We start from the raw sequence: 72,089 nt of genomic DNA, 5'->3' as shown, positions 1-72,089 counted from the left end.
GCAGAATCCAAACTCGAGTAAGGCTCTTAGATGAACATGCAAGGGTTAAAGAATTGACGTATAGTGACACCAAGAATTGGAATGTACATTTGCTTAAAGATATGTTTAATGACTCTGAGGTTGATGTTATTAGCAAACTCTCAATTAGTCCTTGTAACAATTTATATAAGCTAACCTAGAGGTGCACGGCATATAGGAAATTCTCAATGGAAATTGCTTATCACCTACAAGGTAAAAAATGGATAGAAAAAGGGGTAGCCTTCAAGTAATAGATCTAATCTAGAAATATGTTTAAAGATTTGGAAGTTCATAGTGACAATTGTTGTTAAAGTTTTTCTGTGGAGAGCTAGTCATGAGACCCTTCCAACTAAGCTCAATCTGTTCAAAAGAAAGGTGATAGATTTTCTAGACTGTCCTATCGGTTTGAATAGGTAGGAAATGTGACATACGATTTTGAGTTAAAATCAACACAGGATATATGGCAACAATGTTGAAGAAGAATAAAGAAATGTAGTATAAAGGAGCAGCCTTTCAGGGAGTTGTTAAATTTACATATGAATGAAGAAGATGTAACGCCTCGGTCCCGGATGGGTTGGAAAGTTACTACTTATCACTCAAAATCTTGTCTCAACCATATAGTCATAGACTCCAAAGTTTTCAATAACACATACAATTCGTTGTTTCAAATCAACTACTCCAAAATGAATAATATAAAACACTACAAAATCTCAAAATAAACCTCAACCTTCCCAAAATACCCAATTGACAAAGCAAAACAGAACTATAGACTAAAATGCTCAGATAACCAAAGTACCCTCTTTGTACTTATTCCACTATGCTCACGTAGCCTTATATATGATTTCTAGTCTTAATCCCAGTTGTACCACAAAATTATCTAAAAAATGTTATGAAGATAAGGAATGAGTTATTAATAACTTAGTAAGCAGAGAACATATACTAGTATGTAAACATGAGTATTTTCAAAAAGTTCAGTATGCAGAAATAAAACATTTCATTTTCATATGCATATCTCATAAACGTGTTTTCAGAAAAATCAGAGTGACTTTTCAATCTTTTGATACTAAAAAACCAACTGTTTATATTTAAAGACACTTTTCATATTCAAAGACAGTTTTCATATTTAAAAACTAATTGTTCATATTCAAAGATCCGTTTCATAATCAAAGACCCTTTTTATATTCAAAAATTATTTTCATATTCAAAAATGCTCTGGCATAACCTAACTGAACATTTTCATCTTATCATATCATATCGTTATACCATGTCTAACTAAATTTCTTAACTTTTAAGAATTTATCCACAGTAGTACAGAACGAAAATCAATCATCACCTATAAAATAGTCGCGTACTCCCATAAATATCCAAAATTAACACAAGTTTTCAATACTTATAACTGAAATGCCAAGTAACTTATTTTCCTAAAACTCTAAATTCCATGAAACCCTAAAATATCATAAATTTAATCTCCGACTAAAGTAAATTCTAACGAACTTACTATTGAAAAATCAAACTATTAAATTTAATATTAAATAACAAAATTATACCAAAAATTTCTTTTCAAGTTATACAATAATAATTATTTAATAAACTAGATCATAATAAAATTACAACATTATCGCTTACTTTTAAAAGAAAACCTTACTTAAAATCGATTTTAACTTATCAAAATAATCTATGTAAATATAGGTAACTTAGAGTGTACTAACACATATTAAAAGTTTAAAAAAAAATAATGCAACTTGTAGCTCAAAGGTAATAATGTAATTTTATTTATTTAGTAAACTAATTATACAATAGCTTCTGTATTACTTTATCATTTGAAAAGATGATAAAGGGCATAACAGTAATAATTCTTATTCTATTAGGTTACAAAATTGCCCATATATATATAAATATATATATATATATATATATACACACACACACACACATACATAAAACTCTTTAAGTTAGCAAACATGAAAAATAAATGAATTGAAGTGTGGCGGCATGGACTTACAACTGAAACTGAGATATGCGTGGAGGGGCAAAGTGCGACGGGCTAAGCTTGAGGAATTGTGGTGACGCGGCTGGAGCGCAGAGGAGGGCGTGCATCTGCGAGGCTGCCATGCTAGGCGGCGAGAGCAAGAGAGGCAGAGAGAGATGCGCAAGAAGGAACGAAGAGGAAGCTCACCGTGAGGCAGCGAGGCATGTGGCGGTCTAGGGGCTGGGCGTAGACTAAGGTAGCGTCTTAAGGTGGAGGCGTGTCCTCCAGAGTCTCCTGATGGCAGTGGCGTCAAAGTGGAAGGGGCTGACGACGTGTCTCACAGTGGGGATGCTTCCCCTGTTTCGGTGTGCAAAAACAGAGCCCTTCACATCCAAAGCTTATCGGCAGCTGGGCACGAAGTGCAAGGTAGAGCAGCGGTGGCCGACTCGAGTTGGGCTTCTGCGATGAAGTGGCGTGCGACAGCTAGGCTTGTTGCTTCCGGTGGAGATTTGCAGTGGCCGGGTCATGCACGATGGTGGTTGGCCACGGGTGCTATGGTGGTGGCGTCAGTTTTCACATGAAGATGGAGGCCGAAATGGGTCTCGATGATGGTGGTTGAAGAAGCTAGCAGTGGTTGCATGGTGGTTCTATGAAGGTGCTTGGTGTTGCAGTTACGCGTTGGCTGGGCAGTGGGATGGCGGATTTCACCGTGCAGGAGAGAACTCGGCAGCGTGGAGATGGAGGTAGGCGTCGAATGAGGAGAGGCTGGGTGATTCTTGTGGCTGGTTGCAACAACGACGGTAAATAGGCAGTTTCCAAAGGCATGAGATATATGTGTATATTTATATAGGTGATATGAAAACCCTAGAGAATGAAAAAGGGGTAGATGTGCATGGGTAGTGTCCTGCGAAGAGGGGAGTTGGAGATTAAAAAATGAGGGATTTTCAGGATGGAGAGGAAACTACTGGAAAAATCTGCTGATCATTTTAAACAGTGCGCTTTGCACCAAATTGGGCTGGGTTTGGCATTGGGCCATACAGTGATCGGGTAGAGTCCATTTCAAAAATTTAAATACAATTACAAGTCCATTAGAAAAAAATTGATAAAAGTTAAAAACCAATTTGGGCCCATAAAATAGTATTCGAAAAATTTCAACTAGGCTTTTCATATACTTAACTCAAAAAATATCAAAATAGGCTTGGCGCTAGGCCTGAGTGTTACAGAAAAACTGGGAGAATTTGCTATAACAACACAACAAATATGGAATAGATGAAATACCTTTGTTTTTTATGGAACTTTCATACCTCCTTGTACTCTAGTGAACTCCTCAATCCAAGCTTAGGAGAGTATTTCAGGATGTAGGTAAGAGGGTAGTAAGGGTTTCAACAAAAGATCATCAATGGACAACACTAGTACTCCATGTAATTCTTATCAGATTAACTGGGATGCAGTGATCGAAAAGGTTCATTGCAAGGTGGGAATACAAGAAATTGTGAGAAATTGGGAAAGTAAAGTCATTGCTACATTGAGATCCAACAGAGAGATTTTCCTAGATGCATGTCTAGGAGAATCCATTGCAGCTCCAAAGTCATCAATTCTTTGAATTGAACTTGATTTTAGCAAATTATTATGGAAGGAGATGCCTTGACAGTTGTTAATGTTATTAATAGTACTAAAGATGGAGCTCGATAGGGATGATTATCAGAGATGTCAAGTAACTGCTAGCAAAGGTAGACTCTTGGTCTATTAGAATGTCATTGGGAGAATTAACTATGTGGCAAATGTACTTTCTAAGAGTGCTCTAGAACTCTCTGAGGAGAGTATTCATTTGGAGGAGTACTCTTCTTATATTCATTATTTGCTATGATGTGGTTCAATAAAGTTAGTGATCTTTTCCTCAAAAAAAGAATTTTTGGGGTTAATAACATTTTGCCTACTCGAACATTCACTCAATTCACAATGTGTCTCCGAAACTAATAATTGCATTAAAGTAGACCTTCAAACTTTCAAAACTTTCCAATTCCCCCCCATTTTGTCTATCAGCATCGTCAAATCTAACGAAAATTCATTGTAAAAATTTAATTTTCATTTAATTTTTTATCATTAACTCTATAAAATATAAAATAATATATGCTATCAATTAATAATAAATCATTAATCATTAACCATATATAAAATTATTTTATACCTAAGTTACAAGTAAGTATGAATAATCTATGTACACAATGAAATTATTTGATATTTATTAACCATATATAAATTAATAAAAAATTTATTTAATGATTTATGATTTATTATTAATTGATAGCATATATTATTTTATATTTTATATAGTTAATGATAATAAATTATATGAAAATTACATCTTTGCAGTGAATGTTATGCACATGAGTAACACGTGCAGTGAATTTTCGTTAGATTTAATGCTGCTGGTAGACGGAAGGGGGGGATTAGGAAGTTTTGAAAGCTCGAGGGTCCAGGTCCATTTTGATGCAATTATTAGTTTCGAAGGCACATTGTGTATCAAGTGCAAGTTTAAGGGAGTAAAGTGTAATTAACCCATTGTTGCTAATTAACACATTCTGAATTTGATACTCAAATCTTCAAAATTCTTCCTTGGTAGAGCTTTAGTGAGGATATCTACTATTTGCTGACTTGTTTGCATGTATAGCAGACTAACTGTCTCATTTTCTATCTCCTCCTTTATGAAGTGGCGATCTATCTTCACATGTTTCGTCCTATCGGGATGCACCAAATTCTTTGCAACGCTAATAGCTGATTGATTGTCCCAAAATACCTTCTTTGGTTCATAAGTGACGATTCCTAGTTCCCTCATTAGTCTTTCCAGGCATGTTCCCTCACTGCTTCGAGAAACTACTAATTGTTTCTTACTTCGCCATGCTACTAGGTTTCCCCACACATACGTACAATAACTAGATGTTGACCTTCGATCACTTATTGATTCGGCCCATTCAGCATCAGTGAACACTTCAATATCCTTCCTTGTGTATTTTCTGAAGTACAAGCCTTTACCTGGTGTCATTTTAAGGTATCTCAGTATCCGATTGACAGCCTCCATATGTTCTTTGGTTGGATCATTCATGAATTGATTGACTACACTAACTGTGAACCCAATATTAGGTCTAGTGTATGAGAGATAAATCAGCTTCCCAACAAGTCTTTGATATCTGCCTTTGTCCATTGGAATGATGTCCTTATTTGCTCCAAGCTTAGTACTTGAGTCCATGGGTGTTTCAGCCGGTTTGCACCCAAGCATTCACGTCTATTTAAGAAAATCTAATACATACTTCTGTTGTGACACTGAAATTCCCTTTCTTGTCATGGCGCATGCACTTTATATCCTCTCGGGCCTCAGTCCTCTCACTCGAGGCCTGCATGTATCTTTCCAACTCAGTATATAATTAAGGCCATTGAGCATATAATATCCAACTATTCATCAACTGGTATATAGTCAAATGCATAGCCCAAGCCCTAGCTCTTATTAAAAAACAAAAAACAAAAAAAAAAAAACACACATGATTTGGGTCAGACGGAAGAGCCCACTCTCCCACTAGCGCCCATATACATTATTTATTTATTTATTTTTTATAATACAAGATTGCATTAATAATTAGCACGGGAACACGAGAGATGCAGTGCAAAAAGAAAGAACTAGTAAAAGGGTTTCAAACCCATTAATTTCCTATTCCTGAGCCATAGAGGAAACGACTAACGCGAAAGGGATATATATTAATTAGGTAGGTCATACACGACAATGCATATATTTATATATATATATATATATATATATATATATTATAGCTAGAACAGAGATTCTTTTTTCTTTTTTATTGGGTAGGAAGAGGAGATAGGAAATTGGAATTAATGATCACCACGTTTTCATTAATTAGGGGTAGTTATTTGTGAAACTCAAAGGTATTAAAGGGTTTTTTTTATAGACAAATCATCAAGTAATTAGGAAAGCATGGCTTAGAAGCTGAATGTACAAATAAAATTATCTTACTACTATTTACAGATTTATCATCTCATCTATTATTTATAAATTTTTCATCTCATGTGTAACCAAACGAAGCCTAATAATATTTTTCTAGCAACTTTTTTTCAAATAATTCTGGAGGTGCCGTGAGACCTCAATCATCTTGAGAAATTGAAGCCACAAGAAATGTTTAAGAGCGAAAAAAAAAAAGATCTTTTGCTCTTCTGCATCTCGTGGCATAATTTATTTTGCAAATCTTTGATTTTTCTTAAATGCTATATATTCAAGTATCCTAATGCTAGTTTTTGGTTGAAGTACTAATTGTAACTTGTGGATAGTGAAAGTATTTCATATTATCTTATCTCATTATTATAATTTTTTTTAAATTTTCACACAAAATATAATAAACAATTCAACTTTTTCAAATCTCAAAACAATAATAATATTAAAAAATAATATTCTAATAATATTTTATTCTACTTTCATCTAAATCCATCTCATCTCATCTCACTATCCAAACCGCACCTACAGAATATCAGTGAAATGATTTGAGTTAAGATTTTTATTGGATTTTAGAAAATGAAAGAGGAAAAGTTAAATAAAAATATTGTAAAGCTAAAATATTATTAGAATATAATTTTTATTTTAGGATTTGAAAAAGTTGAATTATTTTTTTACTTTTATTTGAAAGTTTAGAAAAGTTTTAATAATTAGATTAAAAAATTAAAAATCTGAAATTGAAAAGTGTTTTTGTTTAAATGGTTTTTGAATGTTGAGAGCGTCTATGAAACCAAACGGGACCTTAATCATCTCACGACTAGTGTTTCACGAGGATCTCGCGAACTTGCTTCCTCCGATAAGATCGCATCAAAAGCAATCCAACCTCATTAGTCGACAATCTCCCAAGAGTTCATGTGCAATATGGATCTACTACATTAACATGAAACTATAGTTTTGGTTTGTCCATTTTCACATTTATGGTGATCACAAGAACAATGTACGAATAATATCACTAACATAGGGAATATGGTAGGGCTAGGGGTCGGGGGGACCTGTTAATTACTTTGCTGTTAGGGCATATCACAACTGGACTGTGTGGGGGGCGGTTAAAACTTATAAGAACTCATGTGGCCGGACATGTGAAGGCATGTGCGTTCCGTTCCCACCACAATTAGTCCAGCTAAGAATTCTAAACGGCAACACGTGCATTCACTTGCCCTATCCCACACCACTACTCACTGCCTTCTCATAACACCTCTCTGGCCTCTCATCATCTACCTGCAATTAAATTCCAAACCTTCCTAGCTAGACAAGAAAACTCCACAACTTTCTGCCCATTCACATTATATATATATATAATATATATATATAAAATGATCTTTGTAGTCATAGAGTGTGCAAACACCACACATACGTTCCTTTAAAAAATAAAAAGTAAATATGAGACTTATATGAAAAAATTAATTTTTTAATAGTAGACTCAATTCTTTTTCAAAAGGAGTGTGCAACGTTTGTATAATCTAGGACTATATTTAACATTACTATATATATATATATATATATATGCGCGCGCGCGTGCGCGCTTTCACTATCAATTTCCTGATCTTTATTTCCTAATAATACATGCATGGTTTGTTCATAACTGGATCAAATCTTCAAAGTGATGAACCCTAATTATATGTATAAATTACAAACACTGATAATACAACACAATTAGGCACTGATCAGTTATATATAAAAATTAAAATGTAACACGTGGCATATATATATATCATTCCAAAGAGTAAGGAGTTTGGATAGTAATTTGTTCTAAAGCAATAATACTTTTTAATTAGCTTGTATATATATTCTATTAATTAATTAATTTATTCTCTAGTTGGCAAACATGGGGGGTTCCATTTCCCTCTAATTGGTGGCAATGGGACAGCAGAATGTGCATAGTTATCATGCATAAAAAGTCTTGCTTAGGCAACTTGCTACTAGCGGGGACACTATAAATAATGACAGAAATATCAGCTCGATCCCATCAAGAAATCATCAACTGTTCCGAATTAGGAGGACATATATATATATATATATATATATATATATGCTTTTCGATCTAACTTTGGATTTAACTTTTTTAACTTCTAATACCATCCTAATCAATGCAATCAACCATCATGTCAGCATGGGAAAGAAGGATGTACGGTCAATATTAATTTTATTCACATATATATATATATATATATATATATATATATTATACACACTTCATTCCTGCATGCAGCTAGCTTATACGTACGTGCAGAAAATTCTTCATGCAATTTATTAATATTGATCTTATCTATCTATCATCGAAACTCAAACAAATTAATATGTGGTTGAATATCCTCCACAAAATGGCCTCGCTCCACTCATGCATGCTTGTAGATGTAGAGATTAAGTCTGGGTTTAGATATAGAAATAGTTTCATCTTATTATAATAATTTTTTAAAATTTTTACATAAAATATAATAAATAATTTTATTTTTACAAATCTTAAAAATATAATAATATTAAAATTTATTTAAATTTTTATTTTTATTTAAAATTATCTCATCTTATTTGATTATCCGAACCGGCCTAAATTTTATATCTGCACCTAGAGGGTTCTCATGCATGCCCGCGTTTCCTCCTCGCAAAGGCTGATTTTTGGCATGCCTACTTTGACTACGACCCAAAAGACTTTCAACAATATCTGTAGTACATGTGAATTCCTAATTGGAAATGATTTACAGTACCTACGTACTTCAAGATCATCAGCAGCTTATACAGACAAAGAGGGGCTGCATAAACAATTAGAAAATCAAAGCTGCTTCCGTCTATGTGGGGACCGACCATAAAGCTACAAGGGAATTATATAAAGAGAATAACCTCTAGTTTTTAGATTAATATATAATATATATATATATATATATATATATATATTAGCAGCAAATTATGTACTGCATGCATGGGTGATCAGGGCCTCATCATCTTTTCTATATGGAATGGAATTAATAACTAGGCTGAGTTCTATTGGGCGCGCGCGCAGTTGATTTAAGTTCTAATTCAAATCCGAAAAAAAAAAAAAAAGACCTAATACGTACGTAGTACTGATCTATAGGCCAATATCATGTTAATTAAACGTAGAAACTGATCAGATCGAGACTTATAAAGTAAAGAAACTAAAACTTAAAATATCGAATTATATATCCACGGCCAAGTAATTAATTATATGATGACAACAACCATATCTTATCATGTATAGGAGTGTGTCAACCCGATGAATGGTAAAGATCAATGAGTTGGCAAACCACATGCACAGTATGGGTTGTAGGGTGCAATGGAAGGTTGTAGGTTAGTGGACCTCAAGGGCCCCACCCCCACCCCCACCCCCACCCCCACCCCCACCCATACCCATATCATCATCATCATCATCATCATCATGTAACCCCTACAAACAAGTTGATCATCATCATCATATATATTGTGCATATATATAAGTGCAAACTATGAAAATCATTCATGACCTCTTTAATTTTGATTCATGTTGGCTACCTTCTGTATATATAGGATGATTAAGTTTATATATATGGGACATCCACGAAGGAGACAATGCATACGACCCAGCCGGCTCTTGGAACTACCCGAGAAATCGACCCTTCAAGACGACCCTATATAATATACCTCATGACTCATGTCCACAAACGGCCATGAGCTATATATAATAGGCCAGCCCTCCGGCAGACATGCCTGCCTGCCCTAGCCATCCCGGCCCTTAATTTAAGAGGATACCACTAAGTGTCCCTCCTCGGTCGAGTTGTCCTATAAACTTATCTTTTTAACTCACGAAGGGAAATGACAAAAAATCAAACAAAACCCTACTTAACATGCTTGGTACGTATTAATTAATGTAATTCTTAACTTCGTTTTTGTGGGGTGATTTTTTATTATCAATTATCAACGAATCCTAATTAGTAAGATCGAAAGGAATTCATGATATATATATATATATATATATATATATATATATATATATATCATGAATTCCATGTCAAGAATGTCAACGGTGGCACTCAATATTTCTCAGCTCACAGTATATGCGCATCATGTACATGCTCACAGTATAAATATATATATATATATATATATATATATCATGTATATGATTAGCTAACAGCATGCTCGACCTGTGAAAGATAAAATGCATTATTATTCATCATGTTCACGTACGTGTACATGTCGTTTTGTGATTATGTGATTTTCACGATTCATTTATATATATTCATGAGAGTCGTTATCAAGCCTCACATGGGCATGGGTTTTCAATGCCCTCGTGAACCCCTGGAACTTTCTGAGGGCACGAAGTAGGGGACCGCCTACTTCTTCCAATCTACATTAACACGTACAGCTTCGATCAATCGATCTGCCGACTGCTACTTCTATGTAATTCTTAGGTGTTCCATCGCTTCCACTTTTGGAGTCTACCTAGTTTGTGTGATTCTTATAATTATAAGCTTGGCTTTGACGATCGACTTCTTACTTTTCTCTGTTCACTTGCTAGCTATAAATTAACTGATGGATCGAGCTTTGAATAATCAATCATGAGTCTAATGTTTGAAACCAAGCTTACATCATAAATATACATACTGTTTAATTTCATTGTGCATGGTTTCTCTACTTCCCAAGAGATATATATATATATATGTATATATATGTGTGTGTGAATAAAAAAGTAGAGATCCATATCAATCCTTTTTAAGTACTATCGAATCTAGAAAACAAATCCTAACAATAATGCGTGTGGTGCATAAAATAATTATCTTTTCCTCATCATTTATAAGACCAAATTAAAGCAACACGCTGCCCATACGGTACTTCTTCGATCTTCTATTTATTAGTTTATTTATGTTTCCATTCATGGTTGATTTCCATTACTACTAATCAAAATAAGAAGAATATTTTATTTATTTTTTTAGAACAAAAGGGATGTTTCCTGATCAATCAGTATTGGCCAAAAATAATAATATAAATAAAATTAATAAATTATCCATGCAGCTTGGAGGTGCGATCTGAAGTCATGCCAAGTTATAGCACATATATATATATATATATATATATATATATATATATTCAGACCAAGTTTGAACTATATCGATGGAGACTCAAATTCGAATTCAAACTAGAGTTCACACCCAACCCAAGTCATGATGTGATCTTCTAACATCCCCTCAATTAATCTGATGCTTAAATTAATATGCGGGTGATTAATATTAGTACTCATGTTCATCGTCATAAATCTTATTATCCTTAATCATGCTTATTGATACGACATATTCACTACAAAAAAATTACTTATTTATAGTCAGCTATTTCATACGAAAATGATGATTTCCTTCTAAAATGAGTTTATTTTTATCGTAAATAGTTATTATCGTCACAAATAATCTCTTGACCACAGATGTTCGTTTTTCTTATAGTGATTTTAAATATCTTTATATATCAACTACTTAAATAAACTGTCATATAAAATGTGTTAGTATATTAGCACATATGATTAAGAATAAAAAAAAAATTAAATGAAGAATAAAATTGACACATAAAGCTAGCAAACGAAGTAATAGCACAGCAAAATATTACCTAACTTATGATTTTAGAGCCTTAAAAAAAAATGAATTCAAAGTTTTAATCATTTCCCACGTTCCCAAAACAGGCAAACACCATCTAACTGGTATGGTACACAATCCATAATTCTGTTTTGGACGATCTAAACAGAGAAAACTGTTGAAGAACAATGAATTTCATGTTCAAAACCTCTTTAATTACAGGCCAATTAAGCTCTGAGATTTGGAAACCCGAGGGTTGGACTTGGACATGATGAACGACAAACTGATCATTAATTACTACCCCATGTACGTGACATGTAATGAAACCTCGACTGTGGCACGTGTGGACAGTAATTTACTAGTGGGTCCCAACAAAATCCAATCAGATGAATTATCCACCGTGTGATCTAGTGTTTTTTTGGATCTAAATACGTGTGGGCCGGAGGGGGGCCGGCCGGGGGGTGGGGGGGCCAAAACTGTCGTCGGGATTCGGGGATTACGAGGACAGATACTGTAAAGTGTAAAATGTAACAGTAGTAGTAATGGCTCGCGTGAGCATCCGAGCGAGCTGTCATACATGTGCATGGTTTTATCGATCCATCCCCTCCAAACCCTCACAAAACGACAACGAAATTGAGTGAAATTCTTCAAAAAATTCTTCATCGTCCAAAAGCCATGGGCACCCAAAAAGAAAGATATAGAGAAAGTGAAAAAAGAAAAAGAAAAAGAAATATGTAATTAGCTCGGCTCACATGGCCCCGTCCTATAACTCCCAACTCCCACACCCTTTGTCTTTCCCATTCATTTATAGCTCTATCACTTCTTGCTTGCCGTTCACAGCTTCGATCGAACGCATTTCTGATCGTCTCTAGAAAGGAAAGAAGTTTTGGGGCCAATATTTTAGGTTCTTGAGCTTCTGATTGTTTCTTTGCAGGCCAGTACGTAGTTGTAAATTCAGGCAATGGGTTCTAAAGCATTAATTTCCAAGATGAAATGTAGGAGATCTTCGAGGCAGAGGCGGGCTGGTACTCGACGTTGGGCGGTGGAAATGAAGATGAAGAAGCTGCAGAGTCTGATTCCGGGAGGGCAACGTTTGAAGCCGGATCGACTCTTTCTTCGTACTGCAGATTATATCCTGCATTTGAGGCTGCAAGTAAACCTGTTGCAAGCTCTTTCCAAGATTTATAAACCATGATCGAGTTTATATATATATAATCATTGCTACTCTATTAATTAAGACATATATATTTAAGGTGTACTGAAAATGCCATGCCATTAATTATCTTGAATCGTAGTTTCTTTATTTCTGTTTCGTTGGGTTATATCACCTCAAGTCTATGCTTTTCAGCATTCAGAAACTCCCAATTTCAGGGGAATGTTAATTGTAAGCTTCATTTCTCTCTCTCTCTCTCTAGCCTCTCTCTCTCTCATTATATTAATATAGTCTTTGTTTTCTCATTTGTCTTAAACCACATGAAGAGAAATCGGTTAGGTACATTTATCTTTCTGGGTTTCAAAAGTTTGACCCTTTGGTACTATAACTTTGTTATCAGTCTCCTGTCTCATCTATTGACTGCAAGCCTTCAGCTTGTTTAATCTGGAGTACGCATGATTTTTCTCTAGCTAGGTACATACACATACATATATAACACCTTCCTGAAAATCTAATTCCCATTTTATTAAAAATTGCAACTTTACTTTAAATTAAGTACGAATTAAGGGTTTTGTTTCCTGTGATTTATAAGTACTAGAGATTAATATTCAACACTACAAACTCAGCATGAATTATATGAATTAATGTAATGTCAGGTTATATGCATTAATTGTTGATCCTATGACAGATAGATCTACTTTTGAAAAGTCATCCATTTATAAGTCGCTTACTCTCTTCTCTTTTCTTTTCTTTTCATTTCAAAACCCATCTCGTGATTCTTTTTTCATTTTCTTTTTCTGATACCCAAAAAAAAAATTAATTACAAGAAGATCAGGTACGTACGTCCGTAGGGCCAGTACTAGTATTTTACTGCCTTATAACAAGTATATATTAAACTTTGCCAATTATTTGTAGTTTATGGTTTTGAATGCCTAGCTTCATCATGATTTCTTGAACTTTTTTACTTTTCATGGTATCACGAGTTAATTTCTTTCTGTTGGTGCACTTAATTTGGTATTAATGCCACATGCATGCATCCACCAAAAACAAAAATTAATTTGATAATATTGCAAGCTGAAAAAATAGTTTCATCAATATCTCTAATATTCTCTTGTACGCGCGAGGTGTCAAAATTGTAACTCGTTTATTTTTACAGATGAGGTGAGTTGAGATAAAAGTTAAAAATTGAATAAAATATTGTTAGAATTTAATTTTTACAGATAAAAGTTAATATTATTATTGTTTTGAGATTTAAAAAAGTTAAATTTTTTTATTTTATTTTATATGAAAATTTGAGAAAGTTATAATAATTAGATAATATATATTATGAAAATAAATGAGGTTAAAATTTAAAAACTATAAAAATAGAAAAATAAGAAAGAAAATAAAATAAATGGGAAACTGTAAAATTAATAGGCTCTCGAAACAGTACCACTCATTTTAAAGTTGCCATGGATGCAGTAGTATTAATGTATCCTAATTTATTAATATTTGACTACTAAGATTGGGTATACATGAACGCACGCGCAACATGATCTGTTAATTAGTTTTGGTTTGCTTGAAAGCTAGCTAGCCATATACGGTACTACTCCCATGCAGATAGCTAATGATCCATTATTAAAACATATGTGAAACTAAACATGAATAGAGAATCAAGCAAGTCGGGTAGGATTTTCAGCTGGGGTAATAATTTAATACTATCCAATTTGGGCATTTGACTAATGTACATGATTTATAATTGGGTACAACTTTTATTTTTATTTGAGTAGTAGTACTGGAACACCAACTAGCTAGTTGATGTTGGAGCTAGCTACCTAGCTAGCTAGGCCGGCCTGGTAAAAGCATGACGAGATTATTGTGTCTTGTTTTATAAACAAGATAGTATTATATATATATATATATATATATATATATATACACTTCGGACCAAATTAGACGACGTCATGAACTCGATCCATGGCCGTCGGCCATGTATGACGATAACGATTTCCAAATGCCGATCGGACCATAGTCTAACGTGTAAACGTTAGACCACCAGGTTTTTCTTATGATTTTTCCCTTTCTTTTAGTTTTTTCGTGTTAATTAATCTATCCCAAACGGCCAGCTGATCATGAGAAAAAGCCTGTTGATAAGATGCATGCTTTTCTGAAATTGTAGACTTGATTAATTATTTAATTAATACACATGCATGATGCACGGGACGAGGGTCCAATTATATATATATACAAATTAGGAGAAGAAGCATGGCCAATCTGATGCATGCATGACCTGATCATCATGCTATATATGTATCATGCTACAAGTATGTACGCTAGGCTAGGTGTGCAATATCCATGCATGCACCTGATCATGCTGATCTATATGTATCAGATTTATGCACGTTAGCTAGCTTTACGTAAATTAGTCAGAGAGCTAGATGATCGATCAGTACTACATGATGATCTATCACGTGGAAAAGCTTGTACCGGAGATATGGGCCCGATATTTAAACCCTTGCAGCATAGCATGATATGATCTATTCCATGTATTTTCCCTTTTTTGGTTACACGAGCTGTGCATTACATTCATTCCCTTTTTAACTTTCTAGCTTTTTGACTTTATTTATTTATTTATTTTTATAGGAAATAGGATTCATTCATTCATGAAAGTAAAGTTACATATGTGACTTGATATATAAAAGTAAAATCTCATATTACAAGCCAACTACTCACGGTTGGGACTCCACCAATACATAAATTCCATTGTGACTGGTATGGTCTTAATTTCTATAACTCTTTATAGACAATCGTCTGAGAGACCACATTCCGCCTAAAGCAAAGATTTCAAACCCCACATCCAGAGGAGGTGAGGACTTTCACTCTATGAACAAAATGTTCAAGAGACAATTTCTTCTTTATTTTAACCTAAATAAAAGGAAATAACAATAAACATAAAGATAAATATGAAAATGACACATCACAACTGTAGATCCAAATTTTCAGCTTGAAGGAAAGCAAAATACAAAAACCAAAGAGACTGTGGTGGCGTGTGAGGGACACATGCCACGTTAGGAGTGTGGCAGCCAGTTGAGTCTGAAGAAACCGAGGTCCCTGGTCCCATAAATGCCGCACATGGCAAGAATAGAAGATTCTGGTGCGGTGGCGCGTGGATCTCACATGCACACTACTATTACCCATGCATGTGACTCACGCACTGCTCCATTCGACGAAAGCCTTCGGCCGTCTGAAGAATTGGCGGCTTGGGAATCATTTGGAGGGGCACATGGTGGTCGCTGGGCTTCAGAAAGCAACAAATCGATGTTTCGCCATATTTTGGATGGAAAAAGAAACAAAAACTGGAAAATAAAGGGAAAATAGAGTGCTACACTAGAAGTTTGAATAAAGGGAAAATAAAGGGAAGTTTCACCATACGTTTTCAAACGCACCATAACGTACTGGAAGTTTGAATTTTATCTTGGGTTAGTTGTAGTAATTTCATCCTTTTTCGGCCCCTTAATATGTATTATATATATCTATATACAACATGATGTTTTGCATGCAATGGTCCTCCTCAATCGAGATCCATTGACGTTAGACCATACATACAGTTGGTGTTGTGAGGGAGGATGTTCCCAGGGCCGAGCCGAACCTCACATGCCCAACCATAAGGCACCGATGGGTCTAAGGGTAGCTCGGCAGTAGGACATCGGTATGAAAGGATAGGATGGATCAGGCCAAGAAGGATGAGGTTGACTTAGGAAGCCCAGAAAGAAATAGAAAACTCGCACGCGCAGGACATGGATCCCTAAGTCAGAGGGCCTAACACCACTACTAATTGACAATCCACATACACAGGGTCAGAGACAACCTTGGTCCGTGGACACCGACGACTGGATAGACTTAAAAGGTGGATGCACTAGGCCGAGACCACGCCGCATTTAATGAAGGTCAGGGCGGACATGCCACGACATTAGCCTTGGACTGTCAGCAGTTGCGGCGATCAGGCATGGATGACTTGTCGCGGGGCAGAACATCAGGAAAGGACACGACCCAAGTACAGAGCAACATCACCACGATCGGCTTGCCAGAGGACCACCCCAACCAGGTATATACCCCCTTCGTGAGGGCAAAAAACTCTCTAAGCACTTCATTTGAGCTCCCTTAAATCACAGATTGAAAACCCAAACTAACTTAGGCATTGGACGTGTCTCTCACCACCCCGAGCCCCCATTCCTCCATATTCGCAAGAATGGATCGACCCATAGCAGAGTTGCTCGGACTGCAAAACACAACATCAATAGTGGCGCCGTCTGTGGGATCCGTCCTATATAAGTGTTTCCTTCACATGCCAAAAACAACACGTTCCCAAATCTCACGAACAAAAAAAGATAAGTCCAGAATGATGGAAGCAAGACTCACAGAAATGGGAGACACGATAAAAAAGCTGATGGAGGAGGTGGGAGCCATTTGGCAAGAAAACGCCGCGTTATGAAGAACCAATGAAGAACTGGCAGGAGGAACAGAACCCAGCCACAACAAGCATGCCGAATCACAGCACGTCCCAGAGGTCGCTATGGCGGAAGAAGAGAGACGCAATCAACACCTCAAGCTCGGGGACAAGTATGAAGAGATGACCAAGCGAATGGGAGCCTCATCCTCTATAGACCAGCTTATCACTAGCACGGATCTACCGTACAACACGGAAGTTATGGTTGTGCCTCTCCTATCCAAGTTCATGATCCCCCAGATGGAAGCGTACGATGGGTCCAAGGACCTGCTGGAACACTTGGAGACGTTCAAAATCCACATGACCCTTCACAGCTTCCGGGAGAGGTTGCATGCTGAGCCTTCCCACTAATGCTAAAAGAGATAGCGAGAGCCTGGTTCGGATCCCTACCACTGGGGTCTGTTGAAAGCTTCGACGAGCTGGTTTCTCTCTTTGTAACGTAGTTTATGGCAAGCCGAAAGATGAGGTGCCAAGTAGCCTACTCCTAAAGGTAAAACAACACGATGATGAGAGCGTGAAGGCATAGAGCGTATGACCACGGACAACCAAGGTGAAAAAGATCACCCTGACAGCCCTACTGAGGGGAATATGGCCGCGAAATCCATTCGCAATCAAGATAGCACGAAAGACCCCCACGATGTTGAAAGAGTTCATGGGACCGATCCGACGGTTTTATCAACGCCGAGGAAACCTTTCGGGCTTTGATAGCCCCCCGAAAAATCGAGCTAGAACAAGTGGATAAGAAAGCCGCAAGGCAGAATAGCAGAGCAAACCACAAAAGGAACAAGAAGGGCATGCAGGAAATCAAGTGAATGAATGAGGCACCATCTCAGGTGTGTGGCAGACCACGTGTGCATACGAGTATGACCATGGAAGGTGAACCCCCAAGCTCGTGGGAGGAACCTCAACGGGGTCAAGAGAACCACAAATATTGCACCTACCATTGGACAGACCGACACAGGACCGAGGTCCGTTATACACTAAAATTGAGGATGGAAGAGCTAGGGAGTTTGTTGGACCAACGACGCCAGGAGGACGAATGACCAGCTTGACGAGCAAATGACTGCCCTAGGCCTCGGCAGAGTGACTTAGTGAGAGCCCGAGGAGACAAAGGGCCAAAAGGAGGGCTCAAAGGAGCCCACGACGTCGGAGCCCAGTTAGGACAGACAGCCCAGTAGGCGAGATTCTCACGATCGTAGGGGGATATGCAGGAGGAGGGCCCACCTCGTCGGCATGAATGGTCCACTCCTATAGAGCTTGGTACGATGAAGTATTCATGATGGAGAGGACAGCCGCTAGCGCCAAGAGACACACGGGGAGAATCGTCATAACATTTAGTGAGAAAGACGAAGAGGACAACCTCCACCCCCATGACGATGCATTGGTAGTCATCGTTCAGGTCACCAACTTCACAACGCGGAGAGTCTTGATTGACAACGGCAGCTCGACAGACATCCTATTCTAGGAGGCCTTCATTAGGATGGGAATCAGCCCTAGCGAACTGCGCCCAGCCCCGATGCTACTTAAAGGTTTCACAGGGGATATCGTCTAGCCAATGTGAGCTATTACCCTACCTATCATGGCCAGGAAGGCCCCCAGAACTTCAGCCACAATGGCCGACTTCCTAGTGGTAAGTAAAGGCACACTCCTCGTACAACGTGATATTGGGTCGTCCAACCCTGAATAATCTAAAGGCGATGATGTCCACATATCACCTCAAGATGAAGTTCCCTACAGACTCAGGGGTGGGCGAAATTCGAGGTGAGCAGGTGCTGGCTTGGGAACATTACGCACGGGAGTTAAGACATGACGGGAAGGAATTCATGACGGTCAAAGAAACACAGGAGGCTGCCAGACTGCCCCCACCACTGACTTTAGCCAAATGGGATAAGAGGTCTAAGAAGGGCAGGCACCAGGGCAGGGAGAGCCGAATGAACACTTGGAGCTAGTTTTTGTGGACGAATTGAGGCTTGAGCGCACTGTATGGGTTGGGACCAAAATAGCTTTTGATTTGAAACAGGTCGTGAAGCGACTCCTTACCGAGTATCATGATGTTCTGCGAGGAGTCACGAAGAAATGCCTTGGATCGATAACATGATTGTTGTGAAATTATGCAAGTGCATGAAATCATAACAAGTAATATAGTGATAAAGAAGAATGTCGAACCCATAAGGACTATTTACCTATTAACTATTAAAATTGTTCTAATTCTAAATTATTTGAAAATCAAGAAAAGTGGCGGATTTTGAATTTGAAAAATAAAAACAAATTAAAATAAATCAACAAATGAAGAATTGATCAAACAGTAGAAAATAAGAAGATTTCACCCAAGAAGAAAACACTAAGGCATCTAACTCACCTAACCAATCCAATCACAAAACCTAACCATACAATCAATCAATTATCATCATATTTGATGGTGAAATATCTAACCTATCTAAGACCCTCTCTCGAGTAGAATTAGAATTACCCAATATACGATAACCCGTAATATGTCTATGTGAATTTAAAAGTATTTGAGCATATTAAGATTGATAATATTTCACATAAAAGCTGCACAAATTACGTTGACACATTCATGTTTTTTGTTCAATCCATGGCATATATCATATGAAGCTAAATTACATGCATCATCTATCGAATTAACATGAACAACAAATCACTAAACTATTGGCCAGATAATTGAAAGTATTAAACTCAATGATGTATACTCAAAAAAAATGATAAAATTATGATCACATAGAAATAAGTTTCGAAATTGTCATTGAGAGGTTAGATCGTAGCTTTAGAAATAGAAATAGAAATTAGTTCATAATAGAATCAAAACAAACCATAATAATTCTTGAATTCATAATGAAAATTGTACAAAGAGAAGATGATAGAGTTAAGAATGAAATTGTATGTAGATCGAGAATCTCAATCGTCGACAAACTCTAATTCAGCCTTCATCTTCTTCTTTTTTCCAAGCTTCGAATTCCTCTACAATGGTGAAAAACTCGTTTTCACAAGTTCTGTTCGTCCTCCAAATTTCTCTCCTTTTCCCAAAATAGAATTCTCAATTCTGCAGTTTTTCAACCCTTGACTTGACGGGTCATTCTCTCTATTAAGATGTTAGTTTTCTGTCAAGTCTTAAACATGAAAGTTGTAGGGTTTTCTCCTAGGTTTCCATAGACACTTAGATTGCCCTTATTGAAGTTCTTTAGCAAAATTTATGCTCCAAATACTGAAGGGTATTTCAAGAATTTCGAGAAATGAACGTTTCCTATTCTCTTGATGATTCCTTCAATTTCTATGACTTCTTCAATTTATTTATTCCTAAATAAAAAAAAATACAATAAATAAAAACTCTAATAAATAAGAAAATTAAACACAAACTAGTATAAAATTAAGAGTAAAAGTATGACAAAACTTGTATAGAAATTAAGTATATCAAATACCCCCAAACTTAAGATTTGCTAATCCTCGAGCAAAAAGAAAAGAAAAAAGAAAAATTAAACAAATAGAATAAGTTGATTTCTCACAATGATTGCCTCATGGATAGCATAAAGAAATTGATTCAAGGAAAACTCTAAACATTTAACAAGTTTTTAGATTAATTCAAGAGCATGCTTAGGTTTACAAGGAAACCTTTGAGTGTGTGTGTGTGTGTGTGTGAGTAACAAATCTCAACTTGCTACTCTATTAACTTGGATCAATGTATGCAAACTCGGTTGAATTATGATTGATCTCTATGAGAACGAGCTTCTCGAACTTCATATGCCTATTTTTTAAATCAACTCTCCACTAATGTAGTACAACCCATGTGACAAGACCTTAGATTTGGCATTTCTACATATAATGCACCTTCCACAAATACAATTAACATTTCTCTTCATCTTAGGCCAAAAGAAATATTCATGCAAAATGTCTAAAGTTTTCTTGATACCAAAGTGTCTCATTAATCCCTCACCATGTGCCTCACGCACCAATAACTTATGCATAAAACAACTTGGCACACAAAGTTTGTTTTCTTTAAATAAATAACCATCATACTTGTAAAACTTACCAAATGTCGTCTTATCACATGCCATATACACATCAGAAAAGCCAGCGTCATCGGCATACATGTTTTTCACATATTCATACCCAAGCATTTTAGCACTCATAGAAGTAAGAAGTACATACCTCCAGGATAGAGCATCAGCAATAATGTTCTAATTACCTTACTTGTAACGGATGACACAAGAAAATATCTCAATGTATTATATCCATCTAGCATGCCTTTTATTCAACTTGACCCTTGAGATGCTTCAATGATTCATGATCGGTATGGATCACAAATTCCCTTCCATGCAAAGTCTCTAGTGCATGAAAAAGAGCATAAAGCTCTTTGTCATAAGTAGGATACGTCAGGGATGCCCCACTTAGCTTTTCACTGAAGAAGGCTATGGGCCACCTATCCTGCATCAAAACGGCTTCAATCTCTATTCCTGAGGCATCACATTCAATCTCAAAAGTGTTGTTAAAATCAGGTAATACTAACACAGGTGCAGAGCACAACCTTTCTTTAATAGTGGCAAAAGCATTCTCTTGATTAGCCCCCTAATGAAACCCAACATTTTTTTTAATTACCTCAGTGAGTGGTGCAGTAATGATGCTAAAGTCTTTAACAAAATGCCGATAAAAGCTAACTAAGCCATGAAAGCTTCTTACCTCAATGATTTTTTTGGCGTTGGCCACTCCTTAATGGCCTTGACTTTCACTTCTTCCACCTCAATACCTTTTGTACTAACAAAATAATCAAGAAAAATAATTTTTTCCATTCAAAAGGCACATTTCTTGAAATTAGCATACAACTTTTCATATCTCAACACATCAAACACATATCTCAAATACTCAATATATTCATTTAAGTCCTTGCTGAACACTAAGATATCATCATAGTACACAACCACACACTTGCCTATGAACGCACGTAGGACATGGTTCATTAATCTCATGAAAGTACTCGACGCATTTGTAAGTCCAAATGGCATAACCAACCATTCATAAAACCCATACTTAGTCTTAAAAGTAATTTTCCATTCATCACATTTTTCATTCTAATTTGATGGTCCCTACTTTTAAGATCAATTTTACTGAAAATATATGAGTCATGCAATTCATCAAGCATATCATCCAATTTAAGAATGGGTGGCGATACTTTAACGTGATATTGTTGACCGCCCTGCAATCAACGCACATCATCCACGCCCCATCCTTCTTTGGCACTAGTAGCATTGGTACTGAACAAGGGCTCATGCTCTCCCTCACATACCCCTTGCTCATCAAGTCCTCAACTTGTCTTTGAAGCTCTTTTATCTCCTCTGGATTACTCCTATAGGCTGGTCGGTTTGGAATGACAACCCTGGGCACAAAATCAATCTGGTGCTCAATACCTTGAATGGGTGGCAACTCATTTGGCATCTCCTTCGAGAATACATCATCAAACTCCTACAACAAAGAAATAGCCAAACTAGGAAGAGACTGGTTAGTTTTATCAAGAGTAAGATAAGACTATTTATAGACAAGAAAAATCATAGAGCAATCCGCAAAGAAAGCCCTCTTAACCTCACTCTCTCTTGCATAGAAACTCACTTTTGCCTTTCATTTTCTCTCTGCAGACTCTCTTTCTTTTTTTTCTCGTGGCTCCACCTCTTTTTTCTTTACTCTCAGCCACCTCTTTACTTTCTTTTTTACTCTTTCTTTTATGCTTATTTTCACTCTCACTCTTTCTTTTTTGTTCAATCACTTTTTCACTTTTTCTTTTTTCATCACTCTCATTTTCACTATTTCTCTTTTGATCACTCTCATTTTCACTCTTTCTTTTTTGAGCAACCTCACTTTTCAATTTTAGTTGATCCTCATAGACCTAGTTTGGAGTTAAAGGAGCAAGCTTGATTGTTTTGCCCTCCTTTTCAAAGCTGTACATGTTCTTGAACCCATCATGTGTCACCCTCCTATCATACTGCCACGGCCTCCCCAACATAATATGGTCAGCATGCATAGACACAACATCACAAAGCACCTCATCCTGATACTTCCCAATAGAAAAAGTAATTAACACTTGTCTGTCCACCCTAACCTCCCCCACAATCATTCAACCACTGCAATTTGTTTGGTCTAGAGTGTTTTAAGGTTGGTAAATTCAAGCCACATTAGTACAACTCCTCCCATCAGTGATCATACTACATACCTTATTGTTGACATGGTATCTAGTATGGAAAATGTTTTCTCTCTGTTGCTCTGCATCTTTCACCTTAATGTGTGCATTGAGAGCACGCCTAGCAACAAGAGACTCACCTGTCACGGGATATACCACTCCATCATCATCACTAGTATCAACCAACTAGGGCACCTTATCACTATCATCCTCACTCTCAGTCATCACTTCTCCATTGTCACGCATAACCATCACCCTCCTGGTTGGACATTGAGAAGCGATATGCCCTGAACCCAAACACTTAAAACATTTAATATCTCTATTCCATGAAGGTTGAGATTCTACCTTGAGTTTGTTGCTAGTTCCCTCATCTTTTCCCTTAAGTTGTTCGATCTTTCTCTTTGCTTCAGTTGGATCATTTATATCCCACTTTGATTTTCAGGTAGTGTTAGAAGCCGAAGTGTACCTTGTTGTCCCTTTTTTCTTTAACTATCTTTCCACATTCATAGCCATGTGCACCATATCTTCTATCTCCACATAATGCTGCAATTCAATTACATTGGCTATGTCCCTATTTAAACCACTCAAAAATCTAGTCATGGTGGCCTCCCAATCCTCCTCTACATTAGCCAGAATTATCACCACCTCCATACACTCCTAGTCCCCTATCTAAGATTTTGTAATTTCTGGTAAAGGTCTCTATAGTAATGACTAGGTACAAATATCCGTCTCATGAGAGCTTTCAACTCTCCCCATGTTTCTATAGGTCTCTCATAATTCCTCATCCTATTGGTCACTAATTGATCCCACCAAATAATAGCATAATCAGTTAACTCAATTACCTCCAACTTCACTTTCTTCTCCTCAGAGTAATTATGGCAATCAAACACTAACTCTATTTTTTTTCTCCCTCTCTAGATAAACCTTAGAGTCAGTTATACCTTAGAAAGATGGTATTTTCATTTTGATGCTCCCAAGGTCTCTATCTACACCATCCCAACATAAATTCCCCTCAAGTCCTCTTTAACGCCTAACTCTTCCATGTCTATCCGACCCAACTTCAGATCTAAGTATTCCTCATCATCACCATCTTCTTCATTCTCATACTCATTTTTAACTCTATGCTCACGTTGTCTCCTATCTCTCCCACCTTGCAGATTTCTAATGCTTCTTGATGATCCATCTTATCCCTCACTTCACCCAACACAAAGTTCAACCATTCAAACTGTTGTTGCATGACTTGCAACACAAAGAATGAGTTATCTGCTCTCCCCCTTGGTGATGAGCTATTCCGGTAAGACATTATAAGGTGCGGCACAAAAGAATATTAGTGGTAAAAAAGAAAACCTTACACACTCTCTTACGTGTTTACACTAAAATAATGGCACTTCACTCATGTTTCACTCTTAATTGACTTTTTATCTGATAATAGTCTCACACTCTCTTGCCTTTTACCTTAAGAGTTTTCTCACTCAAATTTTTTAAAAATTAATTGAACTCAATCAAGACAATACAATCTTGTTTTATCCAAACTAGTAATTAGGTCCAAGAAACAAAAATAAGATAAACACAGAAGGAATAAAAAAGGACACGTGAATCAAGAAAATTATACGAATGAAACAGTAACTATAAGACAAGATATCAATTAGAATAATGTATGCAGTCCTTTTGATGATAAGGCTCAAGAAAAAAAATTTGGATTTTTTTTTTTTTTGGACGATTTTTTTTTTCTTTTCTTGTTTTGTCTTTTCACCAACTAATTTGATCACAATCAAGAATAAGCAATTGAGAAAACCCTAACAATAACTCAAAAATCCTAGGACAAGTGATATACGACAACCCCTAGAACAAGAGATTTCAGCCAACACAAACCCTAGAATAATAAAATTCAACAACCCTAACAATAGTGAAGAAATTCGACAGCCACCTCTATTTTGTTTTTGTTTTTTTGTTTTTGTAATCAATCCTAGAACAATGAAGTCCTAGAATTAAATATGCAAGAAATAAAAGATAGAATCAGACCTGATTGAAAACATTGCTCTAAATACCAAATGATATGAACCCGCAGGAATGAAATCCCTTAAACCCACAATCAATTTGAAAACTCCCCAAGAAAGCCAAAGTCAAGTCAATAGATGGAGAATCTAGACCCGATGAGAACTCGTTTCAAGAACCTAGATTATAGTAAAATCTAGACCCATTGAAGAACTCGTCTTAAGATCCCAGATTATAAGCAGGAACGCCACAAAGGTTGTTATTTACCTTTGATAAATTCAAAAGTTCAATCAAGAATAAAAGGAGTAAGCTCAACTCACAAATAAAATCCAATATTGTCTAAAATTTCAAATGAAGCTACAAAGAGTATTTAAACAAAATCTAATTAAAATCCTAACAAAAATAAAGTCCCTTTTACCCAAAACGCCCTTAGATGAACAGTGTTGCGGCTACAGTAACACAACTACAGTAACCTCTTGAAACTCTATTTCCTAAAAAGTAACTTTCCAAATAATTCCTTGGTCAAAATACAAGGTCTTCCTGAAAACCCTAGTTCATAAGAAATAAGACATGTGGGCCAAGCATCTTCAAGTCCACTTATTCTAAACTAATAAAATAAATTCTTTAATCAAATTGGAAGTCTCCAATAACAATAGGACCTATCTCTAAGTCATATCTTCCACAGCTTAAATCAAGTGGATCAAAACTGGTTCTACTTCTTTCAAGCTCATCTTGAGTGTTGAGCTCTTGCTAACTTCATCCCAAGTGGATTATACCAATCCTTACATTACTTTCTTGATCTTCTTGGCCCTTGATCTTGTAATTGACCCATCTGAAATTTGTAAAGGATCTTTAAAAGTAGGCCTACCTTGGTTCCCATCAACCTGAATACGGAGCAACATCACCACGATCGACTTACCAGGGACTGCCCAACCAGGTATATATACCCCCATCGCGGAGGCTAAAAACCTCTAAACACTTCATTTGAGCTCTTTTAAATTACAGACTGCCAAACTGACTTGGGCATCAGAGGTGTCTCTCACCACCCTAGGCCCTCATTCCTCTATATTCGCAAGAACGGATCGACCCATCGCTGAGTAGCTTGGGCTACAAAACATGACATCAACAGGTGTCGTTAAACGTTCAGTTTCTGATGTGCTTAATTATTCACGCGGCCATGGACAATCAGTCAACCAATGCAAGACTACAGAAGATCAGTACTAGTTCTAGTCCATTTGAACATATTTTGATTCACTTCATGCTATAATTACTTAAATACTTAGCATATGAACTTCAAACTCATTAATGATAGTATCAATTAAGCTTTGCTTCAATCTGTTGTTTTCTTTTATAGGTGTTATAAGGGACTGTGTAGTCACGTACAAGTTGCAACTGCATGATGTGTTAACTGAAAATGGTTTTGCTAATTGCCGATTAAATGATATCTCCAAACACGCCGCTGATTATCATTTGCATGGACGGAAAAATTATTAAGTATTCTTATAATATACATGATGTGATACTTCAATCTTTATCTTAACATGTCGTGTAATTATATTTTTTTTTATGTAAGCATCAATTTTAATTGAAATGAAATCTTATGAATTATGATAGAAGGAAAATATCAAATATCCTCTACTCTAAGAATACCTAATAAATATTAAACATAAACTCTATTCTTCACTGGCCATCGGTCAATAGCAGCCACAAATCGTGGTTGAGGTGTGAGATTTCTTTTACACGCAAGGCTTTCAATGGCACCAAATAGAACTTTAGAGAAATCCTCGAGGACATCTTCTGTAGCTAGCTAGCTCTAAAAACTTGAAACTTGTGAGATATATAGATAGGAGTGCAATAGGTTCATTTTGATTTTGGATATATTTTGGAACTAAACGGATTTAAGTCGATTTTGAAATTTTGAGAAGTAAAACCGATGGTTAAGGGAATTGGGACCTTCAATTTTTCGACTTGCTTCAGTTTTATATGTGTGATTCAATTTTGAGTTTTTTTTTTTTGTTAGGCTAGTTGGTTTTTCTAACCTAAATGAATAATTTTTTTAGCCCAAATATGATTGAGCCTAAAACATTATTTTTAGCTCAAAACACCATGCATATAACCAATTAACTAAATAAATGCTACAATCAATAAGCCAAAGTACACTAATCAGTTTAATTAAAACATGCATTTAATAATGGTTAAGAAAACCTAATAAAAAATGCATATAAAATCTTCCTAAAAGCCCAAAACATGCATATAAAAACCAATTAGTCCAACATTAAAAAAAAAAAATCTTAAAAAATCTTTAAAATATACAATAAAACAATTGTAAATGCAACCACCAAGTAAAAGGTCCAACTACAAAATAACCGTCTACCAACTACTTGTCTTAAAAAATGTACTTATCAAAATATATAATATATATTATGTACGTTATACTTATACCATATTATAAGGATATATATAAACATGTTAATATGTTTAAGAGTAAGTTGATATTAAAGAAGGATAAATAATAAGATTCAAAATTCATATTATTTTAATTTATAATATGTATGATTTATATATACATAATATAAAAAAATTAAAAATATATATTTCAGTTCAATTCGGTCGAATTCGCTTTTCAAATCATGAAAATGAGGACTGAACAAGTTTTTAATCGGTTTTGATTTTCGGAAACTAAGGTGGAGTTTGGATAATGAGATGAGATGTGATGGTTTTAAATAAAAGTTAAAAGTTGAATAAAATATTATTAGAATATTATTTTTAATATTATTATTATTTTGAGATTTAAAAAAATTAAATTATTTATTATATTTTATATAAAAATTTGTAAAAATTATAATAATGAAATAAGATAGATTGAGATAGTTTTGATATCCAAACTTAGCCTTACTGACCGAACCGGTATGATTTGGTATAGTAGGATTTTTGGTAGTCCCATATATAAAAAGTGATAAACCACCAACTTCTTTACAATTATGGATTAAAATAATATATTTTTTAAATTTTAGTTTGATTTTTATTTTGATGTGATTTTTTAAATATTTAAAAAAATATTATTTTATTAAGAGTTATAAATAACTGTGATTGGGCTTGTAAGCATTTCCATGCTCCATAAACACTTTTTACCTATTCCTGATTGATTTACAACGGTAGTTACGGTGAAAATACATAGTTTTCTAGGTGAGGAGCTAAGGCCCTTGGGCCTCCACTAAAATTGGATCACCCAAGGGTTTTTGGACTATATCCAATTTGATCTCTTTAGGTCCAATTTGAATATAAGAAGTGTTTCATTTTATCTTATATCATCTCATATCATCTCATTATTATAATTTTTTTTAAATTTCTATATAAAATATAATAAACAATTCAAAATTTTCAAATCTCAAAATAATAATAATATTAAAAATAATATTCTAACATTATTTTATTCAATTTTCATCTCAATTCACTATCCAAACAACACCTTAGACTCATAATTTAAATTCAATTTGTTCATATACAAACCAAATAGCATGAGCTTTGTATTATTTTTCTCACCTTTCACAGAAGAGGATTTTGAAGATATTTTAATATCTACATCTCTAATATAGGGATCAACATTGCATTGAAGAATGAGATATAACATAGAAATGAAAATCATACAAACAACCTATTATATCTTTTACATGAAAATTTAGATCTACTTGTAACACCACTTCCTCGACAAAGTGTCACATCAACAATTTTTCTTATGGAAAATGTAATGGTTTTATCAATATCTGTCACGTTAATAATATTATACAAAGTTTATCAAAAGTGAGTAGACGAAGAGAATATGATCAAATTTTAGAGATCAAGGTGTTAATATTGATGCTTTTAATCCCAAAACATGCTCTATTTTTTTTTGTGGGGGGAAGGAGGATCCAACCCTTCAAACTCAAACCACTACTCCTTGGATATCCAAATTCTAAACCCCTTCATCTAAGTCAAGAATTTTCTCTCCCCACAAACAAATACTCATTGGAATCGATCCTTAGCTAATTAGACAAACCTTCGAACCAAACAGTGCCGACGCAATACTCAATATATGGATTCCTCGTGCTGGGCCATTCCTAAAGGGACAATGCTAGGTTGCACACTAAGGTCTGGTTTGGATAAAGACGTGTCACATTTTATCTCATCATTATAATTTTTTTAAATTTTTATATAAAATATAATAAATAATATAATTTTTTCAAATCTCAAAATAAAAATAATATTATAATAATATTTTATTCAAATTTCATTTCAACTCATTATCCAAACTGTACCTAAATCTGCACTCCAAATATGCACACTAGTGCAAATAGTCACTTTCTTAATTATTAAGAAAAAATCTAAAAAATTAAAATATATGAGTAGACACATTTGAGAGTCATACTAACATTTTCCTTTCTAGAGATTCATTCAACGTAATATTAGCATCCAATAAATGCTTGATTTATAAAAGAACTTCTTGTAAATTAAATTTATAAATTAATGTGATACGTTAAATTATAAATTATTTGATTAGAAAGTAAATTTGACATCTAATGTTGAGCTACATCAGTTTATAAATTTGCTTTTCAAAATCTGTTTCTAGATGTAACAATTCTCAAATAAAAATTCATGAGAGAGAAATATGTCCGTTATCAAATATTAGAACAATTTTTTTTAGTCCTGTGTAATTTAGAAATATTCACCATGGTCTTTTAAGGTTCCGTTTGGATATAGAAACAGTTTCATCTCATCATTATAATTTTTTTAAATTTTCACACAAAGTATAATAAACAATTTAACTTTTTTAAATTCTAAAATAATAATAATATTAAAAAATAATATTTTAACAATATTTTATTCAACTTTCATTTAAAATTATGTCATCTTATCTCACTATCCAAACGAGACCAAATCTAACTGACACTCTAATTTTATTGATAAATCTCATTTGTTATAGAGGAATACCTACATCAAGCTTTTAAACTTAACTTGCTTTGAAAACAAAACAATTCATGAAAGGTAAAACGTTGGTTGTCTTTGTAGATCCTCTACTGTTAACAAAGCAAATTACAAAAATTGTCAAAGAACAATCCCTAGCTTGAAATTAAAAAAAAAAAAAAACTCTAATTACTTGTAAATACAAATATAGAAACACATGAATTAATCAGATGCATTTCCTCTTAAAGAACTCTAATTCGGATTCATCCTTTGTTTTCCAAAACGGAAAAGCAAATTCTACAATTAATGTTCCTTCATCAATAAAATTAAGATTGACAATTGCTTAATAAAAATGTTCTATACTTTGAGAACACGTTTTCTGTAATAATAATTATTATTATTATTATGTTCTTCTGCTTCCTAAGCTACTATTATTTTGGTCCAACTCGTCATATTTGTAAGCCAAGAAATGTGTGCACGCGTCACTTCAAATCAGCCAGTGAAAAGTGGTGTCGTCGTGACACGTGTACAGGTCAATGGCCTTGCCATTCTATATCACAAACTTGCCCCTGGTATTCCTTTTGGATGCTCTCTATAGCTTGTTGCTTTTTGGAAGCTACTACCATTCTTCTCATTTCCTCTAACCTCACTTCCTTTCTTCCGTTATAAAAGAGATCAAAGCCCTAGGACTCGAAGCGTGCCAATTTCCTGTTCAGGGGCTTTTCTTTTTTCTTTTCCTTTTTCTTTTCCCCCTGCCAAAAGAAAAAAACACTGTCCAAGACAAAGACTCGTCGAGTACCATGAAAATTTGCTTCATTAATGGTAGATTTTCTCGGAGCTGAGTGAGGTAGGTAAACTGCAACCTTTACATCTCTAAAGTGTGTTCCCTTTCAATATTCCTACACGCCAATATCTCTGGCTTAATGTCAATGCGGAAGATAGGAGGTGGTGTGTTTGGTACAAGTAAATATTTCCTTCTAAGTATCAGTTTGCTGGCAAATCCGAGTCAAAACGTAGGTATTTTGTTCCCACTAGTGACTAAACTATACTGGGTTTCTTGCTAGTGCAAGAAATAATGTGACTTTTGCTTGTTTACTGCATTACATGAGCTGGCTTTAATCTCAGAGGAAGGAAGCAAGGAAAACTGTGTCTTGAGGATTCATATAGGTAACTGCCCATTTGAGGAAAGCGGTGGTGTTTAGTATGCCTGTTTACTAAGATGTCTTGGGTTGAATCTAAAGTGAGGCTGAGATATGGTTTTCTCACCAGCCCCCCTCTCTATCATCTATCTTCTTCTCTCTCTTCGTCCCCTTCTTCTTCTCCTCCTCCTCCATTGCCAAATGTTAGTGGTTACCAGAAACAATCCGGAGGTAAAATAAGCCCAGCAATACTATTTATCATAATTATTCTAGCTGTCATCTTTTTCATATCTGGTCTCCTTCACTTGCTTATTAGATTTCTCGTAAAGCATAGATCTTCATCATCAATTACCGAATCCAATGGATACCCAGATATGTCGGAGTCCGATACTTTCCAGAGACAGTTACAACAACTCTTTCAACTTCACGATTCTGGCCTAGATCAAGCTTTCATTGATGCCCTTCCTGTCTTCCTTTACAAAGAGATAATGGGTCTGAAAGAGCCATTTGATTGTGCTGTTTGCCTTTGTGAATTTTCAGAACAAGATAAGTTGAGGTTGCTTCCCATGTGTAGTCATGCTTTTCACCTTGATTGTATAGACACATGGCTACTATCGAATTCAACTTGCCCTCTTTGTAGAGGGAACCTTTACACACCTGGGCTTGCAATTGAAAACCCAGTTTTTTATTTTGAAGATCGGAGGGAAGAAGATGGAATTTCGATTAATGGGGGAAGTGGGGCTCTTTCTGGGCAAAAGCCTGCAGAGAATGAGATTATGAGTGAAAAGAGGGTATTTTCTGTTCGACTTGGCAAATTTAGAAGCTCGAATGATGGAGGAGGGTTAGGAGGAGGAGGAGTTGAGAGAAGAGTGGGAGAGACAAGTAGCAGCAATTTGGACGCAAGAAGATGTTATTCTATGGGATCATATCAATATGTGGTTGCCGATTCAGAGCTGCAAGTTGCCCTTTGCCCCAACAGAGTGGGTGCTAGTATGAGGATTGTGAAAGGGAGAGGCGGACAACACGGGAATTCCACAATTGATGGGGACAGTGAGGGGAAGAAGATTAACATTGGAAGTAAAGGTGAAAGCTTTTCTGTTTCCAAGATCTGGCAATGGTCTAGGAAGAGTAAATTCACAAATTCCTCAGAAAACCATATGGGTGGTACATCTTCTGTTACCGTGGGTTTGCCATGGTCTTCTGATAGATCTCAGGGTGCATGAAGGTATTCAATGTGCATTGTAATTTTTGCATTTTTTTTCAATTAATCCATTTCTCATAACTTTTTTTCTCAGCTTTTGCTTTTTTTTTTTTTTTCTGGGGGATTCCTTTTCTATATGCTAACTCTGTAAGTTATGCTCATTGTTATTGAACTTTCTGGCAAACGGCTTTTACTTTATCTCGTCGATATAATAAATTTGTGATTTTGAGAAATGCTATACTTTTTTCGAACTATTGAACTTTGAGCAAGGTATCAATCTTTAACTTTTAAAGTTATGCTATTTTCTTCCGTGGGTGAGACTGGACCCACAGCCGTGATAGTATCATCCTCACCATGTCTCGCTTGTTTGATAATTTCTCAGACAAAATGAACATCTTTGCTCATTATCTAAACTTCCTCCCATGTGTGATTTCATTCAAACGACAAGGGAGTCTTTTACATGCAGAGATTTTTGTGTGAACAAAGGATTGACAGTGGAGTCAAATCACGTGTTGCTTTTTGGATGCTTCGAGTTTCTCTTGAAGTTTGCTTTTGTCTGAAAGAAATTCTCTCTTTTTGATGTTTCTAGTGGAGACCCAATTCATGGTGGGATCCATGAAAAGTTGTGTATGGGACGCTTGTGATGAAGAGTAATTATTTGAAACGTTGACATTAGCCGGTGGTGGTGGTGGGTTGGCCGGTGAGGCTGGAACAGTGTGTTCCCCATCATATGATGGAATCTATCCTCGAGAAAGATTTGAAGAACCTGAATCCAATGCCTAAGTTCTCCTTGCAGTGTCTGCACGAAACAGCAGAAGAACCTTAAAAGCTATGGTATTCAGATGGGATTAGTAAAAAAAAAAGAGTTGGATAGAGAGAGAGAGAGGTAAGATTAGGCATGTTGTTGTATTGTTGTTTATTTGTACGAAAAATGAACACTAATCGGAAAAATCTTTCCACGCTAAATAAAAAAGAGTTGTTTTTTTTCCTGAAAATTTAGATCTGCCCCCAATTTAGGAGGGAGGGGCAGGCATGTGATGCTGGGAGAAATATAGTATGAACAGTGACCAAGTTGATGCAAAATGAGATGTGTGGGGGAAGAGTGTGGGGGGTTGCCGTCTTGCCGACGTAATGGATGGCATGTGATTTGCGAAATCGGCAAGAATCACAAGCTGGTTTAAACTGACAGCAAGCCAGCCGAAAGTCAAGTTATCTGTATCGAAGTTGGTGAGCCTGAGATCATTATAATATATATTAATACCAACTCCGCAGGAGACACACGGGCTCGCTCATACATATAAAGTTATGCATTTTTTTAATTATTAATACCATCTTTTTCAAGCTCAGAGAGAGAGAGAGAGAGAGAGAGAGAGAGGTTGAGGAGTCTTATCCGAGGTCTTCACAACTTTGGTGCATGACAATGAGAATGTCATTTCACAATTTACAAATCAGAGGAAAAAAGATAATATTTGGTCACTTTTGCCAGCCTCTCCCTATTGGGTTAAGCTCAATCTAACATGGGAAATGATGAATGATCTTTTTCTCCATTAAAATAGACCCATTTTAGGACCATATTGGCTCCTACCTTGTGTATAAAAAGTCACCTAAATTAAATGGTCCGCATCGATAGATGAAAGGAAAAGATTTTTTGCCACTTGGATTAGCAGAGCCTTTTGCCAGTTGGACAATGGGATATAATTGAAAGAAAAGGAGGGAGGGAGGGAGAAAGAGTGTTCATGACAAATCCATGCGCTCATGATAGCGTAACTAATAACCACTTTGCCACTTTACCAGTACAACAAAAGTAAAGTAATCGACATAACAAAAAGTTGCAGAAATTCATGCATTTCATGTCCGGATCGCTTTTTTTAAGTTCATGCGTCAAGTAAGAGAGATACTAATGTAAAGTAAACTTTTAATTTTATTTTTTTTTAACATTTAAGACAGACCAAAAAATTCATAAAGACAATAATAAATATTATAAGATCCATTTCCGTTCCCGTATTTATATCTCTTTCACAATAATAAGACCAAAAAATTCATAAAGACAATAATAAATAACAATAGCCTCATTTGTTGAATTCACGATTCCTCTTTACTCAATTCATTTCATTTAATTATTATAACTTTTTTAAATTTCTACACAATAAAATAAATAATTCAACTTTTTCAAATTTCAAAATAAAAATATATTTAAACAATATTTTATTCAACTTTTAACTATAATCTCAACTCAACTCATCTGATCTGATTTGTGAAAACAAACGAGGCTTAATTAACTGTTACCCGATATATCTATGTCATACTCAAAATTCGAAGGGAAAATAATTAAAGAAACAAATAATATTTGATGATATTTCACTGATAATGTTGAAGAAATATTACACAAAATCATGTTGCAGAGTATGCTAATCACTGTATAGTCACAGAATTTGATACCACCGAATAAAGCTCGTGAATAAATTCAAACTGGAAAATCAAACCACCTCAAGTACTCAATATGACATCATGAGCTCTCCCTCCTCTCTGTGCCTCTGACAGGCAAAATTTAATTACCAGAATTCCTTGTTGTGTAATAATGTACATAGAACACCTACAAAAGGAAGTAAAATGTAAAAGGAAAAGGTGGGGGGGAAAGGTAGTGAAGCCATGATCCCAAACTAAATCAAAATGGGTCCCAAATCCCAATTGCTACAAATCATACAGCCCCAAATTGAGGAATTGAAACAGAAGATTGCACCAACACCACATGCCGCAACATAGATGAGTGCTACCGCATCACAATCTTCAATGTATCAAAAAGGGCCATCCAAACTCACAAACCACGAGGGAAATTGTTGATTTGCCCTTCCTCCAAAATATCTTCATCGTTGCTCTTATAAGCTATCCTCATTCGCATGACAAGAGATTTCTGGAAATAAAATATAAACTTTGTAACTATATAGTATCTCACACAAAATAAAAAGGTGAAGATTCCTTAAGATATGATCCAGCGGAATAACATAAGCCACAGGATCCTGAGCCCCATAAAAAGTCATGATGTCCAAAACCAAGTAGCAGGTCAAAGTCTTTGTTGATTAGAGCTCACTAGATTACACAATCAAGTAACTTCCATTAAACTAATTAGAAACCATTACAACTTATCTCGCTAATTCATCTCAGAAATTTCATGATGAGTTAACAGGGCACTTCTATCAAACAGGTCAGTTTGAGGTTCAAAAGACGTTCGATGCGGCCTCAGAGGTTCCACCTAAACAGAAGGATAAAAGATCCCGATTTTCACCAACATTGTTGTCGGTTGCTTGTATTCTTGGGTAAATAACTATAATGTGAATTCTACAACCCTGGCCATTTTAGGTATGTATACCGTTAACTCCTATTAAAGGTATGTGTACTGCTATCAATAGAAAGTAAGGAACTCCAAACATAAATAAACTGGTTCATCTACTATGATGGTATCCACATCCCAGTGCTGCTTTTATGAGGCATAATATAAATCTTATACAAATACACACATGCACACAAAAGTAACTTGTAAAAAAAAAAAAATTAAGTTCAGTTCATATACTGCTATCAATAGAAAGTACGGAACTCCAAACATAAATAAACTAGTTCATCTACTATGATGGTATCCACATCCCAGAGCTGCTTTTACGAGACAATATAAATCTTATACATACAAACACACATACACACAAAAGTAACTTGTAAAAATAAAATTTAAGTTCAAGGCTTCTAGTTTTAGTGAGTTGTTAATCTAGATGATCATGAAATAAGAACCACCACTTCATTTATCAAAACAACACTTTAGAATGAACAACTCTACAGCCTCCGCACATTGACTCAGCTCTTAACAACCTCTCTAAATCAGTTAGTACCAGTGTATCTAATGAGTCCTTAAACTCTCTCACATATCATTATTCTCAATGGGGCTCCTTAAATGTCTTCTATTAAAATGAGAATGATTGTGCCCACCAATAAAAATGGAATTTTAACACTATTTTTGTTGTGGCAAAGTGATTTGATTAAGGAATAAATAAATATTGCTAATTTAAAAACATAGAATAGCTTGAATTTTGACAGGTCCCACAAAGAATATGGGCCTACCGAGGGGAGCTACACATAACCAAGCAAGGAAACAATCTGCAGAACAAGCTAAGACTAACATAAATCTCCATATGAGACCCAAAAGAAAAGTAAAAAACAGCCTGACAATGAAAGAGTCGACCTGGATAAATTAGATTATAGAGGCATAGTTATTTTACTTATTTTTGTAGAAGGGCATAACTAAATTTTTTTTAAGACAAAGAATCCCAAAGACCGTGCAAACGCAACATACCTTTTACCTGGTTAAACCCCAGACCCATGTAATGTTTCCCCATTACAAAAGGGCGTAACTAAATTAAAGCAGGGATAATAAAAAAAAATGATGCCACTTGGATAACAAACTGCAGATACTATTCAGTGTCATGAAATTCAGGTTCAGGACCATGCAGCTACATTTTTTTTATCAATAAACAAAATTTTATTGACTATAAAGTAGACAGAGGCCCAAGTATACGGGACATATACAAGAGCGTCGCCTATGCATGCTAGCTTAGCGATGCAAGGAAGTCATGAAAAGACATGCTCAGGACCATACATAAGAGAATATGCAAATTACCTTTCCATGTTGGCTGTTAGTGACTCTTAAATTTTGTGTGATGGATCCATTACCACTTGCAGGGAGAGTATTGCTACTAGCTGGATCTAAGTGCAGTTGAAGAAACTGTGGATTTACATCAACAGGAGATTTCAGAACCACTAACATGAAGAAAACATAGAGCATTTAAGAACATAGAAACCAGAGAACATAAGTGATCAATCCATACTCAGAACACAATATCTCATATAAATACAAAAGAAGGCAGGAGACATACTTTAAAACAGCACGTAAAATACCTTATAAAAAAGAAGGGGGCTCCAATGATAAGTTTATATATTAAACAACATCAGAATAGACTGATAGAAGTTTTGAAGACTGCAAGAGGACAGCGGATGAATTTAAAATTTTATTTTTTAAAAATTTGTTCCTTTGGGAGGGGGCAATAGATTTTAATGGGCCTAATGTCCATGAATATCTTTTTTTGGTTGTAAATCCTAGATAGGTATTACTCATGTATACGTCCTGTGTACTTGACTATGCCTTTTATTATGAATAAATACTTCTTGATTACCTATCAAAAATACAATATCAGAATAGGCATATTTAGCATCCTACCAGCTGGCATTACCTTTGGCCCAGGAAAAAAAAAAAAAAAAAGAAGCTGCCATTACCTTTGGAACTGCTGCCTGGAAAATAAAATCTGTATAGACATTTAGTGACAAATTTGTAAAAGTAGCCTGGATTGATGTTGTTTGTGGGTTTCCACGTGACTTAGAGAAGTTAAACATTATTCTCAAGGAGCTGCTCTCAAACGCGACGATGGATGGGTAAACTGGACCGTTGTCTTCTGTTCAGAAAGAAACAGCTATCACTATTTTGATATCAATATTTTGATGAAAGCCATATCATCTGCCAAAAAAATCTTCAAGGGATGCCAAAATTTACCAGGTATTGGTGAATTGGGGACAAAGCCATCCAACAAATCCATCATAGGAGCAGCTCCTGCAGGAGTAGCAGCTTGCGTAGAGAGTGCAGATGGAGAGGAGAGTCCCTCCAATGATGCATCTGGTGATTTGTTAACTTGACTGCTAGATAATATGTCAGTTATAGATGAGCTACTTTGTGCAGGAGGTGTTTCAATAGACAGGAGATCCAGTAGAACATCTGTGCCAGTTCTTGGAGCCTGATTTGTACCAGAAATCCCTGAAAGAAAAACACAAGTTATATGCATGTATTAAGACTAGTTGATTCATCAACAACAACATGATACATGCCTATGTATACATACAATGAAATACTACACATCTACATACACAAAGTATACATACACACATGTATGAGTGTTCTAGGAATTATGCTGAACCTTGGAAAATCCTCCACCAATCCACAGAGGGAAAACTTTTCCGGATCAGGGGTCTCAAAAACAGCCAGTATTATGGAAAATGCTTAGAAAAATAAAGAATCTATTTCCTATGTTTTTATGCTACATTTAAGCCTTGATACATTCCAATACTAACCAGGTTGTTTTGATGCTGCTGAAAGATCAACACCAAGAAGATCCTGAAGAAAATCTGCACCAGAAGAGCTAGGTGCGGGGGCATCATCTGAACTTAGATCAAGTAAATCTACAAGAGGGGCTGCAGGAGGTTTAGTGACTCCATTAGGAAGATTAAGTGACGCCCCATTGGAAGTTGAAACTGTTGCTGGCGTCGAACCGGCCCTCCTTCCAATGAAAGTTGCCTCATCTAGGACAGGCATCCTTTCAACCAGTGCAGACCTGCATAAGTTGATCTATCAGCTTTCCTTATAATATACAAATTTGCTTCAATTAAAAAAACCCTTCTGATGCTTCTCAATAAAGGGTGGGAAAGAAACTTTAAGCTCTTAATGATATAAATCTAAATACATTTACTGCATACCTAATATTCTGATGCTTCTCAATAACAGAATTGAATTCAATGGATCTCTGCTGCAATTCAAGCACAAGGCTTCCTCTGTTTTGAGTGATAATATCTTGGATCCGCCTATCAATATAATTTAGAGAACAATCACACTTTCATGACAAACAAGTGAGAAGGAACTTTTTTTTATTCATTTACTTAGAAAGATTAGCTAACTTTAAAAGACTTGAGGAATCTAGAAAAGACCAAGTCCAAAAACGTCACTGTTCCCAAAAAAATCCACAAATCAAAACATATAACAGTATGTGCAAGATATATATATATATATATATATAGAGAGAGAGAGAGAGAGAGAGAGAGAGAGAGGGAGGCTCATTCATATCAGAAGACCAACCGTATGCCCATAAATAACCAGCAATATGAAAAGCAAACAGTTCATATTAGGTTGAGCAACGAGTTTACAAACCCAAAACAAAAAGGTCATCAGCGATGCATTTGCAGAAGGTATTTTAGTAGGAACTCTATACACCTCTAACAAAAAAATAGGGACACTAGAAAAAAAAATATAAAGCATGGCAGAAAATAAATAGAATGAAGATTAAAATACAAGTTGAAAGAGCATTAACATACTCTGAAGAAGATGGAAAACGAGAAGAGAGCTTTAACAGAGCAATCAAAGACATTGCTTTAGTAGTGAGATCTGATGTATGATGCTTAATGGCAACCTCTAAAACGTCCACAGCATCAGATTCTGTTACCTGTATAGAAGAGCCCGAGTTATTTGGAAAAAACGAATGCAAGGATGACAAGCTAAAAGGGTCTAAACATTCATTTGCAAAAAAACAATGTTACTCAATGCTGTGGTTATGTTTCGGTAAAAGCTGAAGCCAGTAGACAGCCTTATTGTAGATTTACCCCACATGTTTAGCATAAAGCAAATGACCTTGCAGAATGTGGACAGCTCGTCTATGGCATCATTTAACTAGTAATTTCAATTTGAAGCGTTGTTTCGAAAATAGAGAACACTCGGTGGGAGGGATTAAAGACTTCTTTTTTCCATATATTGTTGCTTTGGGCTTCGATTATTGTAATGGATGGGTCTAGTCTAAATGATTTCCAGGCTGTTTTTCAGCTTTAGTTTGTAATGAGGTGTTTTTCTCTTATATACTTCCTATGTACTTGGGATATGCCTAATTACATGGTTTAATAAATTTCTTACTTATAAAAAAAAATCAATTTGAACCCATGCAATAAGAGCAAGTGGGGATGAGCAAAAAATATCATTTCAGTTGCAGAAACTTATTCCACAACAGGACGAAGAAGCTGAAACTTACTTTGCCCATGTTTCAGTGTTAGATTGCCACCTGTTCGTCTTTAAAGGAAAAAGATTGTCACCAGTCCCAAAAACTTAGCTTATAGGGAATTATAAATTTAATCACTCAACCATTTTTCTAACACTCGAACTTACTGTGTAGGCCCAATACGTGGAGTTTAACTTCTAATTCTTTTATAAACGGGAGGCAAAGTGGAATTAAACTGAGGACTTCATGCTCTGATATTACCTTGGAATTTGACTTGTCCCAAAAAAATTAACAAATCGCAACCATTGTTTCAACAATCCACACCCACAGGATAAGCAAGACATTACCCCCTACCCCCAAGGCAAACCACCCCACCAATCCCATTGGCAAAATAAGAAACAAAAAGTTGAAGAAAAAAGGACTTATTCAAACACATTATCTACATGCTGCTTTGTCATTCTTTCCATGCTCTGAAAGAATACGGCCAGGACTACCACAGGAAGTTCATACAAACTAACACAGCAATGAGGTTGAACTCACAGTTATTGGATCCTCTATGTCAAGCATCCCAACATTCTTGACCAACAAGTCACCATATTCTCCCATGCACCAAACTGCCACTCGAACAAGAGTTTCCTGCTGAAAATGTTAAAGAACAAATGTGTATACATGGCATGTATGCTTAAATACTCGAGATAATAGGGAGCTCCATTTTGATTAGCATATTGCTCATCTCTTTTAATGGGGAAAAAAATCAAGTACCTGTTCAGCCGAAGTTTGGAATGCTCTGTATAAGGCCCTTACAGTATATCCATGGAGATCAGAAGCATTGCTTATCACAACAATAAGTGCATGCCAGGCTTCATCTTTTACAAAATTTCCAGCCTACCAAGCATAGTATAAAGATGAGTACCTCCGTAAAACAATATATATAGTTGAGTATGCTGAGAAAATTAGAAAATTACATGAATGGAAAGATTAACGTCAGATGTGGTACTTCATACCAAAGCAAATTACATGGTCCAATTTTCTATACATAGTTTTTAGGAGAAGCATTCGAGCAAGTGGTGATCAAATATGTGACTCAAAAAAGGTTTTCATAAGTGTCTGCAGAGGTGCAACACCGCAAACACCATCACTTTCATCTGCATTTCTACAAAAAATGATGGATAACTAGAAGGACAGCCATGGGCAGGATTCAGGATCTGCAATCCTAGCATTCATTTTATTGCTTTGGGGAACAGGAAGGGCATAGTTCTAAACTTGGAATTCACATATTTTTACTAAGATAAATTTTATTCATAACCAATAAGGAGAAGAATAGGCAAAATTAAGGCACAAAAAGAGCTCGGAAAACTCCTTAATACTAAAACTAGGAATACGAAGGCAGGCTGCCATTGAATGGTAAAGGGTTAAAAACTAAAGCCTCTAGTTATCTTCAATTGCAATCGTTTCTTTTCCTCCATAAGCACCACATCAAGCAAACTGGGATCATTTTCGTTTCCCCGTGAGGACTCTCAATCTGCCCCTCTAGCACGCTAACAGATCCTCCGCCCATTGGGGTATCACCCATGTTAGCCCATATCGATTAAGCATAACTTGCCACAAAGAGGTGGCTACCTTGCAGTGAAGTAAGACGTGATCCACCGATTAGCATTTTAATAGTATATTTTGTGAGAAGAGTTAACTTACAATAGGGTGATGCCCTATTAATTTTGATAGCCCTCAGCCCTTATATGCATTAAGGAGATTTAGAACATAAGTTATCCAATGAATTAAGGATTCTTATCCAAAAGATATCAAACTGAAAATGATGAGTTAAATACCTTTTGTTTTCAAAAAACTAGAAGGAAAAAAAAAAAAGACCCAAGTTTTTGCATAGACATGCAGTTTTAATCCCCCTATCAGTTGCTAGAAGATCTATTGGCTCATGGTGGTGGAAAGGAATTATGCTGGTGGTGGCTGTTGAGTGTGTTAGGAGTTTCTTGGTTTGCTGTTGTATGCTGAGCTTTAATTAGCAATTATATTCTCTTACTGCCCACTTGTATTTATTGGACGGTGGGTTCATTTTGTAAGTTGCAAGGAAGTTGCAACACCCCATTCCAGCAGAATTAGGAATGCAACTTAATAACTTAGCACCAGGTAATAGGAGATCCAAAATAAATACCTCATTTATTGATAAAATTAGCAAACGAGATATTTATATAACCGAAAAATAAATAATGTTCTCATAACACCACATTATGACAATTCAAGACTAGCTCTACGTGTATGACAACAGTCCTTTTGATCTAAAGATGATCATTGACACAAGAAACCAATCTAGGGTACTTATACGGACTTATCAAAGTGGAAACAATGACGTTCTCCAGAAAAGCATCAAACAAACAGCCTTAAATATAATACAACAGAGAGAGAATATACTGTCATGATTTGTACCTCAGAGAGAACCTTGAGCATCTGATCAATGTACCATATTTTCTCAGGTGAAAACCTTAAACACAAAAGAGTGAACGTTAACAACTGTTGCTGGATAGTAAATCCATTTATTTTATGCATGCAGATTGTCATGTTCCAGATGCCACACAAAAAGGAAATAATATATGTTGAAAAAAATAACAATCCCAAAAGTATAAACCATTGGGAAGCGGATCAAAAATAAATATCAAGCTCACAAATACTTCCCCGTCACATGTATGCCTACCAAGTAACAATGAAGGAACTGTAGACATTGCAAGTGCAGAACAGAAGAAATTAACAGCATGGAGGTCACCAAGACTGAACCAAGGCATTTTTAGTTAAACAAGGCTCCAATAACATCTTAGAAAACATCAATCGCCAACACACAAAGTTATAGGAAGCAAACAAGTTCAATTTTTTTTTCTTCTGATAAATAAGAGATAATTTTAGCAATGAACAAAGATGCTTTCCAAGTACACAAGGATTATACATTAAAACCACTACAGTAGAAAAAGTGAAAAGGCACAAAAAATCTGAAAGCTAAGGCTAGAAAAACATAAGTTTGCTGTCACCCAATGATGCATTTATAGAGAGTTCTTTTATCTCCCTCCTATAGACCACATTAGGTAAATTGGGATCATTTTCCAAAAGTTTCACTAAGTAGGCTGCCAAATTGACCACTCCAACATAGAAAAATGATCCAATACCCAGCTCAACCCCAAAACGCTGAAGACAGCTTGCTACAGAGCACTGGCTGCATCACAATGTAGTAACATGATCTTATGGTGTGGGACTAACCTCTGAGGAGTCCTTTCCCAGTTTTGATCAATATCACATGGGTGAAGGATGTGCCAATAGCTGACAATTAACAGGGGTTGATAGCACTATTCACTGGTAAATAGAATTTACAAGAGTAACATGTGATTGGGTGATGGATCCTCTAGAGACTAGAGATGTTTCGAAATGAATACCAAGTCCTGCTCCTATTAGTAGCTACTTGCATAATTGTTTTTTTTTTAAGAAGCCATATTCATGTTTGCCACAAATTATATAGCAAATACAAGGATAATATAATCTGGTATATTAAAGGAAAAGAAGAGAAAGACGTCAATTTCAAATCCATCAAATGTAACTTACTTTGCAATTATGGAACAAATTTTGGCAGTAAGATCTCCCTTGAATTCTTGATCACTTCTCTCTAGATATTCAATCAGCTCTTTTGTCAAAGGCTTCACATTGCTCTCGTTTATTAAAAGATAAACAAGTTCAAGGGCCCTTTTCCTAATTGAAGCATCTGAGTCCTGAAAGAGGAAAGGTCAAATGAGATTGTACGTTAGAAAAATCAGTTTTCTCAATAATAATACAGAAGAGTTGAACGAGAAGGCAATGCATTAATTCTACATAAAGCTGTATGTCAGAAAATGTTGGAAACTATCCAACAACTCAATCCAAACCCTCCATACTTATATCACTAAATAAGTCAAAAAAGGAAAAGGGCAAGAAGACTATAGAAAGCTGCCTGTGTATATTTCAATCACCAAGAAAAAAGGACAATTTAAAAGAATAATAAAAAGGAGACTTCTTTATTGCTTAACAAGAAAAAACCATTTTCTCAACTTTTTCATTGTTGTCAATCAAAAACTAAGCACACCTATGGAATACCTTTACACATTCCAAGATTGTTGCCCGATGTCTCTGCACTGCTTGAGTATCTACCGTTATAGCCTTCATCAGCATGTTTAATGCAACATATCTGAAGAAACAAGAATTTAAGTTTTGTAATATAGCTGATCAAACTGCCAACAGAGAAGGATAGAGTAAAGGGACAAAGCATCTAAGGTATTAATCAAAGAAAATAATTACATACAAGGACTAATAGCTATTAGGCTGAAGCATAACAGAGTAAAACTTTAGTCTGAGTTTCAAAAAGGCCAGAAAAAGCAAAAGAACAAAAGTCTACAGAAAATCCAAACAAAATTGAAGACAGTCTACATGGTTGGAAATCTCAAACCAAGTATAGCAGCATGCAAATGCGGTCAATTAGATCTTGGTGACTGGGTAAACCATTATTGAAGATGGAAAAATAGATATATAATACCTTAATTTACTTTCTAGCAGTTTCACTCCCTCTACAAATAAATATAATTTCATTTCTGTTATGTGCGAACGATACCATGATCAAAATAGAGGTGATTGTCTCCTCTGATATATATTAATAATCACCTACAGATATCATGTTCCGTATGGGCAGAGCGAAATAGGATATTTCCTGCAAGTTATGGTACCATTAATATCATATAGCGGAAAGCAATTGATATCAATGGTCAATTTTTCATCATTTAATTGTCAGTCTTTGAAACGAACAACCCACATCCCCCTTCTAGTTCATATATTTACTTATCAAAAAATATACATTTATGGTAGGTGAGTAAATCTCCTTTATCAAGGAGGTCTTCGTACAGTCCAATGAAGGGCGGGAATTCAGAATAGGGACAGCCTTCATTTTATTGGCTGCAACTACCAAAACATCACACTAGTTTGCCTTTTTACATCCCTTAATTATGATTTGAATCATTAATCAGCTATTCTTGGCTCGGTTTATATGAAAGAAGGAAATGTACAGGCAAATAATAGACCCCTTGACACATTTACACAACTAGGTTCAGATAATACATACTGTGCCAAGAAAAATATCCATATTGTAGTGACAAAATTCATAAGATCATGTAAGTAATCAATTTTTTTTCATGTGGGTATATTCATAAGATAATGTAACCCCAAAATTCATAAGACAACTCAAAAAAATTCCTAGTGAGAGGGCGGGGTCATCTACGTCGACAAGAGCAATGGAAGACTTCTCAGAGCTGATTTTTTAGTTGAATCTTGTGGATCTTCCTTTTTGGACTACACTTGGTCCAATAGTCGATGGTCAGTTGGATAGATTTCTAGCAGGAATACGGGTTTATGGACAAAGGTTGCGGGTATGTTGATCATTTTCCAATTTTGCTTGATTGTGGAGGCATTCATATGGGGGGTCCTTTCAAATTTGAGAATATGTGGTTGGAAGTTGAAGGATTTGTGGAGAATGTAAGGGCTTGGTGGGAAGCTTACTCTTTTGAGGGTACACCTAGTTTCATAGTGGTGGGCAAACTTAAACCTCTAAAGGCTGATTTGAAGAAATGGAATGAAGAAGTGTTTAGACATACGGAAGTGCAGAAAAATATTCTTTGGGATGAGTTGCAAGCATTGGAGGAAAGGGACGTGAATGAGGATTCTTAGTTAGGGAAGAATGTGGTGGTGACCGAAATTGAGAAAGTTTTGTTGATGGAAGAAATATCTTGGAGGCAAAAATCAAGGGCGCTTTGGTTGAAGGGGGATAAATGCACTAAGTTCTTTCACAAGGTGGCTAACTCTCACAGGCGCAACTACACTATTGAAGTCCTCCATTCAGGTTCAAATGTGTTACAGTCTCCCAAAGAGATCCAAGAACATATAGTGCAGTACTACTAGGAGCTCCTAGCTGAAAAAGTAGAATGGCATCCCAAACTTGACGGCCTAATTTTTGACCAGCTGGACTTGGAGGTAGCAAGTTGGTTGGAGAGGCCGTTTGTGGAAGAGGAGGTGCATCTAGTGGTGAGAGGTATGTGCAAGAATAAAGCCCCGGGCCTGGATGGTTTTTCTATGGCTTTCTTTCAAGAGTGTTGGAAAATAGTGAAGGAGGAAGTGATGCAGATTTTCCATGCTTTTCATTCTAACCTTAAGTTTGAGAAGTCATTAAATGCTACCTTCATTGCTCTTATCCCAAAGAGAGTTGGTGCTCATGATTTGAAAGACTTCCGGCCTATTAGCTTCGTAGGTGGGATCTAAAAAATCATATCAAAGGTGCTAGCTAATCGTATGAGTTTGGTGATGGACAAACTCATTTCCAAACCTCAAAATGCTTTCGTTCGGGGTCGGCAAATTTTGGATTCAGTTTTTATAGCAAATGAGTGTTTGGACAACCGGTTAAGAAAAGGCATTACAGGAGTCCTTTGCAAGCTAGACATAGAAAAGGCTTATGACCATGTGTGCTAGGGTTTCCTATTTTATATGCTTAGAAGATATGGCTTTGGGGACCGGTGATGCGAATGGATTAAACATTATGTTTCGACCGCTCGATTCTCGGTTTTAGTCAACGGAAAATCTTGGGGTTTTTTCTAGCTTTTGAGGCGTTTGCAACAAGGGGATCCACTATCACCTTTCCTATTTGTTTTAGTAATGGAGGCATTGAGCCGTATGGTGGAAGCTGCCGTTAGGGGGCGATTTATTGCTGGTTTTTCAGTGGGCAACAACAGTAATAGTGTCAGTTCCATTTCTCACTTATTATTTGCAGATGATACACTAATCTTTTGTGGCGCTGTTAGCGACCAAATTCAAGCTCTAAAGGGCGGTTTTGTTGTGTTTTGAAGCGGTTTCGGGACTTAAGGTGAACTTGGGGAAGTTGGAATTGGTACCGATGGGGGATGTAGTAATATTGCTTCTCTTGCAGAGCTATTGGGTTGTAAAATTGCTTCCATTCCTATGAAATATCTTGGACTTCCCTTGAGGGCGTCATTTAAAGCAAAGAGTATTTGGGATGGGGTGATAGAGAAGATTGAGAAAAAATTATCGAGGTGAAGTGGCTCTATCTATCAAAAGGGGGGAGATTACACTTATCAAAAGCACTCTTTACAACTACCCACTTACTATCTTTCTCTCTTCCCACAACCGGTGAGTGTGGCCAACCTAATCGAAAAGTTGTTTAAAGCTTTTTTGTGGGGTGGCATGAGGGAGGAAATTAAATTTCACCTTATAAGTTGGCAAAGGGTGAGCTGTCCGATTGCGAATAGTGGGTTAGGGCTGTGAAACTTAAGCATCTTCAACAAGGCACTCTTAGGAAAGTGGTTTTGGAGGTATCATATGGAGGGGGACTCGTTGTGGAGAGAGGTTATTGATCATAAGTATGGTAGAGAGTGGGGGGGATGGTGTTCTAAGAAGGTCATAGGGGGTCTTATGGAGTAAGCCTATGGAAATTCATTAGAAAGGGGTGGAACACTTTTGAAAAACATATTAGGTTTGAGGTGGGTGATGGAGCAAGAACCCCTTTTTGGTTCAATGCTTGGAGTGGGGAGAACTCTCTTTCTATTGCTTTTCCAGTTGCATTTAATTTGGCTGGAAATCAGCAAGCTGCAGTTCAGATTTGTTGTGTCGTGCCAATGGGACAGTAACTTAGAATGTCACTTTTACTAGAAATGCTCAGGATTGAGAACTTGACGAGATGGCAGATTTTTACAGCTACTTGTATTCAGCAAAGTTAGGAGGAAATGGGGGTGACCGTATGTTGTGGATTCACATGGGGAGAAAAAATTTTACAATTAAAATCCTTTTACAAGGCTTTGACAGCCCAACAGCCCACATTCTTTCCAGGGAGGAGTATTTGGAAGGTCTTAGTGCTGTCTAAAGTTGCATTTTTTACTTGGACAGCTGCACTTGAGAAGATCTTGACGATTGACAATTTAAGGAAGCAGGGTATGGTGGTCACGGAGTGGTGCAACATGTGTAAAAGGAATGGAGAATCGATAGATCATTTGCTTTTACATTGTGAGATGGCTGGGGAGTTATGGGATGGTACATGCCTAAGAGTGGTGGAACTACTAGCATGCTGGAACAGGAGGCATAATAGCGCTCAACTGGCAGCAATGTGGCGAATGATACCTTTGTGCTTAATGTGGTGTCTATGGTCGGAAAGGAATGATAGGTGTTTTAATAACAAGGAGCGTGCAGTGGGGGAAATCTGGAATTTTTTTATATTTTCTCTTTTACAGTAGTTTTCTGCTATTGCATGGTGGGAATGTCCATGAGTTTCTATCTTATTTTCAGCTTACTAGAATGTAATTAGGTGTCTCACTTTGTATACTTCCTGCGTACTTGGACATTACCTAGTTTCATTCTATTCAATCAAGATACTTATTTGCTTATAAAAAAAAAATCATGTAAAACCTGAAAATAAAAAAGGACCATAATTGACTCAAAAGCAACCAAGCTTCAAATAATATAACAAAACCTGATATTGTTGTCACGATTTGACAAGAATCGTCCCAAGATATTGATGGCAAGCACACGTAAACCACCATTATCTTCAATGCTCATGATAGTTTCAACGCATTCATACAGAATAGCATTGCCAGCATTCTTAGTTGTCTCTGTTTTTGTTGCCACCTAGGAAGACAAAATATGGCAAGTCGATCAAAAAAGAGAAGTGCAAACTTTGTCGGGTATTGTTAAATCATGAAGCACAATGATGTCAAGAATTATGAGCAATTAAAACTGTCTAAAAGATGATATTAGAGTAAAAGCAACAAGCTTCCCAAACCCACTTTAACAAGCTTATAAGGAATCACAACAAAGGGGTCCTTCCAATAATATGACTGGAGTTGAAGTAATAGATTTATAGATGATTATGCATTTATAAAACCAAGCAGGACTAATGGCTAAGGAAGGCACAAATGCAAGGCTTTCAAAGAGATACTTTGCACCTTAATTCTGCAAACTGTCATAAAAGACTACTCAGGCAACAGATACATACATAGACACAGAGACATATATACCTAATACAGGGTTATTTCAAAATGCTCACCCCTCCAGTTGGCTTCTGATTTCCATGAAAGTGTATTTGGAGACAACTTCAAGGATAGCTTTTTCTGTTTGGAAGTTCGCTCTAGGAAAGATTTAACGATAAATAACCTGAGAAAGAGGCATATTGTAGTGTTGGAATGGTGTGGCATGTGCAAGCAATATGAGGAAAAAATAGATCATTTTATGATGCATTGCCAATTGGCTAGGAACTTATGGGCGGAAATATTTAACACTTTTGGGTTTGAATGGGTTATTCCCCACGTGTGATAGAGTTGCTGGGATGTTGGCAGACTCCTTGTAGTGGTCATAATAATTTAGCAGAGTGGACAATGGTCCTTTTGAGCGCAATGTGGTGTATTTGGCAAGAACACAATGTCTGATCCTTTGACGGCTGTGAGAGGACAGTAATAGAATTAAAAGCCATTGTGTTCAATAATATCTACGCTTGGTCAACGAACTTCCCACTCCTTTGCACATGCAACATCGATCCATGACAATGATTCAGCATTTCCGTAGGTTGTCTAGTGTAAGAATCTTCCCCAAGGAAGCAGCCCAAACAAAGAAGATTGCCTTTACGGGAGCATTTGTCTTCCATAGGAATGGACTTGCGTTTTTCATACTAAGGGACTTGTAGAATGAGTGGACAGTGAACTTCCCTTTTTTAAAAAGGCACCCAATCTTATCTTCATCCCCTCCCCCAAACGGATAGACTCTCCCTAAAGAATGTGACATTCTATTGGTGAACACCATTTGGATTTGTCTAAAATATCCATAGTCGAGGCTTCCTGAATAAGCTTCCTTTAGGGCCCTATCGCCACACCATGAATCGTGCTAGAATTTAATACTAAACCCATCACCCACTTCAAAGCGGGTATATATAAAGAATGTATCCTGTCCTCTTATTGTCTGCTTCCAAAAGCCCCACCACAAAGCCACCCATTTTCTTGTTGGTATCTCTATAACCACTTAGGCCTCGCTTGGGGAATGCGATGAGAAGAGAAATCTGTGAATAGTAATGAAACGGTTTGAGTTAAGATGTTTTATTGGGTTTTGGGAAATGAAAGAAAAAAAAAAATTGAATAGAAATATTATAAAGTTAAAATATAGTTAGAATATAATTTTTTAATATTATTTTTATTTCGGAATTTGAAAATGTTGAATTGTTTTTGTGTTTTGTTTGAAAGTTTGGAAAAGTTGTAATGACTAGGTAATGATTAGATAAAAAAGTTAAATATTTGAAATTGAAAAATGTTTGTGTTTGAGTGATGTTTGGGAAGGAAATGAGATGAGATGGGGTTCCCAAACCCAATAAAACTCTCTTAATAATATGAAAATTATTGCTACCCAATCTACCTTTTGAAATTGGAGAACGTATTGTGGCCCATTTTACTAAATGAAAATTAAACAACTCCTCCATCCCCCCATAAGAAGTCCCTCAAACAATTTTTTCACTCCTTTAATTAAAATTAAAAATTAAAAAAAAAATTTAAAAAAAAAAACTAAAACTAAAAAATCATGGATGGGGGTGGCATGGTGGTGGCCACCTAGGCCACCACCATAACGGGGCCCACCCCCCCTAAGGTTGCCTTGTGTATTCTTTTTATTTTTTTAATTTTTTAAATTAAGAATTTACAACAAAACATTAAAAATTTCTCTAGAAACATTTCTCACAAACGTATCTATCCAATCACATTTTTAATGGGATCCATAACTTTCACAAAAATCCATTAACATCATCTTCAAACATTTTCCCGCCCAAATAAAAAGCTTTCCAACATTTTTAAAATCCAAACATGGCCTAAATGCTAATTGTTAAAAATCTTGAGTAACCACACACAACACATCTGCCCCTAGCACAACCACAGAATATGTTTACTTATCAACTATATTTCCTTGAGATTCTCCAACTTGGCTTCCGATGGCTGTTAAGCTACTTTCTACAAATAAAACATGCATCTTAAGAACCTCCTTCCCCACCCCTCCCTTTTATTTAAAACAATCAAGGTTCCAAACTCCATGGAAGAATTTAGTATTTCATCCTAGATACAACTTATATATTATCGGCACCGAGTGTCCAAAAACAAAGTCCTGACTAATCTCGGGGGTGCACATGCCATCAGCAAGGAGTAACCCACAAGTGCACATCAGGAAATTCAAGGGAAAACTCCACTAGTCCGATAGCCCCCAAAAATTGTTTACACCCAAGAGGATTTGAACCTTAGACCTGGAGGAAGCAAACCACCAAGACCAAGGTCGTTACCACTGGAGCAAACCCCTAAGAGTTCTAGATACGATATATACCGACCATAGAACACAAACCAATAAACCCCACTAATTGATGGAGTCAATAGGTTTTTTTAAGTATGGGGTCAACAATCTTGCAAAGCAAAAATTCCTGATAATCCAATAATCATACCTCATAGAACAAATAAAGATAGCATGAGTTACAATTTAAGTGACAATTTACCTGGGCAAGTATGTCATTCATCAAGTCACTAGCATCTGCATCCCCTTGGCCCAACACACGCAAAAGTCTAAGCAATCTAATATGGAGGAAAGGGTCTGTGATGCCAGCAATGTCATACTCGGGTGTATATGGGCTGTTTGCGACATCCTTTAAAGTTCTGACCAAACCCTCAGTACACTTCTACAATAATGGTAGAAACACCTCTTGTTAGAATTTTAGAAAAACTTAAAAAACAAAAAACTGATCTACTAAAGCCATTCCGTATCCAGTGAAAACAGCAGGTTTGTTGTATCGTTAAGTACATTAATCAAACAACTTATTCCACGCAATAACATTAAACTTCACATGCATAAACTACATAGAATGCCTTTGTTCTATTATGGGTAATAGGAAACATATTGGCTGGGACATGGTCAAGTTACCTTTCTGCAATATTCCAGAGCTTCTGCACTGACTTTACATAGATCTGTACAAAGTTGAACTCCAGTTATTAAAACTCCATGATGCTTTTCTTTAAGTAAGACAGCAGCAGGATTTATAAAATTTTCAGCCAGGTCTGGTACTTTCTTTATAATCCTTATAGCACACAAAGCTGCCTACATACAACATTGAGTGTAGTCAACTTTCAAGAATGAAAGATTAAAGAGAAATTTGTTAACCAATAACATCAAATTACAGGAAGTTACACAACAGAAATTCAAATATATATGTTTGTCAATGAACTCCAAACATGAATTTGCATCAGTTCAAATTATTTTCTCAACAAAGAAAACACATCTGGAAAACCATGGTAGTTTAAACAAGTACACCATGTTGGTATAGCTTCCATCAAGAGGGGGAAAAACATTGGAAGGATGAATCAAACAGTTAAAAAAATTAAATAAATGGACCATTTTAATGATAAGTAGTTTCACAACAGAAATGCGTGGACCAGATTCTTTCAGGGTGAGTATTAAGGGCTAAAATAAAAGCAATGTATTTGGCAAAGAACTGTTTACAAGTAGCATCCTTGTAGGAATAACTGGTGATGATTAAGGTCCTGCCACTGAAAATAAAGGGCAGGATTAGCCCATGTCACAAAACATGTAGTCAAGGGTAACATACGTCGGAAATTTTCTTCTAATCTGTATAAAAATGATTACACGCTAGAAACTACGTCTCTCTCTCTCAAATATACTTCTGCTGAACTATGTGGAAGGAGTGATGTCTAGAATCAAGAAAAATTAGTAATCAAATAGAAATGGTTGCAAAATAATTTCAACAGAACTAACATCTCAATCTGCACAAAGACTCACTTTTTTCCGAGTATTTGGATCTCGAAATTGCAACAACCTTTCTACTTCTGGTGCAAGATCACGAGCCATCTCTGCTGAACAAATATTCCCCAAAGCACAAAGAGCAAGTCCCACAATATACTGATTTGCATGATTAAGATCTCTGCACAGAGGTTAAGAATGTAACATATTGTTCTCTTTTCATTTTCTCATAAGAATGCGATATCAATTAACCATTCACTTAAAAACAAATTTAAAATTAATAACAGTAAAACACGGTTAGTAGGCATAATGTGGGGAAACCATAAAACAGAGAAGAAATAGGGATTTACACAGAAAAAAATTATCTAAGAAAAAATAGAGCTGAAAAATAAATAAAGCATTGGATACTGTTTTAGTGAGTTTGTGACCAACATGAGAACTTCTTGTCTTTCATCAAGAAGCAACATGAGGCCAAGATAGCCGATTCTCTTCTCTGGAAATTCAGCAGATGCAATCAACTTAAGGCATTCCATTTGACCAAAATGTGTGGGGTAGCCAAGCATGTGTATGAACATGAGCTTTGCAATGTTACGATGCCTATAATCGTGATCATTTTCATTAATTGAGGCGCGAATAGCAGCACACTCTTTTCTTACAACAGCACGTTCCTCTGCTGCAGTTTTGCAGGCACGTATAGCCCGAATCATGTCCCTGCATTGATATAGGTATATACCACAAAACAAAATTTAACACGTTCAAAAGAATGAGTGAGGCCCATGAAACATTGCCTTCTGAAGAAAATATAAAAATAACTTACAAATATATAAAATGACTGAATGAAGCACCTAAAAAATAAGAACAGAAGCAATACAATTAAGCAATGCAGAACAAAACAATAATAAAGAAAAACAGAAATGGCCTTCTCACTCAGCAACTAAAATTTTAAGGAGTTTAATTGTGCATAACAAAGGACAGCGCATTACATACTCATGAGAAAGAAAGGACCACTCTTCTCCACTGCCTTATGTCTTTATGAGAAACCATTCACTCAAAATAATCAAAACAGTTAACTAGCAAAAGGCAATGCATTGGACTGCAAAAGGTATCGTGGTCTTAGAGACTACTAGAATCAGGTCTTCTATTTGTGATCTGGTGAACTTTTATGAACCACCTCAAGGGCCATCCATAATTTAAAACTTCAAAATATGCAATTTAGCACATCGATTGCAACCCAATCCGTCATGTAGATTGTTCTGCTACATTATGCCACAGGAATATTTCTAAATCATAACAAATGGAGTAAGAAGCATCGAAGGTAATAGAAACAGTTTTGTCTGCACTTTTATGAACAAGATTAAACACCTTAAAAACACAAAAAAGAAAGATGGGAGTAATGGGTTATTTCATGTTTCATTGGAAAGGGAAACAAAAACATAATTAACAGGGCCATTTCATCATTGTCATAAACTAAAATCAGAAGTTTTCCAATCCTAGAAACTTTTGTTTTCCATTCTATTCTCTCTGTTGCTCAGTAAAGACTGAATATAAGATCTAACTGGCATTATCCAACCCGTTCTCACCCCCTAGGTGCTGGCTTAAGTGATAAGGATTTTGGTCTTGGTGGTATGCTCCATCCAAGTCTTGGGTGCAAACAATTTCTACGGGCCACATCACATCGGTTAATAGCTGATGACTTTATCTTATCCGTTTGATGGGGAAGCTTAACAAGGATCGGGGACTTAATCGGATAAAAGACATGTTGTACTTACACAGTCTCCAAGATTCCTCGTCATAAAAAATTATCCAACCCATTCTATCTAAGACATATGCCAAAAGCTTAGACAAGTTGTAGAATTAAGTCAGAATTGACAAACTGTTTATAAGATGCCACTCTATTTTGGAAGAGTTTAAGAGTCTTTTCTCAAAGACTTTATTTATGTGGGCCTCATAATAGACTTTAATGGTCTCAACTTTCATAATTTCCTTGTACCTGTTTCTAGTTCCTAACTACGTGTAATCACATGTATACTTCCTGTGTACTTGGACTATGCCTATTTCAATATCAATAAAATATCATTTTACTTATTAAAAAAAAAAAAAAAAGATGCCACTCTTGCATCCATATTGTATGAATCCAAAAATGAGTATTTTGAAACTTATTAAGTTTCACCATGGTTACCCATAGGCCATGATGATAAAGATTCCCAATGATCCACTGATTGATTAGCTGAAAATGGAATTTAAGCTTGAGTTTCTGGTGTTCCTACTCATAAAAAAAAATCTGGTGTTCCCACCATTTTATGTTTATTTAGAAATCCAAACTTGGGGCTCAACATTGAAAACCTTTAAGTGCCTATTAAGAAAAAAAAACATAGTATAATAACATTAGCCTTGTCTAAGTGGTAACTACCACTTATACACTAGCTCTAACCTCCATATTCTTGTCATTTAGGTTAAAAAGGAAAAAAGAAAATTCATTACATACAAAATATCCTAAATACTTTTTGGGAAAAAAATGCTGATTTTTATTCTTGGATAAGACTACTATGTAGATTTGGTGAATTATATAGCTGATGCACCCATGAGCTATGGCTTGAGCCGTAAACCTGTGGGGCACTGCTGAAGATGGCTTTAGATTTTATGTGTTGTGTATGTGTGTAGGTTACTGTGGATGCACCCTTGTCCTATGGCTCAAGCAGTAAACCAGTGGGAAGGATTCTGGTATTGTTTTAGGTTAATATCTAGCATAATTTTATGGTGGTGGTGGGGGGGGGGGGAACTGACTTGGACATGGGAAAATATTTTTTTTATATATATAGGTAATCAAGAAATTTTATTCAAAGGAAAATGAGGCATAGCCCAAGTACACAGGATGTATACATGAGAAAATACCTAACTATCTCCCATGTGTACATATATTACAATGTCTTTATTGACTGTATGACTTTGAAAAGCTTCCTACACATACTTATCATTTCCATCTCACTTCAAGCTATTATATGGATAAACAAGAATGGGAATACAATTTAACCCAAACTAAGATGGCATTTTCTGTCAGGATATGATCCAAGGTGAGAATGTTCAGTGTTAAAATTCCACTTCTCAATTCGTTCCAAAACATACTTTAGAAACCTCTCCAGAATCATAAGGTAGTGTCAGAGGCTAGAGCATCAGATTTCGGCTCATTCCGTTAAACCTATTAGGCACCTTTCCGGGAACCACGTTTCTTACATTTGTCTTATGCTAAACTAAGAGAAACATTGCCCCAACAAGATTCAGGGCGTTCTACACCAAGTTATCATTCTCTGCAAATAATATCACGCTGCATCAAGACCATATATCCAAGACTATATGCACCCCACTAACTGGGTAAACCACAACCTTAAATTTCAACATTTGCTTCAACAATTCCCACTAAACCCAACTCCCATCTCAAGCACATTTACCCGTGCCACAAAAAGAAATCTAAAACATTTTGGTGCTTCCAACTCAACTATCTCACACATTCAGTATGAATCCCCGGGTTAAAGCTATTCAAAAGCAAGTAACTCCAACTACAAAAATATCTCAATAATGAACAAAAAGCGGATATACACGCTACGCTTTTCAACCGTAAAAATATTGAATTATGCCGAATAGGCAGCCGCACCAACCAATTTGTTTCAATCTTAATAAGCAAAATCGACGTGAACCAAGATTAACATATATTTTCAAGGTTTAAAGAATAACAAGTAAGATTTTGTGTAATTGATCCATATAATGGAAACCGTATGTGATTTGGAACTAACCGAAGGCGCGTTCCGGAAGAGAAAGGATTCATTATGGGGTCAGTGATGATGCTCCGGGAAAGCTCAACCAGATCCAAACGAAATCCGAACACGGTACGCGATCAAACACCGGTGGTGTCGAATTCGCCAGCTGAATGAACGGTCCGAATTCGAACCCCGAGATCCGAAGACGTAAAATCGGAGGGATCTGTGAGAGAGAGAGAAGGGAGGGTTTGGATCCACTTCCACTACGATGAGTGCTCGTTCTCTGTCTCTGAAAACACGCACATTTCCGGCACTTTTGATTGTGTTACCCGGGCGATATGAGCTCGATAAGTCATCGTGTATGGAATTGGAATGGCTTGGCTTGGCTTGGCTTGGCTTGAAGTTAGTGGTGGCAATAGCCCAATTTCTAAATTCAACGTCAATAGGACATAAAGGATTTGAGGAGATATCTCTATATATATAAAGAGCCTATGAAACGAAATTTTCTTGTTTTAACAGAAATTTCTTGTTTTAACGGAATATGTTGATTTTCATTAACTTTCTATCCGTTTGTAATAATTACAGAACACAAGAATATAATTGTATTTTCATTTACATTCTATTTATGGCTACTTTTATGATTTCTGTTGATTTCTATTCCACTATTAATATATTTAAATATGCTAATAAAGCAGATTTATTATAATAATAATCATGGATTCAATTTTCAATTTGAAAATACGTTATAATAGAAAAATAAATTTATATAGATTTGTCTTTTCGTATTCATTATAATAGGAAAGTATTATAATAATTTACAAATAACCTATCTTTCAATAGCTTTTAAGATATATATTAATAATAAAATAATAAGATATATATACTTTATTTTTATTTTAATAAAATATATTAATGCTTTGAACTGTGCATACGTGACTCAGGCACGTAACACCTTACTAGTATATATATATATATATATATTAAAATGTATTAACTCAATAAAACATGATTAGTTAGTTTGGATGGTGAAATATTTTTTGTTATTATTTATTATTTTATTATTATTTTTTATTATTATTTTTTATTTACTTTTTTTATTATTCACTACTATTTAATATTCTATTATTTTTTTTATTACTATTTACAGAATATTTAAGATCACCTCACTATTCAAATCAAACCTAATAGACAGATCAATTGCTCTCCACAATACTCACCTTGGCGAGGAAGCACTTTTATTTTTGCTATGCATACTAAATTGGCCAACACTTTTGTTATTCATGATACTCACATAGAGGTAAGCATTTTTGCCTTTAAATGGCGATAGCTTATGGGTGAGCACTTATGCCTTTCATGTGGAGTTCGCAGGAGCGACCACTCTTTCTTCTAGTGTTGCTCACCTAGGGGTGAGTACTTTTTGTCTTTATGGGGTACTCGCTTGGAGACAAGTACTTTTAACTCTCTAAAATGCTCATATGGGACGAGGACTTTTGTTATCATGATGCTCTTCGAGATGGTAAGCACTCTTACTCTTCATAGTGCTCAGCCTCATCCGTGGTTAGGGGTGAGCACTGACTGAATCAGAGTCAGTATCCCCTAAATCTGACTCTACGTTGACTTGTCGAATCGGAGTCGGATTTGGGTTTTTTTTTTTTTTTTTGCTTCATATTTAGCCCATTTTGGACTTCATTTTTTTGTGGGCTTTCAAATTTCAAGTTTACTAAAAACATTACAAAAAAACAAAAAAAATACAAATTTTGGATATAAAAAAACAAAAAATATAACTAAAAATTATTCATATGCTATGCAAATATAAAACAAAATTTAAAAAATAAAGAAATTAAACTTATGAAGTTGGCCATTTAGGCTATTCTTGATATCCTATCATTCATAATTTATATTAGACGTATATTATAGTATCTAATTACATGTTATTATATTATAGTATTACATACCATTTATAGTGTCTAATTACATGTTATCATATTATACTAGTGTCAACTTATTTTTAACTTATTTTTATACTAGTGTCTGACTTATTTCCATACTAGACTTATACTATAGTATCTAATCATACGTTATTATACATATGTTATTATATTATACTAGTGTCTAACTTATTTCTATACTTGATTATGTATGGTAGTGATACTATAATATTTACATATACTAAACTATTAATCTATCTATATTATAGTATAAATATATTATTTTTTAATAATTAGCTCATGCTAGTATAATATTGAATTTAACTATATAAGTTTCAGTTATATAACTATATAACTATCAAACTGTACTAGTATATATGATCATATATAAATAATACATTTTTTTATAACATAGGTATAATATCGAAGTCAGATCGAAGCGGAGTCGGAGTTAATTAGACAACACCTCTGACTTTGACTAAAATAAAAAAATAAATATGATTATGAATTCGTTTGTCGGAGCTCCGACTCCAACGGTACGAAGTCGAAGTGGTGTCAAATTTTCAAATTTTTGCTTAGCCATATCCAAAGTTCACCACAATGCTCCTTTGGGGTGAGCACATTTTCTTTCAATAGTGCTCATGTAACACCCGGGTCCAACACCAAGCCGCATTCAAAATATTTTATTGGAATAATATGTATGAAAAGCCACTTGAGAGTAATGAAGAGTTTTAGAACAGGCTACGAGCCTAAAAATTTATGTTGGCAGAGTACGGATTTTATTGAGGTTGATAATTAAGTTAAGATAATTTATCGACCAAGTGGGCCTAAATAATTAGAATTTGGCCCAAGAAATTCTCCTAATGGCCTAAAGATATTATCAGATGATGGATTTACTTTTGACATGAGGATTATGGCCCAGTTTAGTTATTAAGTCCAAGTCCATGAGCGTGTCGAATTTCAAGCATTATAGGATTACAATTTTAGAGTATCATTCATGTTTAAATGCCTAAACCCGTTCCACGACTAAAGCACTCAATTCTTCTAAATTATGGACCATATCCCATAAGATGATCTTCCTCACCACAATCTAGGATTTCCAACCATTTATATATATATATAGAGAGAGAGAGAGAGATTTAGACCTTTATGTCGATCTCCTTCATGCATAACAAATTTCTTCAAGCCCTAGAGATGCCCGTCCGTTTCCTCAAATCACACCGCACCTTTTCCATAAGTTTTCATCATGCACGACATGGCCACCACAACCCTCAGCATGCATGTCCCCACGTCCAGGAAACAAGCACGACAACATACCAGTGGCTTTCTCTCATAGTCACGACACCAAACCTATACTGCCTTTCACGTCCAACACAACCATAGTGAACCGCAGCAACCCATGTTCAATGACTCCTCCAAGTTGTGGTAAGCCTCCACTACACTAGAGAACCACTTCCCTTTTCCCCCACGGAACCGTAATGTCAAGTAGTTGTTGTTGAAGCACCAACGCCGAAAGCCAACCTACGCCACCAAAGCCCACACTCAGCCACGGCAAGGCCATTTTCACTGCGTCCTTCCTCATACTCACAGCCACTGTGAGCCACCAGTTGCGACTTCGTAGCCCACTTCTCCTCCACAATGTAAACCCTCCCTCCGTTCAAAACCATTGTGTAATAGGCCACTGCCCAGCCCACACTTAGCCTTTATCTCACAGTATAACAACCCCATACGGAAAATGCATGAACCACTCCAACCTCATCACTGCCCTAAGCCACCTGTGATTCTTCACGTCTTAGCCACTAGGGTTGCACTGCACAACAAGCTCTATTTTTCACACCAAAAAATGGAGCACCCCACGTCCACGTTGACAGCCCCGTTTCCTCCACACCTTAACTGCACAAGCCCCTGTTTGTGCTCCTCAGAACAAAGCAAACACTACCAACGATGGAAGCCGACACCCATTGCCCCGACTGCTCATCGTAAGCCATAAGTTGCTATCTCTTTCTCTCATGTTCTCTCTTTCTCTCTCTCATCACTTCTCTCACATCTCTCTCTCACTCTTAGAACTGCACTATCACCCATAAAGGAAGCCGCCATGAAATCGTTTCTGTCCAACCACCAGGTCTGCCGTTGCATGGTGGTTGTGCCCTCTCAGTGAGTATCTTGCACGTCCCCCCCTCACCATATCCACCCTCACCATATGTAGACCTCAGAAACCTTTTTTTTCTGTAGCCTTTGATTTTTACCCATTATATATTTTTACATAAATACCCTTAAGACCACACGTAGCCTCCAATGAAAGACTCAAGTTTTTCTTTAATTTTAAATTACATTCCTACCCTTTATTTGTAACTCATGCAGATGATCTTATTTTACGTGGGTACGTTGAGTCCCATTTTTTTAATTGTTGCAAAACACCTATAATATATTGTGTTGGGTTGGGCTTGAATTTAAATAGACTAATGATTGAGATAGAATTATGTTAATTGAAGGTTAAGTGGATATCAACGAATTTGGAAAGTGATGATATTTAAAAAATATGAGAATTAGAGATATTTTTAGGAGAGATAGGTTATTTTAGTATTTCAGACTTAAATATCAAAATAAGTGTTTAAGTGGAGATTTAAGCAAGTCATGCATTTATTTTATAGGTTATGATTGATATTCGCTCGACACTATGGTGGAAAATTTCAGAAAAAGCTTAAAAGTCTAGATAAACGGGGTTTTTATACTAGACTTGCATTAAGGGAATGAATTGGGATTGATTTTATGAAAAATATGCATTTTTTTTATTATGAAAATAACTTTGAAACAACCTCAATTATTTCTTCGGCATTACTTATGAAATCTGTATGAAAGAGACAAGTATTTTCATCATGACTGGTGTAGACATGAGCTTATTTTTTACATTCTGCTTCTAAACTATGCAAAATGACGAATATAAAATTTATGAAAATTTGTGCATGTGATGCAAAGATGTTCTGAATCTGTTTTTGAATATGTGAAATAATCTGAATCTATTTCTATACTCTGTTGTGACATGATCTAGCAGTTGAAACCCTTTGACATGACTTTCTGATTCCATTTTTTATTCTGTTCAGTTAAGACCTCACCACGGGTGATAATAGTGGTATACGGCCCTATCACGGGTAATAATAGTAGTACACGGCCCTACTACGGGTAATAATAGTGGTATAAGGCCCCGTCAAGGGTAAAATGATGGTTTATAACCCTACCACGAGGGTTAAACATAGTATCTGTCCCGATGTGATACTCGGATATGATATAAAGATGAGGTTTTAGTTTACGATATGCCAAATGATTTTATTTTTGAATAAGAATGTTTATGAAAGTTTCACTCTGATATTTTTTATAACATATTTTGATTACGCATTCTGAAAGTAAATATTCTGATTTCTGCATTCTGAAAGTAAACATTTTAATCGGCATTTTGAAATCTATAGTTGTCCATTTTTACATACTAGTAGTTGTTCTCTACTTACTAAGTTGTTGATAACTCATTCCTTATCTTCACAAATATTTTTCAGATAGTTTTGATGTCTCAGCTAGAAGTTAAGAGTAGGATATGTTAGCAAGATTTGAGATCATAGATAAATAAGCACCAAAGGGTACAAGTATTTAATGGAGAGTATTATTTAGTAGGTTTATGATTTTATGTTATTTAGGTATTGTGGGTCATGGATATTTCTGAATCTTTGTGGAGTTTTTAAATTATTTCATTGTGGTATTTCTTTGGAGTCTTGGTGGATAAACATATATATTTGGTTTGAATAAATGAACTTGTATTTTATGAAACATTTGGAGTATATAAATATGTTATGGGGATGGTTTTAGGTTACAAAATATAACTCTCCAGATCTACGGGGATGGGGTGTTACGTGCTCACCTAGGGATGAGCGATTTTGCTTTCCACAATGCTCGTCTAGGGTGAGCACTATTGCTCTCCACTATGCTTGCATGGCACGAGCACTTTTGCTCTCCATGGTACTCACCTAAAGCCGAACACTTTGCCTTTCCACGATACTCATTGCGGGGGTGAGCACTCTTACTCTCCATGTTGCTGGCATTGGGGCGAGCAACATCGTCTTTGGTTCTTGAGATGCTCGCTTGGGTGGCTAGCACCTTGCCTTTTAGTGCGCAAATTGAACTTCTTTTAAAATAAAAAATAGAAACAGTTGAGCAAAATAAAATCAAGTTCATAAGAAGTTAACTCATAATAAACATTTCAGCACCATCTATTTTGTTATATCAATTCAAGAGGAAGCTAATGAGGGATTGAGATTTTTTTGAAAGACCAACAAACCCATTTTTATAGGATAATCAATATTATTTCCATGTTATGCTCTCTTTTTTCAAACAAATATGCATTTCCATGAAAATCAACACTATTACTCTAGAATCACGAGAAAGGCCAATGATTCAAGAGCTACCTTACTCGATGATCCCAAGCGAGCTCAAAAGCACACAAGATGGAACAAAACTGCAAGGAAGTGTAAAAGAATTCGAGAAAATAGAGGGCGTTAATGAGAAAAGAAATGAGATAGAGCCACATAAGAATCTCCTGGGAGAAAATCAATGAGCACGAAACAAAACCATGTCTGTCAGATTGATTTATTCTATGTAGCATAAACAAGACAACACATATTGTCAATCTGGCCAACTTGTCATCATTAGTCACTGGGAAACTTGCAACAACTCAGCTTGCGTGTACGTTACACCTTTATATCTCTCATTTTTGTGATTTTCTTGTGTCAATTTGGTGGAGAAGCAAACACAACGTTCACATTTTCATCTTGAGAAGTAAATAGTGTTTCCTTGGTAACACGCGAGACAAGATAAGTCTACAGAGGCTGGGTGACAATGTGCAAGTTGGTCAAGCCATGGGAGAAAATTGGTAAAGTGCGTATACTAACCAAAATGGCAATGTTATAGCTACAACAAACGCACACTTTGAATGGCTTTCTTGCCCATTCAAGTGCTAAGAAAATTGCAGCAACTCTCTCTTTATCGATAGAGAATAGATATTAGTATTTAACTATTTAATATTTCAAACTATTGAATTTTTTTGTTACTATATAATTTTATTTTATTAACATATTAATTTTATTACATATCATTGGTTTGGGTATTGATAATAAAATATTTTATTATGAATCCATTTATAATATTGTGAATGATTTATATAGTTATCTTTGTATTGCATATGGAATTATAATAATTAGATTAAAAATTAAATATACATGTCAACTCAATCCATTTATATAAAACGGGCTGAACAAGTTAAATAGGTTAACATGCAATCTGCTAGGGGTTGGAGCATCAACGAAGGAGGATATGAAAACAGAAGAAGAGATGAGAGATTGAGAGATGAGGGATCAAAGTTGAACAATGGATGGGTCAGATGCAGGGGCCCGCCCAACAGCCCTAGGTTTTAGAGTCTCGCCAGTTTAATTAAACGAGTCGTATTCGGGTTAAATCATATAGTTGAATACTCATGACTTAACACCATGCAAATATGATCCACGAATTCGAATTGTTACCCCTACTTGAAACGTGTGATAGGTCATTTATGTACTTACCTATGTTCATTCATATCCTTTTCCTTAATTATTTATTCTTTTTCTATCATCAAATTATTATAATTGATTAAAACATTAAACTTTCTTAAACTAGATTGCTTCTCTCTCAATGTAAAATGGAGAAAAATGGTTACAGTTGAACACGAAAGCTCATGAAGATATTTATACATTTTTTGTTGCTATCAATAATTTTTTGCAATAGCCCAAGAACAGTGTTAAAAAAATCTTATAAATTTAAGTTTACATCAAATTTATTTTATAATATAAAAAAATTATAATCTAACATATGACATGTGTTAGTTTATAGGCCTTCTTTTGTTACATCTTTTGTAAACTAAATATTTTTCACAACTTATTGAAAAAATGGTGTTGTGATGCTATGAATAATGTTTATATCTTGAGTTTATAAAAAAGATTGTGATGGTATTACCCCCAAATTTTAATTAAGTCCCAACTTGGAGGCCATAACTTATTGTAAATTATGTACTGCATGCAACATGGGATGAAACAAGGTTACATAAAGTGATTGCATAGAGTTTCATTTCTATTGTTTTGGAATATAATATATTAATGAGCAGTGAATTATGGGAACAACTCTCCTCCAATTGTACGTGTTCATGTTTCCAGTGTTTTTTATATTATAAGGGAGATGCGCATTAAAAATTCAATCCAACAATCAAACCAACACTCATTCATTTTAATATAGACTTACTAAATTAAAATAGTAATATAAGAGGAAAGAATGGGGTACTCCATATAAAAATCTAATTACATTAATTACAATATAATTCGTAAGAAGAGAAAATTTATCTATAATAAAAGAGCGAGTTTAAAGCCTACGATGTAGGAATTCATGTGATGACTTGGACTAAAATGTCCCTTTACGAATCCCATGTTGGACTGAAATGCCCTTACTATAGATGGTGATCCCACCAAAGTGTCCTTGTAAGAGACTCGGATTAGCTGAAATGCCCCTACCACATCCGAATTTACTAAAATATCCCTACAACAAATTGAATTAAACAGAAACAACTATGGTCCAAATCAAGCCAGCCGACAACCAAAAATCTCAAGAACCAGCTTTATATTAATCTTATCTCGCAGTCCCCACTTTCTATCAAGCCTCTTATTGTTCTTCATTCTTCTATTATTTTTCTTCTCCTTCTGCTTCATACTTCTTCTTCTCTAAAGAAATTGCGGATCCATGTCTATTCTTCGAACATGGCCTAACCCAAGACAGAAATGACGATCGTGTCGATGTGAACAGATTTGACCATGGCACACCCATGGCCACGCTAGAGATGGAGATATAGAGCAACCAGAAATATCTTTACTTTCACACCAGAGATCCACAATGATGTCGTTGCCATTGGTCTAAGATGGAGATTTCTGATGGGTGTTTTTTCCGCCAACTTAATGGTTCTAAGATGGAAACTTTTTGTGGGTACTTGTGCCATCGACTTGATGGTTCTGAGATGGGTTTTGAGATAAAGATTTCTGATTGTGACGTCATCGTGAGTTTAAGATGGGCTATGAGCACAATGCTAGGATACGAGGGAAGTCCTTGGGTGCGAGACGTTATTGCTCGCCACGTAATTGTATCAATTTGATCGGGAATCGGATATACCAGGTCATCCAATCAATTCGATCGCAGGTTAGGTACTGTTGGCGATCTGGTGCACTTTACATGCTTAGTCATTTGGCCAATTTGAGCAAGGGTCAAACACTTATGGAGATTGAGTACGCTTTTACATGCTCAGGAGCTGAGCTACCACGTGAGTATTATATCCGGTGGAGATGGTGCAATTTGCCTGACCTACACTGGCCCTTGGACATAAGTCCCAAGCATTTAATACAAGTAAAATGCTTACCCCTGGGAGCAGGATGTTGTTGCTAGTCCGTGGCGGTGAGCACTATTACAAACATCACTTCATTTATTAATCTTTTGAATGCTCACTCTCTAATAAGCATTTCTCGTGAAACTGATATTGTTTGCATGAGCTCTCACTGGGGTCGGATACTTTTGCTCGCCCTTCGAGGTGCGAGCACTTGCCATGTCGAGGCACGAACACTTTTTCAGTGTTGTCTCTTACCAGGGGTTAGAGTGCTTCACTCAGCCTTTGGGATGACATATTTACTCACCTTCCAGGATGCCAAGTGCTACTAATCAACATAGTGCTCACCCACGAGGATGACAGACACTTTTGATCAATATAGTTGGCACTTTGATCGAGCACTTCTGGTGGCCCCAAGGATGATCATTTTTCCTCACCCTCACCCGAAGAGCAATATTTGCCTACCCAGGGTACAAGTTATTGTTGCTCACCTCGACACGAGCATTGGATACAAGCACACTTTGATCTTCGCAGGTGTGAGCACTCTTCACTCACCCCCGGTTCAATCACCTTTCACTCGCCCTGCTAGTGAGCACTTTTGGTCACCCTGTGGCTCACCCTTCGGGGGGGTAGGGAGAATTGCTTTTGATCAACATACTGCTCACCCACGAGGGTGATGAGCAATTTTTATCAACATATTGCTAGGTTCATTTTTTCGTTCTACCTTCATTTTTACGTCTTATATTCACTTTCTTCGGTGTCCACCACGAGGGAGATGATCACTTTTGCTCAATATATTACCTGGACTTGGCACTTTTTCGCGTTGTGTTAATCCAGGTGGCAAGATCTAATGCTTGGCTCGACGTTAAAGTATTTTTGCTCGATTTTTGAGGTGTGGGAACTTCTAATCAACATAGTCCTCACCCGAAACGAGCACTTTTAGTGGCCCCTGGTGTAAATTTAAGGGGTGTGATCACACCAAACGGTGTACCCCATGGATTACATCCTCTCCATTGTGATGGATCCCTAATGAAGCATTGGTTGAAGAAGTGTCAAGAGACACAACCGTTTGATTGAGTCAAACAATTGTATCACTTGCCAATGGTTGTGCTCCTTGTCAACCAGTGTCTTGTGGTCTATAAATAGAGGTCATTTGTGCACAATTCATTCACTTGAAGACTCATCTGTCCATTACCAATTTGTGGGACAAATACCTTCACGGGAGTGTTATTATTTTGTCGAAAGATCGTTCATTTTCGTTCTATTTTTTCCACTAGTGGTGTCAGGAGCCTTATCATGACAAAGGGGTTGTTTTCACGCATAGAGAAGACCATCAATAGGCAAGTGCTTGGTTTGGCAACCACATTGCCTATTACAATCACTTATGATGGATTTCGAGCTCAAAGGAAAAACTCTTCCAAATCACGGTAGAAGACCTTGAGAAAATAGAGAATCTACAAAATCTAGTAACAAGTTACTACTTTAAAGAAACTTATTGGAAGATTTTATTTAAAGGAGCAAAGAGGCACTAGCTAAAATAAATGAATCCAATAATTTTAAAAATATCGTTCCGGCTGGTCATCAGAGTTACTCACCGCTGCAAGAGTTCGAAAGTGTCGGGGACACGTCGAAAATAAAGTTGTCATCGTCCAACTCGCTGGACGAGAGTGAGGATCCGACATTTACAGACACAGAAGGCTGTCTGCTCGAGGAAGAAGAAGACTACATTGGTCGAAACAATCAATAAAATTCAAACCACTCTTGGATAAACAACATTGTCATTCAGTCGATTAAGGAGGAAAACAACCAAAATAACAATGCCGCTTCTAAAGATCAAAATCCCATAGTGAACGACGTCATTCTGAGGACTTTGGAAGCCACTTGGAAGAAAGAACATGATGTCATTTTGAACAAACCGAACAACACCATTTCATCTGGCCCGAAATGGCACTAGACTACCCACAAGCGTGTTTTGATTATAGCCCACTTTGCTAAAGCCTACAAACTCGTATTAGACTGGACTCAAAGGCAAGTCCAAGCACAAGTTTCAAGCCCACATGCTGACCCATTATCTGAAGCCGCATGCCGAGTCGTGAACCGTGCTACGAGCAGAGAAAAGCATCAAGCTACTTCCTGCACTGTTGAACGAGTCATTGATTGTCGATTTTCTGTGCTTGAACGCAGTCTAAACCACCTGACTTGATTTTCTGAACCCGTTCGGTCCAGTTTTGGTGTTTTTGACTGTTCTTGGTCATTTAAGCCCGATTGGTTTGTTCAAAAGTCGTTACGTTCCTAATTTTGTGCCAAATCATTATAGGGCATTTGTAAAAGTCGCCAACAATTCCTTGAAAGAAGAGAAAAATCAAGGAGAGTTCATGGCAATATACTTGATCATTGCACTGCTTCCATTATTCTCCCTATTTGAAGTACAATAAGAGGATTTCTAGGCTATCACTTTGGATTAAATTCAAAAATTATTATTATTATTAATTATGTAAAAATTTAATTTTCTCACAGTTTGAATTATTGTATTTTATTTATTTGCAATATAACACATTTATTATTTCTACATTTTGTTGTTAATTTTTAAAGTATGTTATTTATGGCGCCGAAGAAAAGTACTGATCCCTGAGTGATAGAAAAATTAAATAGAGGAAACTTTTGGGCCTGAAAAATGTATATAACTTTTCTTTAAATCCATGAAAAGGCCTTATATACATTAACAACACCTAAACAATTTGAAAATGTAGAAAATTACAAGAATGAAAGTGTAATTAGTGTAAGAACCAAAGACAAATAGTAAGAACACAACTTATGGGCAAAAGTTTTGATTTTGCATTGCATGAATGATGATATCATTTCACTTTTTGAAAATTATGAAACTGCTAAAGAAATTATGAGTGCAGTTGAAGATAAGTATGGATTAAGATCTAATACTTATATATACAATTATTGTTTTATAAGTATAATTGAATATGTATGAAAGAGAATGATGACATAAGGGATCACACTCTAATAGAATTGATTGCAAAAGAATCATACGATGTTGGTCATCCTCTAACTGAAAAAATGCAAGTTACAGTTATACTGAATAGTCTTCCTTCATATTGGGATCATATTGTTACTTCTTTAACACATAGTGAAAATAAAATAACAATGATATTACTTCTAGTACTTTTGATACTTTAAGGAGAAAGGATGAAGATGAGGAATAGAGAGAGTGAATCCTCCAATTTATTGATGGTTCAAGACAAACGTTCTACATAGAACAAAATAAAGTTAAAACAGTTTAACAAAAAGATAAGGTCAAAAAAATGAAAAGTAAATCATTTACTGAAAAATGTTTCAAATGTGGGAAGAATGAGAATTACAAGTCACAATGTCCAAATAAAGGAAAAGTAAAGGAAAGTAAGGAAATTGTGATGACAATCTCGGAAGTAATGCTCATAAAATCAGTATCAAATTCATGGTGGGTTGATTCTGTAGCAACAAGACATATATGCATAAACTGTTAAGATTAACAAATAGGTGAGCACGAAGTATATATGTAACACCCCGCTCCTTCCTTTTTACATACGCTTTTTCTTTCTGACGTACATTCTTTTTTTCTGGCTTAAGCAAATTCTGAGGGCAGAGATTATGTGAATTGTCTGTCCCTTTTATCTAGCAACTGCAAGACTCATCATGCGTGTCAAACCACAATGGCGTGTTTTCAAAGATAGTATGTGACTTCTAAGGCATGCCCAGTATTTTAAATGTGCTGAACATACTTATAAGAAGTATTTCTAGTGTTATTGAACCAAACTTGATTTTACATACGACAATTATAATATTCTTGAATAGGTCCAAAAATATTATAATTGTCGGAAATCATTTTAGTATCATTAATAAAATGATTTCAACTATTTAAGATATTATGAGATTTAAATTATGTTGAAACCTTTAATTAATTTAATGGTTTTATTCTCTCAAATATGTTAAGTAAGACTTCATCATTTTAGTAATGATGAAAGAATATTATTTTATAAACTAAAGTTAGTTTAAATAATATTCTACCTTAATTCCTCTAAGTGTTTTTAATTAAATTAACGTTTATGCATTTTAAATCAGTGTTTGAGGTCCGTCGTTAGATCATTGCTTAGATCCCCAGACGTAGGGTTTTAGAATAAAACCCCAGCCCCTCTTCCTTCTCCCTCACTTTTCCCCCAGCTCTCTCTCTCTCTCTCTCCTCCCTCTCCCTCGCGGATTGCACTTAACGACACCCTCCCCCTGCTCGATTCCTCCATTGCCCAGCCCGGTGCCGCCGTGTGCCGATGAGCCTCATCGCCCCTTCCACCGTCACCTCCTCCCTCCGGTGAGTTCTCCCATGCCGGCCCTTCTCTCTCACACACTCTCTTCCTCTCCCTCGACGATGCACAGCCCGAATGGGCTTCACGTTGCTGCGCCATCCTTTGACGCCACCACATCCACGATAGCTCCTCCTCCCACCGGCCATCACCCTCCAGTGAGTTTGGCCCCCTCCATGCAACCACCTTTTCCACCTACACGTACATAGCCTTACCCATGCACGGGTTCACTGTGCACGTCCCTAGCGCCGCCATACGCGGCCACACCTTGGCCATCGGACACCACCACGAGCTCCTCCTGGTCTCCCCCTTCCTCCTCCCTTGGACCCACGACCGGTAGCCTCCCCTAGATCCACCGCACGGGACTCCTAAATCGCACGGGTTTCTCACCCTCCACCACCATACGCCGCCACCCACGGCGTGTAACCGCCATCTCCAGCCTCCTCCAGCCACCACCGACACATCCCGACCACCCATGGTCCCGATCTGCCACCCATGCATGCACACTCTCCATCACTCTCTCATGACGTCTCTCCCCCTCACACACGGCGAATTTCACCTCCACTATCGTGCCACCACCACCGAGCCTCCATGGCTCCACCAGCAACCTCCCTTAGCCAAACCCTAGGTCCAAACCACCACTTTATGTGGTAGAGCCACTACACATCATGGACAGCCATTGCACGTGGCTGACCGCCATTGTACACGGCTAGATCCTTCGTGTTACGCTCCTTACCAACATCACAAGGCCACCACGAGCCCTTTTAAGACCACACTTAGCTATTCAAACCCCAAAACAGTCACCGTACGTGGGTTAGCCACCACGTACGACCCTTCCGACATCATCGGCTGTGACGATCAGCGAGCAACGCATGGATTATCCCGTCGATGGTATAACCCTCTATCCCTCGTTATTTATGTTAGATATTAATTAGTTAATTAGATTGTGGATTGTACTGTTAGTATTGTGGAGTTCGCTATATTGTGATGTGCTGTGTAGTGAAGTGTTGGGCATTCTGTGTAATGAAGTGTGGAGCGTAGTTGGGAAGTGTGCTGTGAAGTGTTGTAGACTGTGCTGTGTAGTGTGGTTGTGGAGTATGTGTTGTATTGGTGACGTGGCATGTGGAATGAAAACAGTACATGCTGAGTGTACTCTGTGTGTGGCGTAGTGTGAGATAAGGAGAGTATATGTAAAATATATCATTCTAGTATATTGTGGAATGGGAAGAGTACAAGTGGAGTGTACTCTGTGTGG

General features: G+C 36.2%; 2 protein-coding genes across 6 annotated transcripts; one reads left to right on the top strand and one right to left on the bottom strand.

Annotated features, from left to right (window-relative positions):
- The first annotated feature begins 30,968 nt into the window (after positions 1–30,968).
- LOC108981696 (RING-H2 finger protein ATL47-like) lies at positions 30,969–33,825 on the top strand. 3 transcript variants are annotated; one of them, XM_018952938.2, is made up of 2 exons: positions 30,969–32,713; positions 33,279–33,825. In XM_018952938.2, exon 1 carries the CDS (start codon positions 31,569–31,571, stop codon positions 32,709–32,711), a length of 1,143 nt encoding a protein of 380 aa, XP_018808483.1. In that variant the 5' UTR covers positions 30,969–31,568; the 3' UTR covers positions 32,712–32,713; positions 33,279–33,825. The 3 variants fall into 3 exon arrangements, with proteins under 3 accessions (XP_018808483.1, XP_018808485.1, XP_018808484.1); XM_018952940.2 differs by lacking the exon at positions 33,279–33,825 and adding an exon at positions 33,156–33,266; XM_018952939.2 differs by lacking the exon at positions 33,279–33,825 and adding an exon at positions 33,138–33,156.
- Positions 33,826–35,030: 1,205 nt separating this feature from the next.
- LOC108981694 (AP-1 complex subunit gamma-2-like) lies at positions 35,031–57,526 on the bottom strand. 3 transcript variants are annotated; one of them, XM_018952935.2, is made up of 18 exons: positions 57,162–57,526; positions 53,782–54,084; positions 53,413–53,554; positions 52,540–52,713; positions 52,118–52,297; positions 49,079–49,233; positions 44,659–44,749; positions 44,134–44,297; positions 42,976–43,030; positions 41,299–41,421; positions 41,077–41,175; positions 39,866–39,993; positions 39,254–39,358; positions 38,852–39,111; positions 38,280–38,537; positions 38,006–38,181; positions 37,353–37,457; positions 35,031–35,600 (listed from the first exon to the last, which is right to left on the bottom strand). In XM_018952935.2, exons 1-18 carry the CDS (start codon positions 57,191–57,193, stop codon positions 35,505–35,507), a joined length of 2,646 nt encoding a protein of 881 aa, XP_018808480.2. In that variant the 5' UTR covers positions 57,194–57,526; the 3' UTR covers positions 35,031–35,504. The 3 variants fall into 3 exon arrangements, with proteins under 3 accessions (XP_018808480.2, XP_018808482.2, XP_018808481.2); XM_018952937.2 differs by having other exon boundaries at positions 38,006–38,178; XM_018952936.2 differs by having other exon boundaries at positions 41,077–41,172.
- Between the last annotated feature and the right edge of the window lie 14,563 nt (positions 57,527–72,089).

The sequence above is a fragment of the Juglans regia genome, chromosome 13, assembly GCF_001411555.2.
Source record: "Juglans regia cultivar Chandler chromosome 13, Walnut 2.0, whole genome shotgun sequence".
NCBI classification, from domain to species: Eukaryota; Viridiplantae; Streptophyta; class Magnoliopsida; order Fagales; family Juglandaceae; genus Juglans; species Juglans regia.
Note: the sequence above shows the minus strand (reverse complement) of the source record. Positions and strands in the feature narration are given on the sequence as shown.

Coding starts and splice junctions, on each gene's coding strand:
- LOC108981696 (XM_018952938.2), top strand. CDS start 31,569: ATGTCTTGGGTTGAATCTAAAGTGAGGCTGAGATATGGTTTTCTCACC.
- LOC108981694 (XM_018952935.2), bottom strand. CDS start 57,193: ATGAATCCTTTCTCTTCCGGAACGCGCCTTCG. Junction 52,714..53,412: donor ATCCAAATACTCGGAAAAAA/GTGAGTCTTTGT, acceptor TGTTGTATGTAG/GCAGCTTTGTGTGCTATAAG. Junction 41,176..41,298: donor TCCAAACTTCGGCTGAACAG/GTACTTGATTTT, acceptor TAACATTTTCAG/CAGGAAACTCTTGTTCGAGT.